The 69,985-nt window shown below is 43.6% G+C and overlaps 4 protein-coding genes across 6 annotated transcripts; all 4 read right to left on the minus strand.

The window, feature by feature from the left end:
- Positions 1-10,560: 10,560 nt before the first annotated feature.
- GPR152 (G protein-coupled receptor 152) lies at positions 10,561-18,396 on the minus strand. Of its 3 annotated transcripts, none has more exons than XM_033920687.1 (2): positions 18,203-18,396; positions 10,561-11,718 (listed from the first exon to the last, which is right to left on the minus strand). In XM_033920687.1, exon 2 carries the CDS (start codon positions 11,677-11,679, stop codon positions 10,681-10,683), a length of 999 nt encoding a protein of 332 aa, XP_033776578.1. In that variant the 5' UTR covers positions 11,680-11,718; positions 18,203-18,396; the 3' UTR covers positions 10,561-10,680. The 3 variants fall into 3 exon arrangements, with proteins under 3 accessions (XP_033776578.1, XP_033776580.1, XP_033776579.1); XM_033920689.1 differs by lacking the exon at positions 18,203-18,396 and adding an exon at positions 18,166-18,188; XM_033920688.1 differs by lacking the exon at positions 18,203-18,396 and adding an exon at positions 18,004-18,158.
- Positions 18,397-23,971: 5,575 nt separating this feature from the next.
- Positions 23,972-47,031, minus strand: LOC117347982 (proto-oncogene Mas-like). Its single transcript, XM_033919523.1, has 2 exons — positions 46,860-47,031; positions 23,972-25,192 (listed from the first exon to the last, which is right to left on the minus strand). Exon 2 carries the CDS (start codon positions 25,015-25,017, stop codon positions 24,064-24,066), a length of 954 nt encoding a protein of 317 aa, XP_033775414.1. The 5' UTR covers positions 25,018-25,192; positions 46,860-47,031; the 3' UTR covers positions 23,972-24,063.
- On the minus strand, positions 43,765-44,409 carry LOC117348123 (proto-oncogene Mas-like). The gene has a single exon (XM_033919826.1). The coding sequence runs from the start codon at positions 44,407-44,409 to the stop codon at positions 43,765-43,767; it is 645 nt and encodes a 214-aa protein (XP_033775717.1).
- A 2,822-nt stretch (positions 47,032-49,853) lies between the features above and the next one.
- On the minus strand, positions 49,854-56,706 carry LOC117348017 (proto-oncogene Mas-like). Its single transcript, XM_033919594.1, has 2 exons — positions 56,572-56,706; positions 49,854-53,179 (listed from the first exon to the last, which is right to left on the minus strand). The coding sequence occupies exon 2, from the start codon at positions 53,028-53,030 to the stop codon at positions 52,056-52,058; it is 975 nt and encodes a 324-aa protein (XP_033775485.1). The 5' UTR covers positions 53,031-53,179; positions 56,572-56,706; the 3' UTR covers positions 49,854-52,055.
- Positions 56,707-69,985: the final 13,279 nt, after the last annotated feature.

Consider the following 69,985-nt stretch of genomic DNA (forward strand, 5'->3'; position numbering starts at 1 on the left):
CCTGGGGACGGACTATAAAAATGAATGAATAAATAAATATATAAAATCTTTGTCACCATTTCCAATTTAGAACTTCTCTAAATAACTCCAAATTCTATGTGAATTTTCGTGAAGTGCTCAGAACCACAACTGATAGTGCTTCGTGATAAAACACAGGACTGCTTGCCCATAAGACCATCATAGCCTTCACGATCTTATCGAACATCATATAATTTATTATGAATTTTTGGAAATCAATTTGGGACCAAATTAATAATTTATTAGATAACCCAGTGGCATTATCCTATGATACTGTGATATTTGGTATGGAAATGAGAAAAAAAAGTCAGATTTCTGCGAATAATAATAAATTACTACTAATAATGACGGGTGTTGCCATTCAGCAAATCACATTTAATTGGAAGGATTGGAGGAGATTAAATTACACCTTCTGGTGGAACTCTTTATGCCATATCTATAAAATGGAAAGGTTTATTGCATTACAGCGGGGTTATTTTAAGAAGTTTCAGGATGTGTGGCAACCATTAACGAAATATTATAAAAATTAATTAAAAAAAAAATTGTTTCCCCTTATATTTTATTAATTTAAGGAGCAGGGAGGGGGGATTTTATTGTTATATGTTTTATATGGTAATGGAATATATGGGAAGGAGGGTTGGGATAGGGGAGGGGATAAAAATTTATGAAATGTGTTAATGATTGTTTGTAAGTGATGTATTTATTGTTTATGTGAATGAATATATTTTAATACTTAATGTAATGTTGAAAATGAATAAAGAATTAAAAAAAAAAAGAACATCATATAATATTCTTATTCCAATACTTTTTGTCGGCACTTACCTGTGTTCCATTGGCGGCTTTGCAAAGCGGTTTACAGTATAAAAAAAGGATAAAAATGATAACATCAACAAGGACAACAAAAAGGGTAAATCGACCATAACAAAACACACAATTTGGATAAGAAAAAGGAGAGGGGAGAACTTTTCAGCACTGCCTCAAATGTAACTTTCAAAGACCGCTTATGGACTCAAGATTTGAAAACTGGCTATTGTTAACATTTTGAATTTGCTACTTTAGTCACCCTTTCCCAGAGATCGTCACATTAAAAAAAAAAAATATTGGGTATCGTATGAAGGCTATGCACGTTAGCTCAGGGAAGATACTGTTATTTGCTTTCTTATAACAGTGAGCTCTGTTACCCTCTAGTGGTCCAGAGAGGTAACACAGCATAAGGGAGAGAATTATTTTATGACATTCCTCCTGTCTGTGTGTTGCAGTAAGGAGGAAAAAAAAGTGAGAATTTTTTCATCTTATTCATTTTTGTTTGGCCATTTTGTTATTTCTTTCAGTTTCTGAACAAGCTGCCCGAATCCCTATGGCGGGCTCCATCTCTGGCAGTGTTCAAGGCCCAGTTAAAAGCCCACCTCTTTGAGAGTGCTTTCGACTCCTAACTCCTCTCACCTTGGGTTCTGCATCCCCAACCCTCCATGTCATGTCTTGTCTGTCCAAGTTAGATTGTAAGCTCTTGTGAGCAGGGACTGCCTATTAAATGCCAAAATGTACAGAGTTGCATAAGCCTTTCAGCTGTTATTGTAGCGATTTTAAAAAGACAAGTCATTCTCAAACGAACCACACGTGCAAATGAGGTTGGCGGAAAGTGGCGAAGGTTTGCTAAATTTACATGAGATGAGTCGCGCAGTGCCAGAGGCTGCTAGGAAGTTCAAAAAAGACCACGGCAAGCTGTTTTGATAATCCGCCGCTACAATACACGCACGCTAAACCGGCTGGAACTGGTTTCGCGAGCGCGTTAAAGGCAACCTTAAGTTTTGGCGCTCTGGCCCTAAGCTAGGCTCCTAACTCGGTAGGCGTAATTCTACAACAGTTAGTGCTGTTGTCGGAGGCCACGGTTAGGCACCTAGAGCCGGATTCTCTAAATGGCGGCTGCTTGGGAAAGTGGCACTGGTCGTGTGTGAGCCATGTGACGGCGCCATTTAGAGAATGGCAGCCATATAGAAAGTAGGCGCTGGAAACAAAGGCCAGGGGTTTATAGGCCTACAATTCCGGTGCCTACTTTTGATGAGAATTGCATCAAAGAGGCACCTAACAGCAACTACAGACAATATAGAAACACAGTAATATTATCAAACCAAGGACAGCCGTGCCCAGTAGGGACCCTCGCCGACACGGATGCCCAGGGGTGGTGGAGAGAGGAAGGGAGCTGCTCTTTACCCCTTTCCGTAATTACCCCTCTCTTTTACTAAGGGCTCCTTTTACTAAGGTGCGCTAGCGTTTTTAGCGCACGCGGGAAATTACCACGTGCTACCCTCCTAGAACTCACGCCAGCTCAATGCTGGCGTTAAGGTCTAGCGCACGCAATTCAGCACGCGCTATGGCACGTGTTAAAGCCCTAACGCACCTTTGTAAAAGGAACCCGACGGCGCGCTACCCGTTGTAGCGTACGCCAAATATTAGCACGCACTAAATACTAACGCATCCACAGAATATGATGGACGCGTTAGCATGTAGCGGGCGCTACATCAGCTAGCTCGCCTTACGAAAAGGACCCCTATGACAGCTACGTGTTTCTGTCGCTAGTCCTGTGATTTTGTGTTTGTAATGTGCGTCCTTTCCGTTTCGTCAGGCCTGTGCTCAAAATGTTTCCGGAAGCCCCTCGGGGTCTCAGTGCTGCCACAGCAAGGCAAGTCATTCACAGCCAAGGTCAGTGGCCAAAGTCACTTTATGGGTCGCACCACGATCGGTCATACTCAATTTAAGCGTGACGCACTCTACGGCTGACTATTGCAGTTAGGTCTATCGTAAATGGAGTGTGACGTCTAATTGATCGTCTGCTATAAGTGGGCCAGGCTGTATAACTTATCGTTCTGAAGTGTAATACATTCTATCGCTCACGCCCATTAAATGCTGAACGGATTGACTCTTGCAACCACAGTGCCCCTGTCTAATCAATCATGTTATTGGGAAAGTGTTCTGTACGACTCTCTATTACTGCCACTGTCCTTACAGAAAAAAAAAAAAAAAAAAAATTGCATTGTTAGTGGTGTGTGATTTACAAATTATCTTCAGGATCTGCAAAGGAGAATTTTCAAGGTCACACGACCTCATCAGTTTATTCTGAACCAAAAATACACTGGCTAGAATCTTCATGGAAATACAGATCAGCAAAAATGCTGAAGATGATGGATATCTTGTCATTTCTATAGTACTGAAAGGTGCATGCAGCGCTGTACATTTAATATTCAATAGATGGTCCCTGCTCAGAAGAGCTTACAATCTAACATGGACTTCTCAGGGTTGGGAAGTTTCTGGTAGAAGGAATGATACAGTAGGTAAAAGGTATCTGACAATGAGTGGGAGTTGAAAGCAACTTCAAAAAAGTGGGCTTTTAGCTTGGATTTAAATGCTTTTAGAGACAGAGCATGACGTATTGACTCAGGTAGCCTGTTCCGGGCATACAGCGTGGCAAGAAAGAAGGAACGGAGCCTGCAGTTGGCAGTGAATGAGAAGGGTACAGATAAGAGGGTCTTACCCGATGAGTGGAGTTCACGGGGTGAGGTGGGGGTGAGCATAGGGGGAGATAAGTGAGGAGAGAAATTGAGGGGCTACAGAGTGAATGCTAACCCTGTACACCCCCACCTGGCCCCTCCGCTCGGAAATGCAGAAACGCCTATGCATCCCCCCAGGAAGGTCTCTCATGTCAGAAACTGCCCGCAAACGCTCCTGCAGCCACTTCATCCCCCAACTCTGGAACCAACTCCCCCCCCCCAAATCAGATTACAGAACTCATTGATGACCTTCCGGAAAGCGGTAAAGACCCTCCTCTTCAACCAAAATTAAAACTGCAATCTACTCCTTAAACTCCCCCTTCCTTCCCCCTCCCTCCTCCTTCCTGAACCTCTACTTAAATTACTGTATAGTCCATTCTTAACCTGTACTTAAATTGCTCTATAATCCTCGTACTTGAACTACTGTATAACCGCTCTACTGTCCAAATATACTCCACTGTGAATGTTTGCTTGTAAGCCATTCTAAGCTACCGGGAGGACGGGATAAAAATAAAAATAAATAAAAGGAGTTTGAACTGTATTTGGAAACGGATGGGGAGCCATATATTTCTGACTAGATTCTGAGAGCGACACTCCCCTTACCAGGTCAAAGCCAAAGAAGCAGATCTGTGCAGTGGAAAATGTTGCCTACAGAGACTAATCATAAGGGGGGCGGGCAAGAAGGGGTGATATGTTAGCAAAGAGGTAGCAGATCAATCTAATTTGATAATATTTGCTCCGTATGATCATTGTTACTTTACCATCACAGATTCAACTTGTTGCTGATTCTTGGAGTAATCTTTGATTCTAAATGATCTTATCAACTGCAAATTTCACAAGTGGTCAAACGCTCTTTTTTCAAATTATTACATTACATTACATTACATTAGTGACTTCTATTCCGCCTGTACCTTGCAGTTCTAGGCGGATTACAACAGAAGAAAACTGGACATTTCCAGGAAAAATTACACACTAGGGGCTGGTTACATAGTTGAGTCTTAGAGGAGAGGTTACAAGATGGATAGCGAGCGGAGGAGAAATTACAATATGAGTAGAGATTAGGAGACAACTGGCCGGTTATAGAATTATAACAATTTAGGGGCTGGTTTCGTGGTTGAAACTTTGAGGAGAAAATGCAAGATGAGTATCAATTTGAGGGGGAGTTATTTTGGGGGCGGGGGAAGGACATGGGGAGAGTTAGGATAGCTGGATTAGTTTTTTGAATAGCCGGGTTTTGAAATTATATCTTATTAGATCAATTAGCACATGACTTTCCCCTGAAGCCTTAAATATTTTGGTACATTCACTAGCGATTCAACAACTTGATTATTGTAATTGTCTTTATACTGGTTTACGCCAAAAGGATAACCAAATCTCCAACCTATTGATAACAACCCCAGACTACAAGATGTTCAGAAAGGAAGTAAAAACTATACTCTTCAAGAAATCCCTTAATAAAGCTTAATATCATGAATACCCCTTCTTACCAGCCCCTGATCCTTCTTATCCCTCTCTTGGAAACGATCTCCGATCTAACTTTGTAACCCTTCTTCCATAACTCTTTTTGTAATTCGCTTTGAACTGAAAGGTAATGGCGGAATAGAAATCTGTCATGTAATGTAATTTTCGTAGACTTTAGCTGTCCTGGTGAGTCAGAACCCTGAACTCATGGCCTGATTTCTTGTCTCACTTCATAGTCTCTATAATTCTATAGGCCATACTATAACTGTCAGTGATACTCTTTAGTGGTCTTATATTCTCATAATCTCATGAGTTCATTAATGTAATGTAATGTAATGTAATTTATTTCTTATATACCGCTACATCCGTTAGGTTCTAAGCGGTTTGAAGAAAATATACATTAAGATTATAAATGAGAAGTAAGAAGGTACTTAAAAAATTCCCTTACTGTCCCGAAGGCTCACAATCTAACTAAAGTACCTGGAAATTAATAAAGAAGAGAAAATAAAGATGGTTGAAAAAAGAAAAATTCTTTGTGAACTTACGGGGACGAAATGTGAAGTTATAAAATTTGCGGATGACACTAAACTCTGTAGAAGGGTCAGAACTACGGAAGAGTGTGAGGCCCTACAAAGAGACCTAAGCAAACTGGAGGAGTGGGCAAATAAATGGCAGATGAAATTCAATGTAGGGAAATGCAAGGTCATGCATATAGGGAGAAAGAACCCGATGTTCAGCTACCAAATGGGGGGATTAGTATTAGAGGGAAGTAACCTTGAAAGAGATTTGGGTGTACTGGTGGATACAACAATGAAGTCAACGGCGCAATGCGCAGCAGCCGCGAAGAAGGCGAACAAAATGTTGGGTATTATTAAAAATGGTATTACGACCAGAACGAAAGAAGTCATCCTGCCGTTGTATCGGGCAATGGTGCGCCCGCACCTGGAGTACTGTGTTCAGTATTGGTCACCGCATCTTAAGAAGGATATGGCAATACTTGAGAGGGTCCAGAGGAGAGCGACACGAATGATTAAGGGCATGGAAAACCTTTCATACACTGAAAGATTGGAGAAGCTGGAGCTCTTCTCCCTGGAAAAGCGGAGACTCAGAGGAGACATGATAGAGACCTACAAGATCATGAAGGGCATAGAGAAAGTGGAGAGAGACAGATTCTTCAAACTTTCAAAACATAAAAGAACAAGAGGGCATTCGGAAAAATTAGAAGGGGATAGATTCAAAACAAATGCTAGGAAGTTTTTCTTTACTCAGCGGGTGGTGGACACCTGGAATGCGCTTCCAGAGGATGTAATAGGACAGAGTACGGTACTGGGGTTTAAGAAAGGATTGGACAATTTCCTGTTGGAAAAGGGGATAGAGGGGTATAGATAGAGGATTATTACGCAGGTTCTGGACCTGTTGGGCCGCCGCGTGAGCGGACTGCTGGGCACGATGGACCTCAGGTCTGACCCGGCAGAGGCATTGCTTATGTGCTTATGTGCTTATAGGATGGAAATTAAACTGACAGTGAAGAACTGTATGAAAAATACATATGGAATGCAGTTAGAGAGGGTAGGTTACAATCTATTGATGGTATTTGTTTAATTGGAAGGTGTTAAGATGGGTAATTTGGGGGAAGGTTATCTGAAGGTAGGTGAATCTTCTGGAGGTAAGAGAGGAGGGGTTAAGATATTTGGATGAATTTTTTGAAAAGCAGGGTTTTGATTTCTTTTCTGAATGTTTTGAGGTTGTCTGATATTGTCATAAGATTGGAGATGGAATGGTTGATTTTTGCTGCTTGTGTTAATGATTAATGATCTGTACTCACAGCTGATCAGTTTGTTAGTTGGGTTAAGTTTTGTTATGTTATTTCTTTACTTTCTGTATTTGAAGTTATGTCACTGACCGCTTGTATATACAATCTGCTGGGTCATGTTATAGCTATGTGATCATTGTCTGTTATATTCTGTAACAAAATATTAATAAAAATGATTGAACTAAAAAAAAAAAAAAAAAAAGATTGTACAAATCATTGCCATTCGACGAATTCACAATATGCATAAATTTGATCATATTATTTCATTTTTGAAGACAGCACAGTGGCTGTCGATTATCTTTAAACCATTACCGAGTTTTCTATTTTTTTTTAATTTTTTTAAAAAACAGCCATTATAACCTCCCTTTTTGTTTTTCCCTTTTATGTTTTTTCTTCTCTTCTATCAAAAATTGTAACTATTCCCCCTTTTAACCACACATGTCTTGTATGTTTTACCCACAAATTATTTTAAACTTATGTTTACACTCAGTTTGTTAAGTGTGTTAAATTTTAACTAACAACAAATTTGTTTTTATGTCACCATTAATATTGTACTTGTTTCATTCATTAATACATGTTATTATTATTGTACATCGCCTAGCAATTTAAATAGGCGATTCATCAAGAATAAATAAACTTGAAACTTGAAACTACCTATTAAATACCATATTACATAAAAAAAATACATCTATTAATCTTTAAAACACTGAATACAGGGGATCCTCCTTATCTCATACGTCTTTTAAGTCCATATACAGTATACCTTTTAAGATCTCTTAGGACTCCTTTTACGAAGCTGTGTTAGCAGTTGAACGTGTGTAATAGCGCGTGCTAATTTGCTGGCTGCGCAAGCTGCCACCGCCTCCTCTTGAGCGGGCGGCAGTTTTTCGGCCAGCGCGCGCTAAAGAGGTGCGGGCGATAAAGCCGCTAATGCGGCTTCGTAAAAGGAGCCCTTAGATAAGCAAATCAAAATGGCCTCAGGAACACGTTAGAGCCGCCACTTTTTCTGTAAATGGCCCACAGCTCTGGTCCGTCTCTTCGATTATTGACTTCTATTGACAAGTCCAAAGCGGATTTAAAAACATTCCTTCTTTCAGACGCATATCCAACGCGACGGATGTTTAACCGCACTGGTGGAGTCATGCTACATTCAAAGCTTACCTAATGTGTTTACTCGCTTCTATCCTTTCAAAATTGTAGTTCTCCCCCTTAACCGCGTTTTCATGTTGTGTGTGATTTATTGCGTCGCCAATTCCCCTAGTTTTTTCATTAGGTTTTAGACTGTAAGCCGCCCAGAAGGTCCGCCCTTGGTTGCGCAGTGGTTGGATCTACAGCCTCCGCACCCTGGGGTTGTGGGTTCAAACCCCGCGCTGCTCCTTGTGACCCTGGGCAAGTCACTTAATTCTCCATAGCCCCAGGTACGTTAGATAGATTGTGAGCCCACCGGGACAGAGAGGGAAAAATGCTTGAGTACCTGATTGTAAAAACCGCTTAGATATCCTTGATAGGCGGTATATAAAATCCTAATAATAATAAATAATAATAATAATAATTTGAATAAACTTGGTAGCAGGATTATGTCTGGTAACAGCTGAGAAAATCCATATCCTCAATAAGCCTTTATCTGTTTGTTTTGAAGTATTTGACCATCTGATGCTCTGTAAAGTTCACTGAAGTATCCTTTTGAAATGAGAAATGTATTTATTACGCCAATAAAAATAAGCATTATCTTTTTGTGTGTGTGTGGTTTTATTGCTTTTTTTAAAAAAAAAAAATGTTTTTACTTCTTTATTTTCTTTATTGAAATTTCAGACGTTGCGCATTCAATGAAACAATACTAATGAACATTATACCTAGACAAACGACAGAAGTAATACAGTATAACATTCTCATTGTATGTGGACATATTACACGGTTTAACATAAGAAAAAGAAAAACCATAATACAGAGCGCATAGGAGCTGCAACTACCACCTAAGTGAGACAGAATACAAAGGAGTTCCGAGGGAATTCCAATTAGATTTCTACAATAGTCATCCAGCGGGGATCATTTCCTGATAAAATTAGCAATATTGTTTTGTTTTCAGGCTATAATTTCTTCCTATTTCCTGATAATACACAGGTGATTGATTACCTTTTTGTTGACTTTTAGTTCCACATATCCCAGCGGTCTCATTCAGCAACCACTGCACGTTATTTAATGATCCCCTATGATTTCCCATTTTTCTCTTAGTTTTCCCATGCTCTCGTTTCTATTTATGTCTATGAACTTCTTATACTGTTTTTATGCGGTATCGTCATAGTAGTTTACATATTACATACAGGTATGGTAGGAATTTTCTATGTGTGGTGTGAGATGTGGTAAGAGCGGATAGCGTAGCTGGTTTTAAGAAAGGATTGGTCAAGTTCCTGGAGGAAAAGCCCATAGTCTGTTATTGAGAAAGACAAGAGGGAAGCCAGTGCTTGCTCTGGATCAGTAGCATCGAATGTTGCTACTACCGTGTTTTCCCCCGAAAATAAGACCTACCCCCAAAATAAGTCCTAGCATGATTTTCAGGGTAGGTCTTAATATAAGCCCTACTCCCCCCCCCAAAAAAAATAGGCAGCCACGCTTCTGCCTGCCACGCAGCCGAACCGCCAAACCCCCATTGACCCCTCCATCCTTCCCGCGACCATAACCACCTTGCTGCAGAGGAGCGTGGGCCTGCATCACTCACAGGCTGCTTCGCGGCCTTTCGCTGGGGCCATTTGTGTACTGATGACACCCCAGTGAGAAAGCCGCGAAGCAGCCTGTGAGTGCTGTTGGCCCGACGCTTCTCTGCAGCAAGGAATTTATGGTCGCGGTCAGTGGTGGTTCGTTGGTTGCTCAAGGGTTCTGCAGCATGAGGGAAGGGAGGGAGGGAGGGAAGGATGGAAGCTGGGCAAGGGTTCTGCTGCACAGGGGGATGGGAGGGGTGGAGGGATAGAAAGATGCTGCAGAGGGAAGGCACAAGGGGATGGGCGAGAGGGGAGGAAAGATGTTGCACATGTGGGGGAAAGCAAAGAGGAAGAATTGGGGTGAAGGAGAGGAAGGGAGAGATGATCATGTACATGAAAAAAATAAGCCATACCCGAAAATAAGACCTAGTGCCTTTTTTGGGCCCCAAATGACACTGTCTTATTTTTGGGGAAACACGGTATTTGGGGGTCCAGAATCTTGCTATTCTTTGAGATTCTGCATGGAATCTTGATACTCTTTGGGTTTTGGCCAGGTACTAGTGACCTGGATTGGGCACCATGAGAACGGGCTACTGGGCTAGATGGACCATTGTTCTGACCCAGTATGGCTATTCTTATGTTTTTATGTGAGCCAAGTATAGGACAATTAAGCCATTGTAATATCACTCATGAGGTTGGCTCTGAGGCGCTCTGGAATGTTCAGCTCTTTTTGGGGTTCCGGAATCTTGCTATTCTTTGAGATGCTGGAATGTTGCTACTCTTTGGGTTTTGGCTAGGTACTAGTGACCTGGATTGGCCACCGTGAGAACGGGCTAATGGGCTTGATGGACCATTAGTCTGACCCAGTATGGCTATTCTTAGGTTCTTACGTGAGCCAAGTATAAGGCAATTAAGCCATTGTAACATCACTGATGAGGTTGGCTCTGAGACATTGTGACATCACAATCTCAGCTCTGGAATGTTGCTCTCATTGGGGTTCTGGAATCTTGCTATTCTTTGAGATGCTGGAATGTTGCTACTCTTTGGGTTTTGGCCAGGTACTAGTGACCTGGATTGGCCACTGTGAGAATGGGCTTATGGGCTTGATGGACTATTGGTCTGACCCAATAAGGCTATTCTTATGTTCTTATGCGATATATCTTCTTTCAATCTGGCTCAGGTTTGACCTTGTGCTTTCTATTTCCTGCCGCATAGATATTTCAGAATCTTCTTTGAAGACTCTCTGAAGTGCGCCTAAGATGGAGAAGCCTTCAAAGATCTGCTTTCCCTGACTCCCCACTAAGAAGTAGATGAATGGGTTGGCCGTACTGTTGATTGAGGAGAACAGGATGGTCAGATATTCCACTATCTCAGGGTAATGATATTGCTGGTACCACAAGAGGGATAAAATCCTCAAGGGCATCGCAAATACACAGAAGATGAAAACTGTGGTCACGATGACAATGTAGAGTTTTGGCTGGTGATGCCGCTGGGAGGACATCCGGATCTTAATCAGCAGTGTCAAGCTAGAGATGACCATAAGTGGGGTAAAAATCAAGAAGGTTAATATGCAGATGAACATAAACAAAGCAAACTGACAGCCCCTCAGGCCATTAAGAGATTCTTCGTCCCATTGAACGCACACAAAGAACTCCAGTCCGGTGACCAGGCAGGAGAGGACCCACAGAAAGCCACATACAAAGGCAGATAGATGTCTTGGACGTTTGCACTGGTACCAAATTGGGTACAGGACAGACAGACAGCGCTCCATGCTGATGGCTGTCAGGAGGTATAGACCAGTATAATATCCAAAGATGAGTAAGAACTGGAGGACAGTCCAAGGGGCAATGGACGTTCCAGTATCTAGCAGAATACAAAGCAGGACAACTAAGCAGCAGAGAAGGAACATCAGATCTGCGGTGGCTAGGTTTAAGATGTAAATGGTGAATTTGTTCCTCTTGATCTTGAAGCCAAGGAACCAAAGAACGATTCCATTCCCTACCAATCCGAGCAAGGAGAAGATCAGAGAAAAGCTGATGAGGACGATATCAGCTGTGGTGAACGCGTCAAATGTGTCGTTCATTGATGACATGTTGAAAGCATCGGTTAGGGTGATATTGGCAAACCTGGTGCTTAACTCTGTCATGGTGGAACCTCCAGGAAGAGCTGCAGTTCTCTCTCTATTCTGTCAAAGTAGAAAAAGACCACGGTCATTTTGGGGTAACGTATTTGTCTATTCTTTCTTTCTTTCGTTTGACTCAGGTCATGGAGTAATCAAGAACCTCACTCCTTACCGCTTCCTCTCCAACTCTTGTCAGGGAACCATCGCAAGTACGATTATTATAATCTACACAGTGTCTGGGAAAAAAATGGGACCCCCTTACATAGTTTCAAAATACAGTAAAACCTTGGTTTGCAAGCAACTTGGTATGCAAGTGTTTTGAAAGACAAGCAATAGAATGACAGCACTTTCACAACGGTCGGATGCACAATGTCTGATGGTGTAATGAAATCAAAGTGCAGGTTGAGATGTCAATTCTAAACGGAGGAAAAAGCCTCAGACAAGGGCCCTCCCCCACCTCCACAATGGTGGAATAATGGGGGTAGAGCGTTCACCTCACTGGCTAAAAAACCTCATTAGATTAAAAAGACACTGCACTGCTTCAAAATATAATAAAAAATATATATACAGTGGTGCCTCACACAACGAACTTAATTCGTTCCAGGAGCAAGTTTGTTATGCGAAAAGTTCGTTATGTGAAACGCGTTTTCCCATAACAATACATGTTAAAAAAAATAATTCGTTCTGCAGCATAAGATGACATAAAAAAAGATAAATTTTTTGTTATTATGTTTATTTAGATACATCTAAAAACATAATTGTTTTTTAAAACAACACACATTTTTTAAATTTAAAGACAGACTAAGTAGAGTCTAATTTTACAGTGAGAGAGGGCAGAGTCTCAGCGGCAAAAACTGGGACTTAACTGTTCATTTACAATCCTTTAATTTACATTTGGTGCACTGACTTGCTGCCCTTTCTATTGTCTCCCATTGGAAAAAAAACAGTCATTCCTTTGCATTTCTTTTGTGTAGCATCTCAAAGGCTACCCTGACACCCCAGTGTATGTTTGAGAAAACATCATGTTTAGCTGCTGTTTGGCTCCTGGAGCCCAAAACAGAGAGACAGACTTGACTCCCTTGGAACCATAGAGTATCTCAAGTACAGGGCAGCTTTAATGCAGAAGTGTAAGCATGCATCGGATGCAAAAGAACGCAAGAGCAAAGCTTAACAAATTGCCAGATGCATGAAAGAAAAGTCAATTTAATAAGGTCAGTTGGTTTCTGTACAACAATGTTTTTTTTTTTCCTAGCATCGGGGAAGCGGCGAGAGTAGCTCCGCCCCCCCCCCCAACGCATCAGCAGTAGGCGCCGGGCCCCTGCGAGCCGACGGTCCGCCACTGCACAGGGAGCCAGGCGGAGAGAGGGCAGTTAAGCGCGGTGCCTGCGCGGAAGGATGCAGCTCGGGCGACTTCGTTGTGTGAAACGAAGTTCGTTGTGGGAAGCGAGACCTGAAGTTCGTTGTGCGCAGCGTTCGCTGTGCGAGGCGTCCGTTATGCGAGGCACCACGGTATACTGTGAGATAGATGAAAATTTCAACTTCTCTTAGTTGATCGGTACACCGACGGTGGCCAGCGTTTCACCATTCAGCTACCTCAGGGTGTAACGTCTCCGATCAAAACTTTACATCGGCACTGAAAGCGTCTCATACATCCAAAGACAAGCAAAACATTTTATTTATTTATTCATTCTTCTATGCCATTCTCCCAGGGGAGCTCAGAACGGTTTACATGAATTTATTCAGGTACTGTCTGTCCCAGTGGGCTCACAATCTACCCAATGTACCTGGGGCAATGGGGGGATTAAGTGACTTGCCCAGGGTCACAAGGAGCAGCATGGGTTTGAACCCCCAACCCCAGGGTGCTGAGGCTGTAGGTTTAACCACTGCGCCACACACTCCCCATTAAATGTTAACTTGATAACCTGATAAACAAGCAAGATCTTGCAATGCAAGTACATACAGTACACACACATCACAACTGAGCCATGGTGGTTGTCTCTATGACGCTGCGGGAGTGTAGTGACTGTTCTAAATGAGCGAGATCTTGCAATACAAGTACACTTCCCCCTCAATATTTGCGGGGGTTAGGGGCAGAGCCGGCCTGTGAATATTAAAAAAAAAACCCACGAATAACTTTTATGGCTGGCTCTGACCCAACCCCGCCTCTCTCCTGCGTTCCGGACCTTCCCCAACCTTACCTGGTGGTCTAGTGGCGACGTGGGGCAGGATCGATCTTCCTACGCTCCTGCCCCAAGCAGAGCCATCATCAAAATGGCTGCCGTGAGTTCCTGTTGTAGTCACAGCACAGATAGGCACCGGAAATGAAGGCCCGGAAAACCCTGGCCTCCATTTCCGGCACCTATCGTTCACAGAGACGAGATTCTGTACGCAATCGGTGCACGCTGATATCGGCACTAGAGAATGACACGGTGACAAAATTCATCACCGTTCCCGTCCCCGCGGATAACCGCGGGAAATAATCCCATGTCATTTTCTAGTGTCTGTTTCAACCTCAGTCCTTCTACACCAGCATTCTTCAGAGCAAAGCTTGTGGGTCAGTGGTTGTGGCCTTTCATACTCTGATTCTTATGTGAGCCAAGGATAATGAAGCCATTGTGACATCACTGATGTGATTGGCTCTTAGGCACTGGTGGAATGAGGCATTATGACATCACAATATCTGCTCTGGAATGTTGCTGCTCAATCTCAGCATTCTTCAAAGCAAAGCTTGTGGGTCAGTGGTTGTGGCCTTTCATACTCTGATTCTTATGTGAGCCAAGGATAATGAAGCCATTGTGACATCACTGATGTGATTGGCTCTTAGGCACTGGTGGAATGAGGCATTATGACATCACAATATCTGCTCTGGAATGTTGCTGCTCAATCTCAGCATTCTTCAAAGCAAAGCTTGTGGGTCAGTGGTTGTGGCCATTCATACTCTGATTCTTCCCTCTCTCCTTAAAGAATGACATGAAGATGGTTTCCCGCGGGGACGGGAACGGTGATGAATTTTGTCACCGTGTCATTCTCTAAGGCACCCTATGTGAATTTACTTGCCCCAAATGGCTTCTTTTGCCTGCTCTTTAGAAGGGCCTCAAAGCTGAATGAGGCTGAGATACAAATCATCCATTTTTCTTTTAAGTGAATTAGAATGACTTTTAAGCATTAAAAAGAGAGAGAGAGAAAAAAAAAATCCTGCATCCTTATGTAGCAAATGACCTGTAGCTCTGGACCAGCAGCAAATCTTAAGGTCAGGACATAAATTAAATTGTTTTGTACTTGGGCATTCAAGCGATTCCCAGTGTTTGGATCAGATCCGAGGTTTTCCTCCTACCACAGGCGTATAGGTTAAAAAAAAAAAAAAAAAAAAATCTTCAGTTAATTTAGTGGTACAGAAAGGTGTCAAAGTGACAGCGCTAGAAACAAAAGTCCTGACGTTATCCACAGAACAAGTACAGCATATACAATGCCAGGACGAGCTTCCTCCAAACACTGCCACATAACAGGACGAGTACAAGCTTCCCACACACATAAACACGTCCAGGTGCCTCGCGCTACCCCCCCCCCCCTTCGCAATTAACTCTTCAACCTCTGGCACCGTCTCCCCAAGATTCTGATAACTAAACTCCATCACCATCCCTCTGGGAACAACCTCGTAACAACACATATTTGGCTGTCGTCATTGTACATATTTACAGAACAAAGTTTAATAGTACTTGTAAAATTATGAGGGTGAACCTTTTTCAGACAAGCGTCTCACTTTTTGGATTTACGTGCGCTGGCTACACAACCTTGCTCGATGTGAACTGTGCTAAGTTTGAAAAGACTGTGCTTTTATCTGCAGGAATCCCTTCGAACTTTGCTAAGCTCTGTATGAGTGTTTAAAAGAACTTTTAATTGTGACCCTGGGCAAGTCACTTAACCCTCCATTGATCACAGATTGTGAGCCTGCCGGGATAAATAGGGATCATTAAAAAGGGTATCACGACCAGGACGAAGGAAGTCATCCTGCCACTGTATCGTGCAATGGTGCGACCGCACCTGGAATACTGTGTCCAGTACTGGTCGCCGTACCTCAAGAAGGACATGGCAGTACTTGAGGGAGTCCAGAGAAGAGCAACTAAAGCTGATAAAGGGTGTGGAAAATCTCTCATATACTGACAGACTAAAAAAGTTGGGGCTGTTCTCCCTGGAGAAGCGGTAGACTTAGAGGAGACATGATAGAAACCTTCAAGATCCTGAAGGGCATAGAAAAAGTAGACGGGGACAGATTTTTCAAATTATGGGGAACCACAAGTACAAGGGGGCACTCGGAGGAATTGAAAGGGGACAGGTTTAGAACAAACGCTAGGAAGTTCTTTTTCACCCAGAGGGTGGTGGATACATGGAACGCGCTTCCGGAGGCTGTGGTAGGCAGGAGCACCTTACAGGGCTTCAAAGAAGGTTTGGATAGGTTCCTAGAGGACAAAGGGATTGAGGGGTACAGATAGGAGTAGAGGTAGGTTATAGAAATAGTCAGGGACTACTGCTCAGGCAATAGGCCTGATGGGCTGCCGCGGGAGCGGACCGCTGGGCAAGATGGACCTCTGGTCTGCCTCAGCGGAGGCAACTTCTTATGTTCTTACAACAAAAAAGGCAGAAATAGTCAAAACAGGTTCACCAAGGGGGCGCTCAGAGTCAAAACTGTGCACACCACCCAAGCCACGTAAAGACTGGCATGGATAATACCATAATTAAAGGGTGCTCTCATCGTGAGCGAGCAGCGACGGGAGACAAGCGCCAACGCTTCACAGATCAGGTAGAGGTAAAATACCCCCCACCCGCACACCATCACTGAGCACCCTAAGTGTGCAATAAATCAAGATGAAAAAATTCACAAATCAAAACGAGTGAATCAACTAAGGTGAATAACAGGTGAAACCTGAGCGGCCCCTAAGTGAACCCTACCAGCCAAAACCCAGCACAAAGTCAAACAGCAAAAAAAAGATAAACTTAGCTGAAAAATAAGGCAGGAACACATCTCTGAGGCACAAAATTGAAGCGCATCAGGATACCAGATAGGGAAGCAGAGTACCTGATTACCATTCCTTGTAAAACGCTTAGGATAGGTTCCTCTTGGGGTTTGGGGGTTTATAAGCAGTCTATAAATACAGTAATAAATTTGCTGCACTAATGAAGCCACTGGCGCCATTAGGGATTGGAATCATAGCCCTGTTTTTCTTGTTGAATGATAGTGCATTTTGCATTTTAATAGGTGGAACTGTTAACATAAGAATTACCCAGTGTCCTCTTTCCAACATTGGCCAACCCAGGTCCTGGCAGCAACCCAAAGAATAGCAACATTCCAGAGCTGAGATTGTGATGTCATAAAGCCTCATTCCACCAATGCCTAAGAACCAACCTCAGCAGTGATGTCACAATGGCATATATGTCCTATACTTGGCTCATATAAGAACATAAGAATTGCCATACTGGGACAGAGCGAAGGTTTCCAACAGTGGCCAATCCAGATCCCAAGTACCCTAGGAATAAGCAGTGGATTTTCCCAAGTCATCTCAATAATGGCTTAGGGACTTCTGTTTAAGGAAATCATCCAAACTTTTTTTTAAACCCTGCCAAGTTAACGGTACATGTCCAGAGGGGACCAGATGTAAAGTTACATATTTTTCAGCAATAGCAAATTCAAATTTTTGGGTGTTTAGGTTCAGATGAGAACCATTGTGGGTTGTCTAAATAAAAATTTGTTGTTCTGATCAATCTATGGAGGTTAACAGAACAATTTTTCTCCAGTGGTTAAGTGATAGGAGTGGAGTTTTTCCCTCTTTGGTTGATTTGGAACTGATATTACTAATATCTATACCCTTTTAACAGAAGTACAACAAATGTAAAGAAACCTGCTTGACATGAATAAAAAACCCACACATATATAAATATTTTAAACCCCCCCATATACACACATACATTAGAGGCCTGTTTAATTTCAATAGGTTATATTTAATGGATATCCTTCTGTAGCTTTGAGATTCCTTAAAATAAATTGTCATGACAAAGGTCAGCTCACAGTTGTTCTTGTACATGCAAACTGATTTACAGAGTTACTGCTACTACTAATCACTTATAAAGCCCTGAAAGGCGTACGCAGTGCTGTACATTTTGACATTTATAGACGGTCCCTGCTCAGAAGAGCTTACAATCTAACTTGGACAGACAAGACATGACATAGAGGGCAGGGAAAAGGCAAGGGGCGTGCGCGGCAAGGAGGGGAGTGAAAAAGGGGTGCCATGCCCTTAGCAAGATGGTGCCCAGGGCGGACGGCCCTTTGCCCCCCGACCCAACTGCTATTCCTACCTCAGTAGATCATAACCTGGATCTGGATGGACTGTCCCTCCCTCGGGTGAGTGAAATTGCATTTCAAATGCCCAGCCATTTCGTGGATATGCGCTCAGCAGTGATGACCGGGAAAACGGTTTGAGATGCCCGCGCAAGGTTTACCTAGACCAGCTCCCATACCTCTCCCTTCAGTTCTCCATCTGAGCGGGCACTTCACCTGTTTTGAGAGTCTCTCCCATCACACTTCAGGAAAGTTCAGTCAGACGAACAAAAGTGAAGCCCTCTCCTGATTCTGAAGGAGGAGGAGTGCTGAGATCTGGGTGATTGTGTGTCCTGGTCTCTGGTCCTCACTGAAAGAGAAGTGCCGCTAAAATGGATTTGGCACGGGGCAGCACAATTGCCCGTAAAGCTCAGAACAGGTCTGAACACACACAGTGGACAGCTGCTCCAGCTGGAAGCTCCACCTTACTCCCTCCTCCTCTTGCAGATAAGAGTGAGCAGAAACTTGAAAACCGGTGCAACTGTTCATAAGTTTTAAACTTATACAAAATCATCTTTTTAAAAAAAAAATATATACTGTATATACAAATTACCACGAGGTCAACATTGGCATAATTTGTAAAGACAGACAGGTCAAAATGCTGTTAATTCAGTGGCATCGTTTGGAAAGGACTACTGAATAATCCAAAAATAGAGCCACGATCCAACCAAATAAAAACACAGAGGTATGAAAATGAATTGGATGAAACACACAGTCCAGTGCGGTACGGTAAGCATCACTTTTATTCACACGATCCCAAAATGGCCCATTTCAGCTTGCAGCCTGCATTAGACGCACAAACAATAATCCTTATTCCAACTCCTTCAGTGACAAGTGTTTCATTACCCAGTGGTGCGAGATCAATCTTCAGAAGTGGATTACGACTAATAATCATCCGTAGCGCTGCTATATATGTGCAGCGCTGTACACATTATCCCCCGCTTTTGCAAAACCGTAGCATGGTTTTTAGCCTGTAGTCATGCGACGGCCATGAGGTCTGAAACACGGACGCTCGGTTGCAAGATTGCACCATCCAAGAGCAACGTGCGGTAGTGCGCTTTCTTTGGGCAGAGGGAAGGAAACCGGTGGAAATTCACCATCAGATATTGACTCAGCATGGACATAGCCGAGTCATGAATCAATGAAAGGGGGTGTGGCCACAGCAGGGTCATTGGCGTTGACATCTGCATTTTATGTTGAGAGTGTTGAAACCTTCATTAGGTGGAACAGATTTCCAATTTAGATTCCGCTAGACAAGGGGTGTCCAACCTTTTGGCTTCCCTGGGCCGCATTGGCCGAAAAAAATGTTTCTGGGGCCGCACAAATGCGCAAACGCTGCAGCAAGACAGAGGAGGGAGCCGGCAAGACGGTAAAAACCCGGGGGCAGCAGAGGAAAACACTGCATCGCCCCCGACCGGGGCTGCACAAAATACTTCATGGGGTCGCATGCGGCCCTCAGGCCACAGGTTGGACACTCCTGCTCTAGACCATTGTAATGTTTTGAATTTAGGGTTGCCTTGAATGTGTTTGTAGGCAGTGGCGTAGTGAGGGTAGGAGGTGCCCGGGCAGTGGCGCCCCTCCCCATCTTCATCTCTGCCTCTCCCCTTCCCATATGACATGCGCCCCCCCTTCCCTGTACCTCTAGTTCAAGTTGTTGCTAGGGGCAGTCAGCAACGTGTTCCTCGCGACCCCGTTAGCTCTCCCTCTGATGTCACTTCCTGTGTGCAGCACGTGGAAGTGACATCAGCGGTAGTGCCGACAGGGTCGCAAGGAGCACGTTGTTGACTGCCGTGAACTGTAACTTCAGCTAGAGGTATGGGGAAGGGAAGAGGGGATGTACATGTGGCGAGGGGGGTGGGTGGGAAGAGGCGGGGGGTGGGGAGGAGGAGGAGTGCCGGTGCCCCCAGAAACATGGCACCCGGGGCGGGCTGCCCCCTCACTATGCCACTGTTTCTAGGTGCTGCAAATGATGCAGCTCTTCTAGCAATGCAGAATAGGCATATTGACCATGTATTACCCATGTCAAGATGACTGTTGGTTGCTGATAAGAGTACCAGGTATGGTTTAAGGCCCTATGGTTGATTTTTAAACATTCGAATATCTAGATCATGTTATGTTTGTCTATGCCAATGAATCTTTATCAGCCACTGAGATCATTACATTCTTAGGATCACCATTTGCTCTCAGGTTGGCCAAGCTTGCGAGAACTAGACGTTATCCAGTACAGAGCCTAAATTATAGAATTTGTTTCTGATGGAACTTACAGGCTTGATGGAGATGTGAGATTTTAGGAGATATATTAAAACTTCTCTTTTTCAGGTCGCTTTTCTTGATTAATTTGCAGTGATTATGGGATTTGTGACCTCTGTTCAATGGAAAGCCAACCTAATGCTATTTTCATATGTTTTATCTTGTATTTTTATGTATGTTTATGGCGACCTGCTTAGGATTTGGGATCAGAAGGATATGAATATTTACAAATAAATGCATAAAAACATAGTGTACATTCCAGCAAAACAGTAAAATCATTAATTATAGCCCGCAGATGGGCTCAAAAGTTGTTTAATCTTCCCCCCAATTTGTCTTGTAAAAAAACAAAAACTTGAATTCCTGCCCAGGACTGGAACAATCTTTGCTCTCTGACTGGGAACTGGATAACATGTGGATTCCAGCAGCTTGGCGACTTTTCAGAGGAAAATTGGGAACTCCCCTGCAATCATTCATTTGGGTACTTTCAAGTTCAGAATTACATTTCACCTACAGAAGGAGCCACGGAATGAAAAGAAAACCAGAATTTTAGATAATTTTATTCTGAATATTCTTAGTCAATGTAATAAAATGGTGGTACACTTTTACCTGGAATAATACAAAAGTCCAACATCCAAAACTTGAACAAAATATCTTTGGAATATGAAATGGGCTTACCTTCCTCTGCCACAAATTATGTTACCACGAGACAAGGGTGGCTTGGGGTTTTTTAATTCTAAGCTTTTAAGAACATAATAATAGCCATACTGGGTCAGACCAATGGCCCATCAAGCCCAGTAGCCCGTTCTCATGGTGGCCAATCCAGGCCATTAGTACCTGGCCAAAACCCAAAGAGTAGCAATGTTCCAGCATCTCAAAGAATAGCAAGATTCTGGAACCCCAATGAGAGCAACATTCTAGAGCTGAGATTGTGATGTCATAATGCCTCAGAGCCAACCTCATCAGTGATGTTACAATGGCTTGACTGTCCTATACTTGGCACACATAAGAGCATAAGAACAGCCTTACCAATGGTCCATCAAACCCAGTAGCCCTTTCTCACGGTAGCCAATCCAGGTCACTAGTACCTGGCCAAAACCCAAAGAGTAGCAACGTTCCAGCATCTCAAAGAATAGCAAGATTCTGGAACTGAGATTGTGATGTCATAATGCATCAGAGCCAACCTCATCAATGATGCTACAATGGCTTAATTGTCTTATACTTGACTCACGTAAGAACATAAGAATAGCCTTACTGGGTCAGACCAATGGTCAATGACAGCAACAGCTGCTGAACGTGTCACAGAAACAGACCTCGCACTCCTTGGCTACTGGTATGAAATGTATTTATTAGCAATAAATGAAAGTTAGCAAAAGCCATTGAAATGCAGCACTCAAGGCAGGTAAGGATAATATACATACAATGTAGCTGGCTTCTGTCTTAGGATTCATCTCTTCTCCTCTCCTCCTTCCTCTCTTATTCCATCCAGCATAACATTTATATACTTTAGTTCAGTAGCCTAAGATACAGATTACATACTTGCTTTTCTATTGGCTATATGGTGTAAACACTTATCATGGAGCCATACTGAAACGTGATGTCACCTGGTGCCAAAACTGACCTTTCTATATTTCCCTGACAAATGCATTTCCAATACTAAGGCTAATAACTCCGGAGAACAGGCCCCCACTTTTCTGAGTTACACTGTCCTTCGCTAGTACTTCTTAGGAGGACCTCTTATCATGTACTGTACTGTTCTGAAAAGTCCCAAAAGTGATGCCACAGTTAGGAGATCTGACTGCTGGTTTCTGGAGCAAAGGTGACTCTCTCTTACTGACAGAGAGGAAAATGACTGCTTAGAAGTTTGAATTCATATGCACAATGTCTCTCTTAGAAATATAACTATTTGGGATTCTCAGGGGTCTTCGCCTACAATATATGCAGGTCTTATGCTTGCGTCTTCTTCTGCCTACATTTTCATGCAGGTCTTACTCACGATTCTCCTCTAATTCGTCCTCATCCATCAAGCCCAGTAGCCCGTTCTCATGGTGCCCAATCCAGGTCACTAGTACCTGGCCAAAACCCAAGGAGTTCATACGGCAGGTTCAGCGCTGACTGTGGTTGATTCCACCACAAGATAAGTGTTGCCTTTTTTGCTCTCATTATGGTAACACCCTATGCAAGAACTTATACTCTATTAAACATTTAAAGGTCCAGTTTAAGGGATCTCACCATTAGGAATATTTATAGATAGTAATGTTTAGATAGCACATATACTTGATTTCAAAGGTAGGGAGGGAGGAGTGAGCATACATGATTAAAAACAGAGCACAGGATTTGAGTTCATGAATCTTCTGATATGCTCATCTCCCACAGTATGTTTAATGAGATCTTTCTAGAAGATTAAAGCACAGTGAGCTAAAGTTTTTGGGTGACGAAACAGTTTTTAAAAATTTTGGAAAAATTAATTTCATCATTTTTTTTGGAAAAACGGAAATATGATAATATTTATGATCATCCTATTAACCCCCTTTTTCTTCTCTTTATTAACCTTTTGATATGGGTAGGATGTTAGCTTGAGAGCCTGCGTCTGATTATTCACCACTTATGAGATATTCAGGAAACGCCTCAAAACCCACCTATTCCCGAAAGACCTAGACAGCTGACACACTTCCCTCTTTCCCCTCTCTTGCCCTTTCTCCCAATTGTTCCCCACATCCCTTAAGTTAATTCAACTTGTACGTCAACTCAACTTGTACCCCAATAATCTTTTGTAAACCGCATAGAACTTAACGGTATTGCTTACATTTAAGACTCTTTTCTTCAAAACTCCTGCATTTATCTATAAATATTTGATTCCATACTCCACCAACCGAACATTAAGATCCACAGAACAACATTTATTATCAATCCCATCTCTAAAAATCATAAGCACCCGTCGGCAGGTAATTTTCTCTGTATCAGCTCCCCAACTTTGGAATTCTCTCCCTATCTATTTAAGGGAAGAATCCAATATAGAAAAATTCAAAGGTAAACTGAAGAGTTTTCTCTTTAACGATGTTTTTGCTAATTAACCATCTAATTTTTTATCACAGTATATTATTTACTCATAAGCTTCATCGAAGCTTTAATTCTTTCCCTTTCCCCTTTTGTGCTTCCCTTATTTGTTCCTTACTCTTTAAACATATTGTAACTCTTCCCCATATTTTTCCTCACGTATCTTGTTTTTTAATGTATTGTCTGTCTTTTAATGTATTTTTCCCTCAAATTTGTAATTTTAGTAATTTGTAAATCGCTTAGAATTTGGATTAAGCGTTTAATCAAAATACAATAAACTTGATAAACTTGATATATAAACTGTTATTATTATTATTATTCAAAACTCAAGGAAGCAATATTCCATGCGCAAACTGCAGACAATGGTACAAGATGCAGGCTAAGTTTATTACTACTCCACCTAAGTTACAAACCAGGGGACCCGACACGGTCCGTGTTTCGGTTAACACGCCTTCATCAGGGGCCCATGATCTGAAAGGGATCAAATTGAACCACAGCGACTAATGTTGCTCTCCACAGACTTTTGTATATGTTTTTTGCGGTTCGATTTGATCCCTTTCAGATCAGGGACCCCCTGATGAAGGCGTGTTAACCGAAACACAGAGCGTGTCGGGTCCCCTGGTTTGTACTTAGGTGGTGACATTAACCGAAACATATTATTGTTCTAATAAACTTAGCCTGCATCTTGTACCGATCCAGGGCAAGCAGTGGCTTATCCAATTATCTCAGGGGCTTTAAACATTAAATGACAGAACGTTAGTATTTGCTCTGTTGGAATTAAGGGTCATCTCTTCATCCTTTTCATATATGAAGACCCTCTGAAGAGCCACCTTGATAGAGGCCCGGCCCCTCTGCTTGCCGCTGCTCCCTATGAGGAAGTATACAAACGGGTTGGCTGTGCTGCTGATAACAGAAAACAAGAGGGCAGAAAACATGAGTCTGTTTGGAAGATGGATATAACAAATGTACATTATCGTCAATAACAGCTTGAAAGGCAGAGCAAAAATGAGGAAGATGAGTACTGTAACCATGATGACCAAGTAGAGCTTCGGTGGGTGCCGATGCTGTGAGGTCCTCTGGATCTTGATGAGCAGAGTCATGCTGGAGAGCACCATGAGTGGGGTAAAGAAAAGGAAGGTTATAACACCAGTGGAAAGAAACACAGATTTTAGACAAAGTAGGTACCATTTCAGTGGAAGGCAGAGAAATGATTCTATTCCAGTAACCAAGGAGGACAAAGTCCACAGGATGGTGCACACAATAGCAGACTGGTGCTTAGGGCGCTTGAAGTGGTACCACAGTGGGTATAAGATGGACAGACAGCGCTCCAGGCTGATGGCTGTCAGGAGGTACAGCCCTGTGTTATATGCCAGCCTATGACTGAATGCAATGATTTTCACATATATTAAATGTATCCCATTCCTTGGGAGACTGAGTAGGACTGCAGCGATGACACAGAGGAGGAAAAGGAGATCTGCCACAGCCAGATTCAGGATGTAGACGATGAATTTATTCCTCTTGATCTTGAAACTGAGGAAGTAGAGGACAATCCCATTTCCAATCGTTCCCAAGACAGCGATGATCACCGAAAGGAAGAGCAGACTTATTTCCAAGGGTGAAAAGTCATCAAAAAAAGTAGTTCTTGTCCAATTAGATGTTAATATTGCTGTGGTGTTGTGTTCATTCATGGTAAGATTTTTTTTGTGGGGATAGAGATAGTGCTGCAGGAAGATCTTTCCACGTTATTTATTTTTATATTTATTTATTATTAATTGATGCAGTTCTCTCTCTTCCCTATAGGTGGTGCTGCAGCTCTCTTTCACTTCCAGAGAGTGGGTCCGATCTTCCTCTTCTAGACTGTGACTAGAAAAGGAGATAGAGCATGATTATTTTGATGTGAGATTTGAAGTCTTTATTCAAACTTATCATCTTGCAGTTGTTGTGGAAGCCTCAAAATCACAATTTTGCAACATTCCTGCCCCTCCCCCCATGATTACTCTCCCTCCCTCCTTCCCTCCTTCCTCCCACTTGTTCCTGTTCTGTGATGCTGCTCAAATGGAAATGGTTGCTGTTGCAGGAGGTCCCAGAAGCTGTTTTGTGGTTAGAAGCATCCCTCACTCCTGCCCCCTGCTGGTTGTATTTCGCTGATTGTCCAGCTCTTTTTAGTGTAAACCGCCTAGAACATTTGGTTATGGCGGTATAAAAGAATAAAGTTATTATTATTCTTCACAAAATAGCTGCCCAAACCTCCCACAGCAGTCTCACAGAGCTCATTAGAGAAGCCTCAGCAGAAATTTCCATTGGAGCACCAGCCCATGCAGGAATGAGTGGGTTATAAAGAGGTTTTAGAAAACCAGGGCTTCCCAGGATAGGCCTGGGGAGGGCCCACCGGTGTCAGGCGGGAGGGGGAGAGGATAACAGTAATCATGGGAGGGGGATGCCTAAATTTAGACACTAGGAAAAGCCTAGTTTATCAAAAAGGGTACATACGTCATGGAATACTACATTCCGGGAAATAAAGGCATTAATAGGGTTACCAGATTTTGTAGCCCTCCCCCTCCCCCCCCCCCAGTTTCACCCCAGCCTAGGGTTACCATATATCCGGATTTCCCCAGGCACGTCCTCCTTTTCGAGGACAAGTCCGGGGGTCCGGACGGCTTTTCAAAACCTGGCACTTTGTCCAGATTTTTGAAAAGCTTCCTGCCAAAATCGCGTCGGGAAGGGGCGTCCGCGCATGCGTTCACGTCTGTGCATGCACGGACGCCATCTGGGGGGTGGGAATGGGGGGCAGAATGGGGCGTGACACAGGGGGAACTGGGCAGAAGTTGGTTGGTTGGGCTGAGAACTTTCCAGCACCCCTTGGTAGTGTGAAGAGTTTCAGTCTCTGGTAGCCAGAGCTGAGATTGTGATGTCATATAATGCCTCATTCCACCAATAAGAGCCAACCTCAACAGTGATGTCACAATGGCTTGATTGTCCTAAGCTTGGCTCACTTTTATTACATACGAGGGGGGTGCTGAAAAGTTCTCGGCCCAACCAACCCACTTCCTAAATTCTGAGCCTTATTATGCCACTGGAGCTGAAAAGCGCATTATCTTATTTTGCTAAGTGCCAATTGGCAGAAATGAAACTCCGTGTTTTGACATTGTTTCAGATCATTGAATGAATCACATCCGCGTCATTCTCGTCTTGGTTGGGCTGAGAACTTTCCAGCACCCCCTCGTATGGCAGAATCAGGGTGCATAGATGCCAAAATAGAATCCGCACTTAGCACGCGGCACTTTGATGCTTAATTTTGGCTCATTTTGCAGATTTACCCCCTATATGGGCGAGAAGAAAACTCTTAAACCAGATATGCTAGAACACAGGCTGCCAATGTTTACAGACTCGACTTTCCTTTCCGAGTAAAGCAGCTTGACAACAAGGTTTTGAAACTCTTTAAAAGGAGATGATTTAGCAGCACTGTGAAGAGTGTTGCAACAGTCCAGCCGATCAATGTTAAAAGCACGGATTAGGGTTCTGAGTGTGTCCTTTTCAAATAAGAAGAATCTGTTCCTCATAATTTGCACACTGACCAGTAACTTAAAGCAGTGTTTTTCAGCCTTTTTACACCTATGGACCGGCAGAAAAAAAAGAATTATTCAGTGGACCGGCATTAGTCTGTGGACCGGCGGTTGAAGAACACGGGGCTAAGTCGTGGGCCGGACCCTGCCCATCTCTACCCAATCTCCACCCCAGACCCCGCCCCCATAATAGTACTAATTGCACCTTGCACGTCCCGTGCCTCATCTGGAAGCCTTCCCTCTGACGTTGCAACGTCAGAGCGAAGGCTTCCGGTTCAGGCGCAGGATGCCCGTAGGAGCCACTGCTCGTGGCTTTGTGCACTGAATCAGTTAGGAAGAGGGAGCTGGCTCGAAGATAACGCCGCATCGATTGCACTGTGGACCGGCGGTTGAAGAACACTGGGCTAAGTCGTGGGCCAGACCCCGCCCCCATAATAGTACTAATTGCACTTTGTACGTCCCTTGCCTCATCTGGAAGCCTTCCCTCTGACGTCAGAGGGAAGGCTTCCGGTTCAGGCGCAGGATGCCCGTAGGAGCAACTGCCTGTGGCTTTGTGGACTGAATCAGTGAGGAAGAGGGAGCTGGCTCGAAGATAACGCCGCATCGATCGCACCGTGGACTGGCGGTTGAAGAACACTGGGCTAAGTCGTGGGCCGGACCCTGCTCATCTCTACCCAATCTCCACCCCAGACCCCGCCCCCATAATAGTACTAATTGCACCTTGCACGTCCCGTGCCTCATCTGGAAGCCTTCCCTCTGACGTTGCAATGTCAGAGAGAAGGCTTCCGGTTCAGGCGCAGGATGCCCGTAGGAGCCACTGCCCGTGGCTTTGTGCACTGAATCAGTGAGGAAGAGGGAGCTGGCTCGAAGATAACGCCGCATCGATCGCACCGTGGACTGGTGGTTGAAGAACACTATTTTGGGCTTGATGCACGTGCTGGCCCTGTGGATCGGCAGGAAATTTCTGTGGACCGGCACCGGTCCATGGACCAGTGGTTGAAGAACACTGACTTAAAGGATCTTTACATCAGAACCAGATGCAGTATACTAAAAAACCACTAGCTCGCCTTATCCATTCCTTTGCATATGAAAGATAAAGAACAACCTATCTTCCCTTCTATGCATACGGTATTAAAAACGTATGACAATCTCATGAAAATCAAATGGCCACGAATCGCGTCACATATTGTTATGGCATAATGACCACATCAAGATACAAGACAGACCGCTAAATTGGATATTATGGCAGCAAGGCCGAATTTGGACTATTCATGATTTGCTCAAGAATGCTAGTTGGAAATCCTTTAGCGAGCTTCAGGCCTGCTACAATTTACCCCATCATCAACAGTGTCGGATACATTTGAGGCACCGTTTGAATGCTGTCTTTCCAGAACTGATGCCATTTTTATAAACTTCCTGGATCTGCATTCACAAACTATTAAACTCTAAATACGCCTGTTTTCCCTCTAGGCCAGGGGTGTCAAAGTCCCTCCTCGAGGGCCGTAATCCAGTCGGGTTTTCAGGATTTCCCCAATGAATATGCATTGAAAGCAGTGCATGCACATAGATCTCATGCATATTCATTGGGGAAATCCTGAAAACCCGACTGGATTCCGGCCCTCGAGGACCGACTTTGACACCTGTGCTCTAGGCGTTTAGAGCAGTGATTCCCAACCCTGTCCTGGAGGAACACCAGGCCAATCGGGTTTTCAGGCTAGCCCTAATGAATATGCATGAGAGAGATTTGCATATGATGGAAGTGATAGGCATGCAAATTTGCTTCATGCATATTCATTAGGGCTAGCCTGAAAACCCAATTGGCCTGGTGTTCCTCCAGGACAGGGTTGGGAACCACTGGTTTAGAGACAGGGGAAAGGCCTAAGCTGGTTTTAGATACGTCTAAAACCAGCTTTGATTATCGGTACTTGGACGATCTGGCTTTTTGATCGTCCGAGTGCCAATTTATGCCACTTTTCAGACATTTTTTTGTTTTGATTATGAGCCCCTAAGTGGTTTACATTCAGGTACTCAAGCATTTTCCCCTATCTGTCCCAGTGGGCTTACACTCAATCTAATGTACCTGGGGTAATGGGGGGGTTAAGTGACTTGCTAAGGGTCACAAAGAGCAGTGTTGGATTTGGGTACTGAGGGATGAGGGTACTGAGGCTGTAGCTCTAACCTCTGTGCCACATACTACCCACAAGTTCTTCCTTGTGTCCAGTGGCGTAGTAAGGGGGAGAGGGTGAGTGGGGTTGCTTCGATCTGGTTCTCACCAAGAAGAAGATGTTTGGAAAGAAGTATGGTACACAATGGACCTCTTCTACTAAACTGCGCTATTGGTTTTAGTGCAGAGAGCCGCGCTGAATGGCCCGTGCTGCTCCCGACGCTCATAGGAACTCAATGAGCTTTGGGAGCAGCGCGGACCATTCAGCACGGCTCTCTGCGCTAAAACCGATAGCGCGGTTTAGTAGAAGAGCGGGGTATGTTTAGATCTTCTCGATCCGCTAGTGTTCTTCAATCAATCTTCTTTTGGTTGCATAGAAAGCACTGGACCCCAACAAAAGTGGCTAAATTTTCAAACGGTAATTCTACGATGTGCTGGTCCTGCAATGCTCAAGAAGGGTCCTTAGCACACATGATATACCATTGAAAGCGTCTAAATGTTTACTGGAGCGGAGTCTGGGAAACTATCTCCTCTATATTGAACGTACAAGGACCTTTTTGCGACGTTTCTTTGCATTTGGTGAATTCTGACGTCGCAAAGCTGGAAACAACCCTAGATACAGTAGAAAAATGGATGATGGATCATAAACTAAAACTAAACTCAGAAAAAACAAAATTCCTCCTGCTCGAAAAAGCCAAATCTCCTACCATCACAGAACTGATAATCAAAAATACCAAATACCCAATACAACCCGAACTAAAACTACTAGGAGTCACCATAGACAGATGTTGCACAATGCAGTCCCAAATCAACAAGACGACCCAGAAAGCTTTCCTAACCATGAGAAACCTACGCAAAATCTGAAAATTCTTCAACCAAACACAATTCAGACTAGTCGTACAATCCCTAGTCTTAGGTCTGCTGGACTATTGCAACTCCCTATATCTTCCTTGTTCAGCCATTATGATAAAGCAACTCCAGACCATACAAAACACCGCCCTCAGACTGATCTACTCACTTAGAAAATATGATCACATAACAACCGCCTTCTTAGACTCCCACTGGCTACCCATACAAGCACGAATTCAATTCAAATTCCTCTGCCTATTATACAAAGCAATACAAGGCTCTTCCCCATCCTACCTAAACAACTGCTTAAACCAGATCTCCACCACAAGACAAAGAAGAACCCCAAATCCTTTTGCCTTCCCTCCACTCAAAGGCACACAACGCAAGAAAATGTTTGACAACCTTCTGGCAACACAAGCAGCAAAACTCAACCATTCCATCTCCAACCTGCTGACAACATCGGACGACTTCAAAATATTCCGTAAAGAAATCAAAACCCTGCTTTTTAAAAAATTCATCCAAAAACCTTAAACCACTTCACCTACCTCCAGCTAAGTTCACCTACCTCCAGAAAATTCACCTACCTCGACTGAACTCATCTACCACCAGACAATCCTCCCCCAAGTATCACACCTAATCACCCTTCAAGTAAACAGACCATAAAAAGATTGTAATCTTGCCTACTCTAACTGTGTTCCATTTGCTAATATCACACTGCTAGGCACTGTCAGTTTTCTATCCAACCCATAAGATCCCCAAGAAAAAAAAAAAAAAAAAATTGTATCCTCACTGGAAAATGTCCAGTAAAATCCTCTGTAATGTGATCATCTCTGGAAATGTCCAGTCAAATCTTTTGTAATCCGCCTTGAACTGCAAGGTATAGGCGGAATAGAAATCCGTAATGTAATGTAATGTAATGTTTACACTTTGCTGCTACTCTACAATTTTTTGTGACTTTTTTTGTTATCCTTTTTTACCATGGACCCCTGACGAAGGTTTGTCCGAAACACGGACTGTGTCGGGTCACTTGATTGGTAAAAGGGTTTACATATATTTATTTTGTCACAATAAAATTTTGCCTACGTCTTGTACAGATCTGCAGTTTTGTTTTGTCATACCTTGGCTGACCATAACGCGAGGTCGCTTAATATTATGTAATTCTTGGCTTAAAAAAAACCCCACATCTTACACTGCTGGAAAGACCTATCCACGGCTGACTACAACACTTGGTGGAACACGTTGTGCCTTACAGCTAAATAGGAAAGTGTTATTTCTGAAAAACACAAGTCTGTGAGCTCATAGGTCAAAATCTGGAACCCTTTTGCCCCATAACTCCTTTTGCCCCATAAAGTAAAGACATTCAGTTCTTGAGTTCTAATCACATTGGCTGCAACAGAACAAATGCCTTCATCTCCTGGCTCAATTCTCTATATAACTGTTCGATCTCTAGCTCTGTTTTTCAGAAAATTATGGTTACTAGACATTTGGATTTACCCAGACATGTCCTCCAAACACAGCCTCGAATAGATAAGGTTTCTGTGGGGTCAGGTTTGGAACAAGGCAAGATAGTGGCCAGAACGGGGCAGGGCCAGAGCAGAATGGGGCAGGGCCTTGTGTCCTCTTTTTATTTCAAGCAAAAATCTGGTAACTCTACAGGAAATGATTTAACGGAATGTCTTCCACAATTAAATGAACAATAGAACATTAAATAATTCTTAAATAAAATGTGTAACATTATTTCCTTAAAGGTATTTTGGGGGGCATTTTCTACACATGGCATCTAAAAAGATAGACACCTATAATATAGGCACTTATCTCTTGTTGATCACACTTAGGAGCGTTTCATGTAGGTTTTTTTAGGCGCCTAAGCAGTGGCATAGTAAGGGGGGGCAGTACCCGTCCTCCTCTCCACCCCCCCCCGCTCCTTCCCTCCCCCCCGCTGCGTGTGCACCCCTTCCCTTCCCCCATACCTTTAAAATGTTCCAGGCATGAGCAGCATCACGAACTTGCTGCCCGCCTCAGCGTCGGCTCTCTCTGACGTCACTTCCGGGTCCCTCGCTTAGGAAGTGATGTCAGAAGGAGAGCTGACACTGAGGCGGGCAGCAAGTTCGTGATGCTGCTCGTGCTGGAAAAATTAAAAAGATAGGGGGAAGGGAACGGGGGTGGGTGGGAGTGCACACAGCAGGAGGGGTCAGGAAGGAGCGTGGGGGCAGAGAAGAGGGTGGGGGAGGGGCTCACCCTCGCGACGCCGCTGCGCCTAAGTTTTTTTTAGAGAATCTCACCTAGCAGCGCCTAAGTCCTCCTCCGTCCCTAAACATGCCTACATTGGAGTTAGGAGATGCTAGCTGCCATGCGACAGGCGCCTAAGAAGAAAGGCGCCTACACCCAACTGATTTTTTTCCCCCCAATTATGAGCTTGTTAAAACTCATAATTGAAGCCAGTTTACTAATTAATGGCGCCTTTTTTCAAGCTGCGCTAGAGGTTCCTATGAACTTCGGAGCACTTACCTCTCTGGCCTGCGCTAAAAACCTGCAACTCAGCTTGATAAAAGAGGGAGTAAGTTAGGCACCTAACTTTACCGCTTATTTATTTAGGCGCCTCTTATAGAATTTCCTCGTTTTTGTCCAGACCCTCCCAAAAGAACATGCAGCATTTACAATTGATGCAAAATGCAGCGGTCAAACTGATCTTTGGGCTGAGGAAGTTTGACCACGTGACACCCTACTACCGGCAGCTGCATTGGCTGCCAATGGAGGCGCGCGTAAAGTTTAAATTTGCCTGCTTCTGCTTCAAAGCACTACACGGACTTGCCCCTAAATATATAACTGACCTTTTCGTCTTCTCAGCCAACAGACACAAGAGAAGCTCACATTCCAACTTCGTTCCCCCCCCCCCCCCAGTGAGAGGTTGTAAACTGAAAAAACACCATGAACATCTTCTCTCGCACCAAGCAGCATCATGGGGTAAAGACCTAGAACAATTGCTTTCGCCCACTACTTATGGGGAATTTAGGAAACGTCTGAAAACACACCTGTTCCTAAAGTATCTAGACAACTGATCCTCTCATCTCTCTCCCCTCTATAGCGATTAACTTGTTCTATTGATCACTCTCTCCTCAAAAATGGATTTCCTGTCCTATTAACCCTCTTTCTTCCTCCCCTCTTAAAGTCAATCAATTTGTACCTTTGCTTAATCTTTGTAAACCACATAGAACTTCACGGTATTGCGGTATATAAGCTGTTATTATTATTATTATTATTAAACAAGTTATAAAGATTTAATTCCCTTTTCATCGTCCAATTGCCTTGATCTCAATGTGTTACTTTAGGGAAAAAAAATAAGTGATAATTTTCTCCTCACAACTGTCAATTATAGACTTTTTTTTAAAATGGAGAATCATAGAGAAATGGGGCACATTTGCGCCTTCTCCCGGTCCTACTCGCTGCTGATCCATCAGGTACAATCGACCCTATTCCTCATGGCTGCCACTTTTGCCTTCACCAACTGGAGTACTGGCACTCACTGGTTCTCTTCAACACTTCTGGGTTCACCTCCCATATCCCCATTGAACGGCCGATGGTCCTGAATGCCCCATCGACGTCACTGATATCAGCTTTTCCAGTCTGGCCAAAAAGTGCTCTCTCTTTCGCCCTTATTTCCTTCCAGTGGTCTGACTTCCATTGCCACTAGTGTAAGTCAAAACAAATTAATACGATAGAATGATAAAATAAACGACTACGTGTCAGTGAATCTGAAGGAGGTACATGTCCTCTTCTTTGGCCTTACCTCAGAGCATTCTGTAGAGATTCTTTTGTCTTCTCCTCCTTCGTAAATAAAGCCTCCAGTCTCAGGCTTTGGTGACTCTCAGAAGGGAGCATCACGGAGGGAGAGATAATTGCTAGCTATCACTTCCTTTCCCCTCCTTCCCTTCAATGAGGCTGGTCCTCATCTCGCCTGTCTCTTATCAGCCACCACACAAGTCCAGTTTTATCTGTCTTAAGCAGTATTAGATAATCCCCTCATCAAGTGACAATGCACTGCAAATAATCTGTTTTTGTAGGGGTACTCAAATTCTGCCTTGTTTAGGGGTGCAGAGACCTTTAGAGGCTCTACCAGTATTTTGTGCGTTGTGGACCAGTATACTTCCCAGCCCCCTTTTGCTGCATGCCCCTTTTTTTCCCCACGTACCTCTTGAATGTTCCTGGCATTAGCAGCAACCCCTAACCTGCTAGGCGCAGGTCCAGGAAGTGACATCAGAGGAAGAGCTGACGCTGGCACAAGTAGCAGGTTGGGGTTACTGCTCGCACTGGGAATGTTAAAGAGGTATGGGGAAGAAAAGGGATATGACCGGGGGGGGGGAAGGGGGGCAGAAAGGAGGACGGGTGCTGGCGCCCCCAACTGCTCCCCTCCTTCCACTCATGGCTCTTTCTTTTCTCTTTTTTTAAAAACATTAACTTTGTAACTTTCTCCCTTTTTTCCTTATGTATTCAAGTTTGTCTGTATGTCTGTCCGTCTAACCCATTTTAAACAGTACATTGAATTGTATGTTTATTTTATATTTTATTGTAACTCGCTTAGTAAATTATAGATAAGCGATTTATCAAATCTAAATAAACTTGAACTTGAACTTACTACGCCACTGTCCAGTACTGATCCCTTCCGCACTCCACTATTTACTCTCCTCCATTGAGAAAAATGGCCATTTAACCCTACTCTCTATTTTGTGTCCAGTAACCAATTCCTAATCCACAACACAACACTGCCTCCTATCCCTTGACTCTTGAATTTTCTCAGGAATTTTGTCAACAGCTTTCCGAAAATCCAGATACACTACGTCAACCGGATCTTCTTTATTCACCATTCGGTTCAGGTGATTTGGATCCCTCTAGGTGTATAACTGTGTTCTATTTCTGGGGTGATTGTGTCTTTTCTTTTATTAATGGGGTTCCATTTTTGTTTCTGTTTATGAATTTAAAATTCATGTACATTGCCTTCATTTTGTGATAAAGCAAATTTTTAAACATAAGTCTATCTATCCATCCATCCATCCATCTATCCATTCATCCATCTATCTATCCATCCATCCATCTATCCATCCGTCTATCTATCCATCCTAGCTACCCCTTCATATACTTGAACAAATTACTTATTACATTACAGTACATTTATAGACCGCAAAACCTTCCAGATCGATGTGGTTTACATAAGCAAGAGACTGTACAAATCAGCGAATTACAAAATTTGTGACTTAATCATTGATTTCCCCCAAATCTTACAAGCAAAGATGTTTTCAATAGTTTTCGGAATTGCAGATAGGAGCCTGAGGTTGCAATACCATATTCCAACAAGACCTGCAATGTCATCAAGGCCTTCCATTTGCAGCAGTATCGCCCACAAAACAAAAATACACTCCAGCATGTATTTCCATTTTCCCTTCACCCTTCATCATGAAGACCACTTGGAATTTTCTTATTTAACTGCTAAAAAGCAGCAATAACCTAGAGCTAGTCGCTGCTTCCCTCCCCCATAACCAGCCTGATCAATTGCAGGCAAGTTGGGGGGGCCATGAACCAATTCCAATAAATCCTCTCTTGTGCTAAGAAAATTATCCAGTACAACATCAGATAAATGTATATATGCCGGCAATGTGGTAAAACCCAGGACAATCCTTTGTCAAAAGTTCATGTGTAACAGTTGTCTCAAAGTCAAACCCTCTGCAGGGCCACATTTGGGATTTGTAGGTACTTGGAGGACCTCAGAAAAAATAGTTCATGTCTTATTAAAGAAATGACAATTTTGCATGAGGTAAAACTTGTTATAATTTATAAATCTTTCCTTTTGGCTAAGTCTTAATAATAATATTGTAATTTATAGCTAAAGAGACACATGATCGAGAAACTGTTTTATGGAACCTGGTGGGCCGCATGTGGCTCCCGGGCCGCGAGTTTCAGACCACAGATGCTCCTCGACCATCCCACAAATTAAGAAACCTCTAAATTACCCCCTCTTTTTTAAATGTTCAATAGCCTGCACCTGTTTGTCATCCTTCCATACTAAATTGGATTGGATTTATTATATTTGATATGAATCTTAAGTGGCTTACAATACTAATATATTAGAAATGAGAGTTACATTTTCAGTCATTAGAAAAATTTCTCTCTCTGTCCCAGTGGACTAACAATCTAATTTAAATACATGCTAGAGAAATATGAAGAGAAGACAGAGTCGGACTGTGAAAACTATAGGCATTGTTTTCTGGATGCGAGGCCCCTCCACTCCGCTATTCTATTTTAATCAATGGCAGGATTCAAAACAAATGAGTACAAGGGAACTGGCAAGAAACAAAAAAATATATCCCTCTTCATCAAAATCAAGTCGGGACAGGAGAAACGATGAGCCTGTGACAAGGCTGACAGCAACTGTGTCCATCGCATCCCATGCAGAGTCAGCCAGTGAATGCCAATAACCAAAGCAGTCAGGCCCAGATGTTCCCCCAGGGGGGACTCCTCAGCATGCTTTCCAGCCCAAAATATGAAAGAATGCCCAAAAATCCAGATTTAGAAATCTACTGGGATCCGACAAGATGAGAACGCTACAATAAATAGATACAGAATGGAGACAAACAAGAATTAAAGAGAAACTCTCCTCACATACTCACTGAAAGTCCAACTTGGCGGGAGATCCACCCCTACCCGCATCAAAAGAAGCTGCCCCAATTCTAAAAGAGTGAGTCCCGAAGGATGAAGGGTTCAAACCTACCCAACACCAAGACTGGGGGTGCTGTTCACTGTGTCCCGTCACCAGACTTCTGCCAAACCCTGGCAAAATGGAGCAGTCCTGTGAACCCCCGCAGGTAAGTCCAAATGACACTAATTAAACAAGGGACTTCTTCCAAGATGGAAAGATTAGGATGGCGGTTTTGGTTGGAGAATCTATTATTAGGCAAATGGAGGGGCATAATAAAAAAAAAATGTCTAAGTCCCCTTTTGGCCCAAGGCCCTAAACGCTGAAAGTAGCAGCAAGGAAAATGTCCGTTCTCAAAAAAAAACATCCAAAATGAGTATTTTTTTGAGAATGGCCTATCTCTACGTTCAGCAGTTTAATTTCCCAGACCACCAGTACATCTAATCTTAGAACACATTACCAACCCAAAAAATAGCCCAAGTTCCAAACGCCCAAACCAAGATCTTTTAGGCGAAGGAGGAGCCAGTCCTTCGCCTAAAAGCTGGATTCTGTAACTGGCGTCTGTCAAAAACAACACTGGTTACAGAATTTTCCCCCCCCCCCCCCCCGAACTGCCATGAACCACGGGAGAGATTGGGCACCTCTCCTGTTGCGGTTTGTGGCAGTTTGGGGGGGAGGGGAATTGCAATTGCGGTAGGGGAGATGAGCCATCTCTCCTGCCGCGATCGTTGTGGAGGGGGGTTGGCGGGTTTCTGGGGCTGCTGAGCTGATCGCGGCAGCCGCGATCGGCTCATCGGCCCCTATTCGGAACTTATACCTGTTTTGACTTGGTCTAAGTCAAAACGTATAAGTTCCGACTGGGTAACCTGCTAAAATTTTGCTGTACAACTAGAAGTCTAGTTCGGCCCACCTCCCGCCCTTTCCCCTTCTCTAAAAACGCCTCTTTTCGCTCTAGGCGTTTAGAGGCAGGGTAAAGGCCTAAGCTGGTTTTAGATACATCTAAAACCAGCTTTGATTATCGGTACTTGGACATCTGGCTTTTTGATCGTCCAAGTACCAATTTAGGCCACTTTTTGAATTTTTCTTTTTTTTTTTTTTTTTAATTATGAGCCCTATAGAGTAAGAACTAGCAAAGCTGGAAGGCTGGTTAACACAGAATCCTCTTACTCACCATTCATTCTCTCAGGCAATAAAGTAGTCCACACAGCAGTATTGGTCAAAGTACTTAAGTAAAAAGAAAAACCATGTATTTTTATATACTTAAAAATTACAAGCACAGTGAAGGACACATTCAAAAATTTGTAAAGTAAAAGAAAAAGGTTATTACCTAATATACCCCCCCCCCTTTTTTAAAAAAGCGCAGAAGAGGTTTTTAGCACTGGCTAGCTCGCTGAATGCTCTGAGCTGCTCCGATGGTCATAGAATTCCTGTGAGCGTCGGAGCAGCGCACCGGCCGGCGCTAAAAACATCTTCCGCGCTTTTGTAGAAGGGAGGGGATAATTTTTTGAGTAAAAAGTAAAAGTGTCATAACTACAATGAATGTAACTGTTTTTATCCCAACAATTTCATTGGTCTACAATTCAACCCACTTTGCTTTTAGTACGACTAAGGGCCTCGTCTATCAAACTGCGCTGAATGGCCCGCGCTGCTCCCGACGTTCATAGGAGCTCTATGAGCATCGGGAGCAGCGCGGGCCATTCAGCGCGGCTCACCGCGCTACAAACTGCTAGCGCAGTTGGATAGAAGAGGCCCTAAATTTTTTGAAAACGACTGGCATTCATGCAAATGTGTTTGTGAGTCGTTATTAAACCAGCACAGCTAAAAAGGTGTTTCACAAACGCACTGGCAGAAGGTGGATTGCACAGTCTCAGCAAAAAGTTCTTTCAGATCAGTCTAGGTTACAATATTATCGACTTACCCATAGCAAAAAATACTTTATCATCATCATCATCATGACCTGACTCTTTCCATCTCCCCTGGAAAATGTCCAGATATCTTTTTGTAATCCACCTTATTTAACTCTTTTGTAATCCGCCTTGAACCGTAAGGTAATGGCAGAACAGAAATCCATAATGTAATGTAATTATTATTATTATCTACATTAGAAGCACTGTGATTTAACTCATCACTTGCATCTTCATCTTTGTTATCATCATCATGCTGATCAATTACAGAGAAGGCTTTCATAAAGTTTGGGTTTGTCGTCTGTTGTTGTTCTAACAATTTTTCATTTGATGGCAAACTCTGAATATCTTTGAGAACTTATGCAAGAACGCCAAATGAGTGGGAACCCTTCAGTCTTGGAGCCAGACAAGCAAGCTTCTTCTATCAATCCAGTAGATAATCAATCACCTCAGTGTAAAATTTTCCGTGTGATGACCAGCAGTCTGTTGTAGTCGAGACATATGTCTGTTCATGAAGACTTGCTAGCAGCTTCTGCCTCATCTAAGCTTCAAACTGACCCAACTCATCGCTGTTCTGTTTGGCTGGAGACCAGTAACCAGTTCAGCATACACAGCCAACTCCACTGTTCTTATACGTTATATTCACCAAGCAGCATTTAAGATGAAATGATTCATTGTTTGCATGACGAGGTTTGCAATAGCAAAATCCTGTTCCAGGTTTTGCTGTTTGATTTGGTTTACTGAGGAATTGTCGTTTACATCTTGCTTCTGGTTTTCCTTTTAACTGCAAGCATCAGATGTAACTAGGTACTGAAAGTTGTGAAAATTGGTGAAATTATTACTTATGTTTTCTCTACACTAGTTGTAGCTCCTAGTGCAAAGTTGATTCTCTCCTCAGAGGGATATATGTGGTGTTGAGAAACTTTACCTTGGTTGCATTTCTGTTCCAGAGAGACCATCTCATTTGGGTTGCCCTTCAGCAAGGATCATGGAAAGATGAATCAACAGCGTTGCATGATTTGTTGAACAGTTGGGTACAAAGATTGAACATGTGAAGCGAGTGGAGGGCTTCAGGCCAACCCTCTCTCACAAAACCAACTATTTGTTGACTGGCTTTTGTTGCAACATAAAAATTCAAACTGCATTGAGATTTAATATAATTCTGCAGGTCAAAGGCAACAACTCCACTTGCAGGTATATACAGGCGCTTATTACAGTAACAGAGTGAATGTAAATAACCACTGCTAGGCTGGGTAGGCTCATAAGCCTCATGGGTTCTTTTTCTCCTGCTGTCCCCAAACAGTTGGAATTATTAGGAAAGGGGACAGAAAAAAAAAAAAAGACGAAGAATATATTTTAACGCCTTTGTAATGCTTCATTGTGCGACCTGGTCTTGAGCACTGTTTGCAATTCTGGTCGCCATAGCTCAAAAAACATATAGCAGAATTAGAAAAGGTTCTAGGAAGGGTAACCAAAATGAATACGAGGATGGAACTCCTCTCGTTTGAGGAAAGTCTTAAGAGATTAGGGTTCTTCAGCTTAGAAAGAGACGGCAGAGGGGGGCATATGATAAGAGGCCCAGTGACATAATGAGGATAAGAGGCACCGGGGGGCGGTGGCACCCCTCCCCCCGTACGTCTGTAACTTTCCCGACGCAAGCAGCTATCCCTCTGACATCACTTCCTAGGTGCAAAGCCTGGAAGTGACCTCAGAGGGAGAGTCGACACTGGCTCGAGGAGCATGTTGGAGTGGTTGCTCGCGCCAGAGAAGATGTAGAGATACGGTGGGGGGTAGGGGTGGAGTGAAGGTGCGTGCGTGGTGGGGGAGGAGGGGAAAGGATCAGGGGGGTTAGAGAGGAGGACGGGTACCAGCGCCCGGGGTGGACCGCATCCTCCTTACTACGTCACTGTAGAGGTCTACAAAATCCTGAGCGATGTAGGATGGGTAAATATGAATCGATTGTCTATTCTTTCAGAAAGTCCTACTGTGAGAGTATTAGTAGTATAGCCGAGTGTAGGTACCAGGTTCCTGCTGCTCACCACAAAGGCAATGCTGTGGAACAGCGTGGATAGCTATTTCTGTTGTTGGCTCAGATCGCGGGCTGTATCAAGGACATACTGCAACCGAGGCCACGTCTCACCTCCACGTGACCAGCCGGGACTGAACTACCGACCCAATGTAATGCACGTGAGATCTTGCGTAACCATCCTATTTCTGGCACTGCGGCCGAACTGCTGATTTATGGTCATGTGGCGCTTGCAAAGACGCCCTCACTTTCCTGGGGCTTTCCGGAAACTTCCAGAACCACGTATTGAGCAATAGCGGGAGGGACAAAGACTTGCCCCTCTAGATAATAATAATAATAATAATAACTTTATTTTTTCTATACCGCCATAATCTTACGACTTCGAGGCGGTTCACAATGAAGAAAAGCTGTACAAACAGCGAATTACAGGGTAAGGTAGATAAGAGCACATTGGACGGTCAATGAGAGTACAAGGTGAGATACAGGGTCAGTGAATTACAAGAATCACATTAAGTAGCACTATACAATCAGCGAATTGCAGAGCAGATGTGGGTAAGAGAACACTGCGCGGTCAGAGAATTACAAAGTGCAAGAAGGATTAGAAGAAAAAATATACATTGGGTTGTTGGTGATATTACTTGTTTCCATATTATATTAACATGATCGGGCACCAGCGGGGAGTAGGGTAAAAATTGAGGGGGACGTTATGGCTGTCAAAGAGTAACTGGTTCCTGTTGAGGTGAAGAAGGAAATTTGGGTGAGGTGAGTGTCTCTAATTGTGGGGGGAAAAGTCTGTCTAGGGTAGGAATTTCTTGAACCAGGTGGTTTTTAATTCTTTCCGAAAAACACTGTAGTTCTGTCTAGTGGCCTCAGTGAAGTAGCCTAACCAAGTTTGCAGTCTACCGACTTGGAATCTGAAAGGTCTATCTAGAAAGGTTCGATATCTGCAGCCTGAGATTTTCGGGTAAGTAAAGAGGTTGCGATTTCTGGTAGACCTGGTGGAGGAGTGGAATTCAAAATGGGGTAGCAGGTAGTTGGGGGGCCATTCCCCAGATTAGTTTGTAGCAAAGGCAGGAGAATTTGAATGGAATTCGTGCTTCAATTGGTAACCATAGAAACATAAAAATAGACAGCAGATAAGGGCCAAGGCCCATCCAGTCTGCCCACCCTAATGTCCCTCCCCTACCTTCGCCCTGTGAATAGATCCCTTGTGACGATCCCATTTGGCCTTAAAATCAGGCACGCTGCTGGCCTCGATCACATGCAGTGGAAGACTATTCCAGCGATCAACCACCCTTTCTGTGAAAAAGAATTTCCTGGTGTCAGCTCGTAGTTTCCCTCCCCTAATTTTCCACGGGTGCCCTCTTGTTGTCGTGGGACCCTTGAAAAGGAAGATATCTTCCTCCGTCTCTAGTGCAACAGTTTGTAGAAGGGGCTAACATGATCGCTTTTCGTTAGTCCGAATATTAGGCGGACGGCCGTGTTTTGAACTATTCTCAGTTTTCTCAAGTTTTTTTTAGTTATCCCCAAGTAAATGATGTTGCAGTAGTCCAGGGTGGATAGAATCAGTGACTGTACCAATATCCTGAAGGATAGAGGGTCAAAGTACAAAGTATTTTTTTATGGTTTTCAGTTTCCAAAGGTTGAAGAAGCATTTTTTCGTCACCGAGTTTATGTGATCGGTCAGGGTCAAGTGGGTATCCAGGTTGACTCCCAATATTTTTATAGTTTTTTTGTATTGGGTGGTCGCGGCCATTTACATGTATTGTGGTTGTAGTGATTTTTTTCATTTGGGCTTGCCAGGAAAATTTTTGTCTTTTCTAGCTGCACATCAGGGCTAGGGAGCTGCTGTGACGTCAGTCTTGCAGGACGTCATCTACAGTCTTCATAAGGATCATCTGCCTTTTGCTGCCAAATGGATAAACCATCTCTGTTACATAGAAACATGATGGCAGATAAAGGCCAAATGGTCCCTCTAGTCTGCCCAATCGCAGCATCCACTATCTCCTCCTCTCCCTATTGGCTAAGGCTCTTAACATTTGCATTTCCTCTTCTTATAGGCTAAGGCTCTTTACACCTGCATTGTGATGTCATAGAACTTTATGGTTATAGAAACATTGTAACATGATGGCAAACAAAGGCCAAATGGCCCATCTAGTCTGCCCATCCGCAGGAACCATTATCTCTTTCTCTCTCCGACAGATCACCCGTGCCTTCTTGAATTCAGACACAGTCTCTGTCTCCACCACTTCTTTCGGGAGACTGTTCCACGCATCTACCGCCCTTTCTGTAAAAAAGTATTTCCTTTGATTATCATAGTGTAGGTATTATCTGCAGTTCATCTTCATGCTTAGTAAGGCGGTGTGGTGCATTTCCTCTAACAACTTGACAGATAAGAATAAGTGCTTTTCTTTCTTCCATGCCATATGACTTTCATATAGTTTATGGTTTGTTTATTTATATCCCGTCATTGTCCAAGGCGGGTTACATATAATTCTGATTCACTCGTGTTTAGGCTAGACTATACTGTAAATATATATATATATATTTTTAATATATGGCCTGGATCATTGCTTATTAGGATTGGGCTATACAGGATAGAAATTAGATCTGGGGAATATAGTCCAGAGTCTTACATATAATACCATTACACATACATTTTGCTCCTCGTGCACTGGTTCCTTGTAGATTTTCCCTGTAGAAGATATTCCTTATCAGCTTGGTAAATTGCTTAAACAAAGACTAGGGGGCACTCAAATAAGTTTCATGGTTATACTTTTACATCAAATAGGAGAACATACTTTTAACGAATAGTTAAACTTTAGAATGCATTAGCAGAAGATGTGGTAGCAGCAGTTAGTGTATCTGGATTCAAAAAAAAGGCCTGAAAAAGTGCTTTTGTTTGAGTCGTTTATGTTCAAATTCACTGTATTGCACTGTTAATAATTGAAAACTAATAAAGATTTACAAAAAAAGAAGAAAAAAAAAAAAGGTTTGGACCGGTTCCTGGAAGAAAAGTCCATGGTCTGCTATTGAGCTAAAAACGGGGAAAGCCACTGCTGTCCCTAGGACTAGTTGCATGGAACCTTGCTTCCATTTAGGATTCTGCTGGACATTTGCGACCTTGAGTGGCCGCTGCTGGAAGCAGAATACTGGGCGCAAATGAACCATCAGTCTTCCCCAGTATCGCTATTCTTGTTTTTATGTTTAGGATTTTAGACTTAACACTTACATGATAGACTTTTCATACTTCAGTATCTGTTCTGTTGGAGTTGAGGGTGTTGTTCTCTTCTACCTCTTGTTTGAAGACTTTCTGAAGAGCCACCTTGATAGAGGCCCGGCCCCTCTGATTGCTCCGACTTCCTACCAGGAAGTATACAAAGGGGTTGGCTGTACTGTTGATGACAGAGAACAAGATTGTTGAGAGGATAAGCGGCGATGACATGTAGGATCGATGGGTGTACAAAATCAGCATCACCAGCTTGAAGGGCAAAGCAAGGACAAGGAAGATGAGCACTGAGACCACAATTATTACGTACAGTTTCAGTGGGTACTGGTGCTGGCAGCTCCTCTGGATCTTGATGAGCAGAGTCAGGCTAGAGAAGACCATAACCGGAGTGAAAAAAAGAAAGTTTATAATACCAGTGGAGAGGAACACAGATTTTTCACAATTTAGATACTGGTTCCAGTTCAGTGGGTTGCAGAGAAACGATTCTATTCCAGTGACTAAGCATGACAATACCCACAGGAGGACACATACAATGGTGGACTGGTGCTTAGAGCGCCGAGAATGGAACCAGAACGGGTAAAGGGTGGCCAGGCAGCGCTCCAGGCTGATGGCTGTCAGGAGGTAGAGGCCTGTGGTATAGGCCAAGTCTTTGCTGACCATCAGGCTAGTTTGGTATACATTATGCACTATAGTGTCTGATAGAATAGACAGTGTTACAACGCAAGAGAAGAGGAGAAAGAGGAAGTCAGCTAGGGCCAGGTTCAGGATGTAGACGGTGAACATATTCCTCTTGATTCGAAATCCGAGGAACCAGAGAACTATTCCATTCCCAACCAATCCCAAGACAGAAAAGACCAAGGTAAGAGAGAACAGACTTATCTCTAAGGGTGGTAAATACTGATCAGAACTGTAATTCCCAGTCCCGTTAGACTCTAATGTCGTGGTCGAACCGAGGGAGATTGTGCTCAACTCAACCATGATAAGGAAATATGTGGACTCAGCTTCTCTCGCAGGTCTCGGAAGTTCTGCTGTCAGATCTTCCTACTTCTAGGTGGTGCTGCGGCTCTTTCTTGCTCTTGCCGTCCCGTACACGGTGCTCCCAGTTTCTCTCGCTTGTCCTTTTACCTCCAGAATGATACGGCTTTCCATTTATGCTGTGGAGACATAAGGAAAGGGGGTCATTTGACGCTCTGAAAACTTTCTTGGGACATCACCAACCAGCAGCTGCACCAGCCCTATAATCTCAAATTCACGAAAACAGCCTTGCAAACAAATGACAGGAATGTCGTTAATGCAGCGTTTGATTTAAGCGTGGCCTCAGTAGAACACGATGCATTTCTAAAACCACTGCAGAACATAAGCCGTCATGTCAACCACAGGTTTGGGGTGCTTTTCTGGTCTTCTGCAAGCTTACGGTGGAGGTACAGTTGAAGAGGAGGGTGTGGCATAGTGTGTTCAAACTCTGTGCTGCTCCTCTGACCCTGGGCAAGTCACTTAACCCCCCCCACCCCCACCACTGCCCCCAGGTACATTAGATAGATTATGAGCTCACTGGAACAGATAAGGAAACCTGTATGTAAACCACAATACTACAAAAAGGTGGAATACAAGTCCCAATCCCTTACAGTGGGAATTTGGATAGACACTAACATGATTCAAGCTTGCTCTTGTTTCCAAAAATAGACATGAGACACCAGGTTAGTGAGCTAAAAATGACCTAGCCACAAGAAAGCTAACTAAAGCCATCAGAAATAATGCCATTATAAGAGTGGTGAGAAATGCAGTTTTTATGATTATTAGGGTCCTCCATTATGGATCCCCACACTCTGCAGGGTCTTTGCTGCAGGGCCATTGGAGATCTGTCATGAAGACCCCTGCTGGACCACCAGGTACTTTGGTAGGTCTTGAGGGCTATGGGAGAAAAGCCACATCGGAGAAGAGTCACATGTGGCTCGCGAGCTGCAGGTTGCTGACCCCTGTTCTAAGTAATGGATTCTAATGGGATAACAGCTAAGATTTCCTGAAGTCAGGACCTTTGCTTTGAATGAACCATCATCACCTGTGCTCTAACAATGAACCATACCATCCAGTGGATTTAGATCCCAGATAACCACCCACTACGAAATCCCAGAAACACTCTACTGGACCTGGTGCTTAGAAATAGGGAAAGTCCCCTATCCCATGTGGGCTCCATCACCAGTTTCTGGCACATCTCTCCCTGCACAGAATTTAGGATCACTGTACTTTTTAAATGACTCCACAGCTGGGATATTTCAATCAACATCTGGCAGATCAAATTCATTTAGCAATAGTTGCTTCTCTTTCATAGCAATTTTGTGAATGTCACTGAGTAATCATAAGAACGTAAGAACAGAATCAATGTCTTACAGGGACAGACCGAAGTTCAATCAAGCCCAGAATTTTATTTTCAACAGTCACAAGCACCTGGCAAGATCTCGACCCATTTTTCTGTCTGTGAAGGAATTTTTTATATCACTTCTACATAAATACTCATAGATCTTCCATTCCCTCTTTCCAGATTAACCTGCAGTGTCTCTTCTTTACTTCTGTTACCTTAAAATATCTTGTATGTATAATACCACCCTTGGTTTCTTCCAATCCTGCCCTTCCTGAATGGTTTCCAGGTACAACTATATCCCACTCATAAAAGTATTGCCATATTGAGTCAAACCAATGGTCCATCAAGCCCAGAATCATGATTCCAGCTGTGGTTAATTCAGGATACAAGTGCTTGGAAGGATCCCAAAAACTAACAAGATTCCAATGCTGCTAACTCCCAGGAATGGTTCTTTATTTGTCACACAAGAAAATATACAAAAAGCAACGGAATTCTCATTCAATATTTATATACTGTTGGCTAGCCAGCGGTGGGGGGGTTAAGCTCAAGAGAAAAACGTTAACACTGAAACGTGGAGAAAAAGCCTCAGTGTCTTATTTTAGAAACAGCAATCATTAATGATTTCAAGCTGCTCAACTCTTATCATGGGCAGTAAACAACAAAAAAAAAAAAAACAACTCCACGTGGTAATGAAAATTTCTAACAGGGGCCTAAGACCACTACTTTGAAGGAGAATTAATCTATACCTTACCTGTTGTGCAAATTTCTCCCATCAAAGTTTTGGAAAGTTCAGTCAGACACGTTGTCACAGAGATCAATCGTTTTTTTCCTCTCTCTCAAAGAAATGCAGAGATCTAGCGACATGGGTCTCCTGCTGTTTGGGTCATGTTCAGAGACAGATTCCGGCAAAATGGAGTTGGTAAGGGATTTGCTGCTGTCTAGGAAAGACCAGTGTTGGACTGGACACAGCACTCATCATAGAGTGTGAACAGTGCCCTGCCTCCTCCTCCTCCTCCTATTTCTAGATGGGACTGAGCAGAACTATGTCCTCCAACTTTTTCTGCATCCCAGGGGAGAAGTTATTGAATGCAGACGGATTCTCTTTCCCAGCATTTATCTGCAGTAGTAAGAAGGGAAAGGCAAATAGGGCCAGATGAGCTAAAGGGTTTTTCTCATTGTGTATCTATGAGAAAAATGCTTCATACAGACGGAAAGACCAAAAAAACAGAGACAATTTCAGATGCCAAAGGTGACCCATCCCAAAGCTGGAGATTTACCAGCATTTCTCCATCTCTCGCCCCCTCTTCTCTCCTGTCCTCCCCCTCCCTAAAAGCCAACCACTATCTTCTTTCCTTCCCGTTGCCCCCAACTTGGGAACCAAAATCTTTCTTCTTTCCCATTCACCCCTCCCCCCTCAAGGGTCATCTTCTCTCCTTTTCCTCCTTTCTCCAATTCCTAGTATCTCTCTCCTCTCATCTCTCCTGCTCCCCTGAAGTCCAGCAGATTGCCCTCACTCTGCCCCCCTCCCTCCACTGGTCCAGCATGCTTTGTCTCCTCTTGAAGGCCCCATATCTCTTCTTCCCCTCCTGCAGCTGGCATCGCACTTCCCTAGTCCTTCTTGCTCAGCCCAGTCCAGTCTGGCATCTCTCAATCCCTCTTCTCCCCCAGACCACAAACCTCAAACATTTCCTAGAGTGACACCAATATTGTAGCCATGCTATCTTAAGCTGGCGCAGGCATTCTTTCCTCTGCTGTGTCATGACTCCTCTGATGTAATTTCTGTGATGCAACAGGAAGTGGTAGAGGGAAGGGTGTCTATCAGGTGTGGTTGGTGGTTCTATAGGAAATGTTTAAGGTTTGCAGTCCAGGAGCGGGGTAAGAGACGCCATGCCAGGGGGCAGAGTTAAAGGGAGAGAAACAGGTCATGAGGGTGGGTATCGACTGGCCACCAATGTGTGTGAAAAGGAAGTGTATGCATGTGAGCTGGAGATGGGACCTAAATACATGCGTTTCATACCAAATGTGAGTGATTTGGCATGTCTGCAATTTCCCAATGGGTTATAACACAGAGGAAGAGAGAACAGAGAGACCTTTGAAGAGAGACAGAAAGAAATATAGATTTTATAATGTGGCTCTCTTTCTGTGTTAGGCCTGACACATTCACTGTTCTCCCAGTCAGTCACTTGGGTTTGTTCTGGATAGAGGAGGAAGATAACCGTCAGGACCCCTGGACGGAATACCTCACTCTCTTCAATGACTGAAAATGGACTTTCACACTAAAACAGGGGAAACAAATCCACAAAAATCAAACAAGCAAGAGCAAAAGTGGAAATGTCCAATCAGAATGGTACACAAAAAGTGTCGTTCAACTCATCTGATAAATCCAAATGATCAAACCGTTGCTCCGAATCTTGTGACGCTACAAACCAATACGGTTTGTAGCGTCACAAGATTCGGAGCAACGGTTTGATCGTTGTGTTTTAGAGCATATTCATCCAATTGATACCCAAAGACTCCTAAGACTCCTGATGCAGGCCGGGTGGCCGAAACATGATCATGTCGAGTCATTGAGTTACTTTGGATGAATGAGTTATTTTGGATGAATAAAGACATTTGGATTTATCAGATGAGTTGAAAGACACTTTTTGTGCACCATTCTGATTGGACATTTCCACTTTTGATCTTGCTTGCTTGAAAACGGACTTTCAACACATAAATCCTTACTTAAAAATCATGCAGGGTGTTATTCAAAATGTTTTTTTATGGCTAACTGTGGAGTTAACTGCACAAATCGTGAGACCTGAACATTTGGACTTGTTGCAACACATTAATGCATTGCTATAATGTTGTTTTTGGTTTTATATTTCTGTAAAAATCTCAATAAAGATATTTGGGGAAAAAAAGTATTCTGCAGTGTTCTGTAAAAGTTTTTATTCAGGTCAGAGGTTATACCAAAAAAAGGAGTTTTTTCAGCCTATATATATTTCCTACTGTTTGTGAAGAGCAACAGTGAAGGACCAGGAGGCTTGCCATCCTATAATTCAGTACTCTGTCTCCACCTGCTGGTCAATGGGCACAACCACTAGTCATTGCGCCTAAAGGAAAGAAAATGATCAGATGAGACTTAATTTTTCCTTTTATTTGTTAATGTTATTTATGTACAATCCATACACCTTTTCTGTTTTGCCTGTTTTTAAATACTTCATTTTACACAGTACTTGCAAAGACACAGCTTTCAAGGTTGAATGCGTTTTGTCAAAGGATACAACTTTGAATCGAAATTCTCTCTCCTTTTCAATAGACAATTTAGGGGTCCTTTTATCAAGGCGCGGTAGGCGCGCTAATCGCTAACGTCTCCATTGACGAGGCGTTAAGTTTTTTGGCTTGCCGCAGGGGTTAGCGCATGATGAAATGTCCGACGCGCTAACCCCCGCAGCGCGCCTTGATAAAAGGAACCTTTAGCTTCTGGAATGCAGGTCTGTAGTACGGAATATAATGCATTTCAGAAAAAAAGTAAACGTATGACTTGTCACAAATTTTCCAGCTTTCTCTCATTTTTAAAAAATTAACAACAATAGTGTCAATACATGATAATGGTTCTAATAACTGTTCCAAGTTGCTGTAAAGCAGGGGGTCTCAAAGTCCCTCCTTGAGGCCGCAATCCAGTCGGGTTTTCAAGATTTCCCCAATGAATATGCATGAGATCTATGTGCATGCACTGCTTTCAATGCATATTCATTGGGGAAATCCTGAAAACCCGACTGGATTGCGGCCCTCAAGGAGGGACTTTGAGATCCCTGCTGTAAAGTGACATCATTTTATTGATTCATTTGGTTTTAGCTCATTTCGGGGATCCTTTTACTAAGCTGCAGCTTAAAATGGCTATGTGCTGATGCAATTTAAATATCTACCCGTGCAAACCATGCGCTAAAATATTTTTCTAACATTGTTGCAGAGGGGACATCTGGGCACGAATTAGTGCAGGTACTTTGCCATGCAGTAACTGATTAGTGTGAGATTACAAAATAGATGGTGGTAAGGGCTTATGCGCTAATTTTCTTTTTAAATAGTCATGGGTTAATGGCATTATTAGCGCATGAAATCCAAAAATATATATATATTGCCCAATACTATTTTGGAGGGGTCTAAATCTAGATACTACTACAAAAAAAGCCCTGCTCCTGAATCTCTACTTTGCACCCAGTACCTTCAATGAAAAGTTTACACTTTTGTAGTGATTATCAGTTATTCACTAACGGGAGGTTTATCAGGCTGTGGGAACCTCTTATCAATAATTAAGAAGTTCACCAGGGTATGTCCACAGTTCATGTTCACCCTAAAGCACACTGCAGGATCTACCCACAAACATCACTTATTACCTTCCCGTATTTTAAACATTTATTTAAATGATATGGAGAGCTTAAATATTTGAAATGCAGCGGGATGTGTCCCTGGAGAAGGATACGAAACAGGGTACTCTGTAGGGAAATCAGTTGAGTCCCTTCAAGGAAATGATTGAATATTTGCGGATATGATCAGATAAGTTTCCGTTTACATTGACTTGTGACCTGCATGGAGGAGACTCTTTTTCATTGGGATAAATGGATTTAAGCGATTTTTGTGATTTTGCACCTATTAATTTTGATATCTCCATTTTACCTTTGCACTCAGCACTTTTGATATGTAAACAAATGTTTAAAATACGGGATGGTAATAAGTGATGTTTGTGGGTAGATCCTGCAGTGCGTTTTAGGGTGCACATGAACTGTGGGCATACGTCTTAATTATTGATAAGAGGTTCCCACAGCCTGATAAACCTCCCGTTAGTGACTAACTGATAATCACTAGAAAAGTGTAAACTTTTCACTGAAGTTCCTGGGTGCAAAGTAGAGATTCAGGAGCAGGTCTTTTTTTTGTAGTAATTATTAGCACATGACCATCCATACACAAAAATAGGAAATCAGCCATTTTACTGCTGGGGTTAAATAGGTCTTAGTGAACAGGAAAGACCTTTCATTATACTGCAGTAAAAAGTGGACTTAGCATGCCCTATGCTACATCCACTTTTTACTACAGTATGATGAAAGGGCCCCTTGGTAATGTAGTAAAAAAAAGTGAGTTACCTCAGGTACAAGCTAACTTCGTTAACATGATTAAATGACCTCTTCCCAAACATCAAGTTTTTGATTACCTCCAGCATAGACAGAGACAGAAAACTTATCCTTTCAAATGTGTCCTTTCACTAGGTAGTTCCCTGTTACCAGAGAGCCCTTTCATCATATGGCTTGATAGTAACATATGCTGACTTGATCATTCTATGACAGCGGTCTCAAAGTCCCTCCTTGAGGGCCGCAATCCAGTCAGGTTTTTCCCCAATGAATATGCATTGAAAGCAGTGCATGCACATAGATCTCATGCATATTCATTGGGGAAATCCTGAAAACCCGACTGGATTGCGGCCCTCGAGGAGGGACTTTGAGACCCCTGTTCTATGACGACTTCAGAAGTGCAGTAGGAACAAAGTAATATTTTGTTATTATCATACGAACACAATTAGGCAAATTTAGGGAGAGGAAATAAAAGTGACTTGCTCGAGGTCAGGCTGAAAGTTAGTTGTAGGTTGTGGGTTAGAACTAATGTCCAAGAGCTCACTCATAGATTTGTACTTGTATCAGCAGAACTCATGTTCTACCTGCTCAGTTAACCCAGGTTAACCTGGATAGTGTCTCACGACATTTCTGTAGAAGATTTAGATGTTTAGGTTTTTATATCTTTGCCTTGAAAATTCCAGACCTCTTGAATGCCTGATAGTAGTAAATGACGACCTTCATGGTCTATCCAGTCTGCCCAACAGTCAAGAGTCATTATCAAGTGAATGTTGTAATTATTCATTAACTTGCTAAGTTCCTCTACAAAATATCTTCCTCCCCCCCCCCCCTGAGATCTTTCACATTTTAATCTCAGATGTTTCAATCTCCTGAGCTGCCTCTTGAGATATATCAGAGTCTTCTTTGAAGACCTTCTGGAGTACTCCCTGGATGGACCTCCCAACTCCTTGCTTTCCCATGCTCCCCACAAAGAAATACACAAAGGGGTTAGCAGCACTATTGACCACATTGCAGAACAAGGCCCAGGTGTACATGACAAAAAAATTCTGAACATGGACAATATCCAAGTACATGAGGAGAGACAGGATCCTTGGTGGGAGAGTGAAAAGAATAAAAATGACGACCGTCACCAAAATAACAATATAAAGTGTGGAGGAGTGCCGGCGCCATGTTTTGGTCCAGATTTTGATGAAGAGGATCAGACTAGACAGCACCATGGCTGGGGAGAAGACCAGCAGAATCAATGTAGATATGCTGATGATAATCACGTCACACTTCAAATCACTCTTCCTGTATTCTTCATCGTTGCAGCCAAAATACTCCATACACGTCAACAGGATGGAGACAACCCAGAAAATGGCACTAGCAAGGCTTGACTGGTATTTTGGACGTTTACAGCGGTACCAAAAGGGGAAGATGAGGGATAGACATCTCTCCACACTGATGGCGGTCAAAATGAGGAGGCCAGCATAATAGACTGCAGTCAACAAAAACCCTGTAATCGTTAAATTCTCCTCTATTTGTATCCAGAGCCCACAAACTATGCACAGGAGCACAACCATAGAGATTAACAGTAGGAGAAAGTCCGCTACAGCCAGGTTCAAGATGTAGACAGTGAAAGGGGTCTTTCTAAGGCGGAAAAAAAGGACCCAAAGGACTAACCCGTTTCCTACTAAACCCAAAAGAGCGATAGCTAGAGCAAAATAGACCACGATGAAATCACTGATGGAGGTTCTCATAGTGGAGTTGTTCAATTCTGTGCCATTAATCAATTTGATATCTGAAAAGTTGAGGGACAAAGTTGGCTTTGTCATGCCGGCGACCTCTTCGAGATGCTGCAGTTATGTTTCTTTCTCTCCTCCACGAGTCGTTGCTCTTTTGTTTTCTCTCACACTTCTCCAAGAGTTTTCTTTATTTTAGGTGTTGCTCCGGGAAATGGCACAGTTCTCTTTCTCTCTTTGTCCTGCGGACATGGAACAAATAAGGAGAGAAGCACTGTAAAGAGAGGTTCTGGAAAAGATGGCCCTTCTTAGAGTTTCAGAGAGGATCAGTAAGTTTCTAGGGGTGCGATTCAGTATAAAGCGCCAAAGTTAGGCACCGGGATGATTTGCATTAAGAGAGTATGAGGGGGTGCTGAAAAGTTCTCAGCCCAAGCAACCCAGCTTCCTAAATTCGGAGCCTTATTTTGCCACTGTAGCTGAAAAAGAGTGTTATCTTATTTTGCTAAGTGCCAATTTGCAGAGACAAAATTCTCTGTTTTGACATTGTTTCAGATCATTGATTGAACCGGATCCACGTCATTCTCTTCTTGGTTGGGCTGAGAACTATTCAGCACCCCCTGGTAGTGTGAAGAGTTTCAGTGTCTGGTAACCAGAGCTGAGACTGTGATGTCATAATGCCTTATTCCACCAATAAGATCCAACCTCGTCGGTGATGTCACAATGGCTTAATTGTCCTATACTTGGCTCACATTGATTACATACAAGGGGGTGCTGAAAAGTTCTCGGCCCAACCAACCCACTTCCTAAATTCTGAGCATTATTTTGCCACTGTGGCTGAAAAAAGTGACAATTTGCAGAAACAAAATTTGACATTTCAGATCACTGATTGAACCAGATCCACGTCATTCTCTTCTTGGTTGGGCTGAGAACTATTCAGCACCCCCTGGTAGTGTGAAGAGTTTCAGTGTCTGGTAACCAGAGCTGAGATTGTGATGTCATAATGCCTCATTTCACCAATAAGATCCAACCTCATCAGTGATGTCACAATGGCTTAATTGTCCTATACTTGGCTCACTTTTATTACATACGAGGGGGTGCTGAAAAGTTCTTGGCCCAACCAACCCACTTCCTAAATTCTGAGCATTATTTTGCCACTGTGGCTGACAAAAGTGTCAATCTGCAGAAACGAAATTCTATGCTTTGACATTCCAGATCACTAATTGAACCAGATCCACGTCATTCTCTTCTTAGTTGGGCTGAGAACTTTTCAGCACCCCCTAGTAGTCTGGAAAGATCACCCTGGACAATAGCTTGGCACGCTTCCTGCTCCTAACTTTGGGCGTAAGAACTTAACGCCTGACAAAAGCTGACTCAAACGCTCGTGCTTGGCTGACTGCAGTTGAGCACGCAAATTTTGGCATCCTATGATATCACAACTAATTTCTGAGCACCCTCCTGACCAGCCCGTACCCTTCCCGTGGCCACGCCCCCTTTTGAGTTGCATGCTATGAAATGTAGGCACACTTTTTATAGAATAGAGCATGGAACAAATATGCATATAACTCCAAAAGAGTACCAATTAATACAATTTATTGATTGTTAAAAACCTCATGAGCTAACTCGTTTGCATGCGGATCTGCAATCTACGCCCATATTTGCCTGCACAAGTTTACGCGACCTATGGAGAATCTAGGCGTAGATATCTAAACTTGATTTTATTCAGTGGAATACTGGACCATTTATATTGAATTCTTTTTTTTTTAATCTTTATTCATTTTAAAACTTTCAATAAGTGTGATACAATATTAATATACAATCATTTTCATTTAACATCACTTAAAACTCTTACAAAATTCCAAAAACAATTACCCTCCCTCCCCTACCATCATTTCTTCATTCAAAGACCTCCCCCTCCCTCCCCCTGGATGTGTACAATCAGCATAGGAAAAGAAAAATATTATCAATCATTACAGTATTTTTCTAATGGTCCCCAAACCATCCAAAATTTCTTTAGATGTCCCTGCTGCATGGTCAAAATACGTTCCATTTTGTAAATGTGACCTAAAGCAGTGTTTTTCAACCTTTTTACACCTATGGACCGGCAGAAATAAAAGAATTATTCTGTGGATCGGCATCGGTCCGTGGACCAGCGGTTGAAGAACACTGGGCTAAGATGTGGGCCAGACCCCGCCCATCTCTACCCAATCTCCAACCCAGACTCCGCCCCCATAATAGTACTAATTGCACCTTGCGTGTCCCGTGCTTCATCTGGAAGCCTTCCCTCTGATGTTGCAACGTCAGAGAGAAGGCTTCCGGTTCAGGCGCAGGATGCCCGTAGGAGCCACTGCCCGTGGCTTTGTGCACTGAATCAGTTAGGAAGAGGGAGCTGGCTCGAAGATAATGCCGCATCGATTGCACCGTGGACCGGTGGTTGAAGAACACTGGGCTAAGTCGTGGGCCGGACCCCGCCCATCTCTACCCAATCTCCACCCCAGACCCCGCCCCCATAATAGTACTAATTGTACCTTGCACGTCCCGTGCCTCATCTGGAAGCCTTCCCTCTGACGTTGCAATGTTGCGACGTCAAAGAGAAGGCTTCCGGTTCAGGCGCAGGATGCCCGTAGGAGCCACCGTCCGTGGCTTTGTGGACTGAATCAGTGAGGAAGAGGGAGCTGGCTCGAAGATGACGCGACATCGATCGCACCGTGGACCGGCGGTTGAAGAACACTGGGCTAAGTCGTGGGCCGGACCCCACCCATCTCTACCCAATCTCCACCCCAGACCCCGCCCCCATAATAGTACTAATTGCACCTTGCACGTCCCGTGCCTCATCTGGAAGCCTTTCCTCTGACGTTGCAACGTCAGAGAGAAGGCTTCCAGTTCAGGCGCAGGATACCCGTAGGAGCCGCTGCCCGTGGCTTTGTGCACTGAATCAGTTAGGAAGAGGGCACTGGCTCGAAGATAATGACGCATCGATTGCACTGTGGATCGGTGGTTGAAGAACACTGTTTTGGGCCTGATGCACGTGCTGGCCCTGTGGACCGGCAGGAAATTTCTGTGGACCGGCATTGGTCCATGGACCAGTGGTTGAAGAACACTGCTTTAAAACATAGCCCACCCCAAAGCTACATATTTATATTTATGCTGCTTTTATGGCTAGGTGCTCTGGTATAAAACTATGCACCCTAAGTACCCAGTCTGAAACTTATAGAAAGGGGCGATTGCATTGCTACTCCCTGCACTGCCTCGGATCTGTGTGTGTCGGCTTAGTCTCGTGTTGTATCTGTGCACTACTGGGACAGTGGGAGAAGGGTAAGTGGAGGAATCTAGCTTTCAGAGAGGGTGCCGGATAGCTTGATAGGGCTCAGAGGACTTCTAGACAAGCAGTTTCACCCCACACACATAAAGCCTTGCTACATAGGCAATATGAATCTTCAAATGTGCAGTTTAAAGTCTGCAAAATTGTCAGAACATTTACAAAAAACACACACATCTACTGAGTGCAAAATTATTCTAATGAATGGAGAAAGAGTAACTAGGGAGGGTGGAGGAAGGCAGATGCATGGAAAACTTCAGCTCGCCAGAGAATAGGTACAAGCTACAAAGCCAAGCATATTGTTAAGGTTATACTCACTATGCCTCTTTGTGCTGTAGGGTCTTTCCTGTTTATCTTTTGCAAGAGAAAGTCCAGTCACAGAGTCCTTTTTCTAAGCCTTATCTAAGAGCCCTCCAGGCATCTGGGCTCCACCGAGCTCCTTCCACTACACATCTGCACTTCCTTCTGTAATACTCTGGGGAAAGGGGGGGGTTAAGATGTTTCTAAGTGGGAGGGCTTGAGAGGTGCTTTAAAAGTCAGTGAAACATGGAAAGGCAAGCCACAGCCCAGCTTCTCCTGGAAAATGAATAATTAAAACTCTAAAATGCCCAGAAAAATAGGGCTGATGAAAAAGAGCATGCATTTGATGAGATTATGCTTTTATGGGCTGGGGATTTTAGTTTATAGAGAGGGTGTTGACAAGTTCTCAGCCCAACCGAGAAGAGAATGACGCGGATATGGTTCAATCGATGATGTGAAACAATGTTAAAACCACAGAATTTTGTTTCTGCAAATTGGCACTTAACGAAATAAGATAACACTCTTTTCAGCTACAGTCAGTGGCAATATGATGCTCAAAATTTAGGAAGATGGTTGGTTGGGTTGCAAACTTTTCAGCACCCCTCTCATATGTATATTTCTTTCTTTATTAAATTAATTCCTTTTCTATCCTGTTGTCCCCAAAGAGCTCAGAACGGGTTACGATTTAACATACATTATTTCAGTACAAGGTTTTATCTTAACTTGATACTAGGGTCTAATATTATAATATACTAGTATTTTAACCCGTTACATTAACAGGTGCAAGCTGTCTGTCTTTCTTTCCCCCCCACTTCCCTGTGCAGCAGCCACAGCAGCATTCCCTCCCCCTCCATGTCCCTGTGCAGCAGCATTTCCCCCCACCCTACTTCCATGTACAGCAGCATTTCGATCCCCCCCCACTTCCCTGTGCAGCAGCCAAAGCAGCAGCATTCCCTCCCCCCACACCACTTCCCTGTGCAGCAGTAGCATTTCCCTTACCCCCCCTTCCCTTCCTGCGGTCCCATCCCCCCCCACACAGTACCCTGTGCAGCAGCAGCATTTCCCGTCCTTCCCTATGCAGAAGCAGCATTTTCCCCCCCACCCCACACACACACTTCCCTGTGCAGCAGCAGCAGCATTTCCCGGCCTTCCATAGAAGATGACGGCAGAAAAGGGCTACAGCCCATCAAGTCTGCCCACTCTGCTTACCCACCCCCTGTCTATGCCCTAATGACCCAATTTCCTTATCTTGACCCTCCCTGTGCAGAAGCAGCATTTCCCCACCACACACACACTTCCCTGTGCAGCATCAGCATTTCCCCCCACACACACACTTGCCTGTGAAGCAGCAGTATTTCCCGGCTTTCCCTGTGCAGCATCGGCATTTTACGCCGCCCCCTTCCCAGCCGCCACGTTGAAATTAATAGAAAAGCACTGCACCGCGCTACCCCTGGCTTCGGCATCTTCCATCCACAGCGGCCAACCCTAGCGGAGACAGGAAGTAGTCAGAGAGGGCGGGCCACAGTGGACTGAAGACGGCGAGGCCAGCATTAGCGCGGTGTAGCGCTTTTCTCTGAATTTAAAGGCGGGTGAGCCGGCCAGAAGGAGGAGGCTTTGACGGTGATGGTTTTGGCAGTGAGTGAGGGTGGGAGGGGGGAGTCGGCGGCTGTGCTGTTTCTCCGAGTTGTGTGGCTGCCGCCGCATCCGCACTCCTGCTTGCCACAGACCTACTGATCACAGATCAGAGATCACGGAAGCACGCAGGTAAGTGCGCATGCGCGGCTAGGGTTTTATTATATAGGATAATACAGTAAAACCTTGGATTACAAGTAACTTGGCTTGCAAGTGTTTTGCAAGACAAGCAAAACATTTGATTAAATTTTAAATTGATTTACAAGCAAAGTCTTGCAATACCAGTACTTACAGTATACACACATCACAACTGAGCCGATGGTTCTTCTCTCTCTGATGCTGTAGGAGTGTGGTGACTGTTCTAAACAACAAAAGGGATTTTTTTTTGTTCACAGTGTATTTATCTATTGGGGGAGGCTCATGGAGCTTTCTTGTTTTTAAACGTTTTATACAATATAAGTTCATTTTTCTTTCTTTTGATTTTTACTGGCTGAAGGCTTATCTGATGGTATGTGTTACTGAATTGGAAGAATAAATAAAATCCTTGCTCTTTGCCTGGGTGCTGAATGTCGATGATGTAAGACACAAGTTAAACAATGGAAAATTGATTTGACGCAACGAGTAATTTCACAAATTCCTGTAACGCAGCAAGGGTGGTAGCGCCCCTGCCGCCCCGCCCTCTTCCCCGAACCTTTTTAGCTTCTCCGGCGTGAGCAGCTTGCTGCCCATGTCGGTTTTGGCTCACCCTTTAATGTAATTTCCTAGGCGCGGGTCCCGGAAGTGGAGAGAGCATGCCGATGCCGACGCGGGCAACTTCGCACCAGGGAAAGGTACAAGGGAAGGCAAGGGGCAGGTGAGTGAGCGGGTGGGGGACAGAAAGGAGAAGGGGTGCCACCGTGCCCTTAGGAAGACCATACCCGAGGTGAATCTCCCCTCACCCCCTTACTATGCCACCAGACACTACAGCGACACCCCTTGGACTGTGTGCGGACCCTGACCACCTACATTAACAGGACACAACAGACCAGACAAGCCTCACAACTGTTCGTCTCCTACGACCATAACAGGCCAGGACGGCCGGTCACCAAACGCACGCTCTCACGCTAGATATCCCAGTGCATCTCTTTCACCTACAGAAGAGCGCAGCGTGAACCGAAGAACAGTGGTTTACAGGACATTTCAGCCACAATCTAGATGACTAGCTTGTAGCCAAAAATTTGCCAAACTCTACCTAGCTAACTTTAGCCAAATAGATTTAAGCCTGTAAACCTTGAATATAACAATAACTGAGAATTTGTACAAGCCTGACAGTAACTAGGGATGTGCATTTGTTTGACATAACATGGGTAATTTCTTTCACTTGATGTGTTTAATTTTGAGAATTTCCCATACCAGAAGGTACGATACCAAAATAAAAGTAATCCCTGCTATTCTGCCCCCATTTCATGGGGCAATTTCTCAAGTTTCTTGTATAAATCAAGTAGATTGTTCCAAGATGTGTAAACAGTGTGTGTTCTGTGGACTCAAACTCCCAGAATGCTTAGCAGCTCCCAGAGGGATTGGCTGCAGCTTGTGCTGGAGCCCCCTTGGTATTCAGTTCTGGAAGAAAGCTGACTCCATCTTAGCCATCACATGCTGTAGAGAGAGTTTGTCTCTCCAATCTGTTTCTGTACTTTTAGGTTTGCTAGCCTCCTAACTTGAATCTGTTAGTAGGAATTCAGCTTGTGAGAGAAGCTAAAGTACATACACTTCTCCCTCCGTATTCACGGTTTCGATGATTCACGGTTTTTAGCTTGCTGGCTCCTCCCCCCAAATTACATCAGCTTGCATAGAAAAATTGCTGATTCCCAGCACTTTCTTCACCGTGTTTTGCCTCTCCTTCAGGAGTAGGCCAGGAATTCTATCAGTGTCGGAGCATTTAGCACACTAGGTCATGGTAAAAACCTCTACCGTAGCTTAATAAAAGAGGGCCTATGTTTTTAGATATGTATGCTATAAAGATTATGGATCTTTGTTGTACTCTGCATAGAACTGTAGATTGAGTGGAACAGAAATTTCTAAATAAAAAGTGACCTTGGTGAGTGCTTCCGAGGGTCATTTCCACACACAAAGGCCATTTTCACTGCAGGGGTAAAATGGCCGATTTTTCTATTTTCATTATTAATGGCCACAAGCTAATTTTGCCATGGGCGCATGGCCATTAACATGTGAGCCTCTACCTCCACCCATTATGTAGACACTAAGGGCTGGATTCTGCAACCGGCGCCCAAGTCGGTGGCCGCCTTAAAAGCGGCCACCGATCACCTGTCAATCATTAGAGGGTGCCGATTTCAGAATCGCGCCTATTCAGTCAAGATAGGCGGCTGAAATGTAGGTCCAGAAAACCCTGGCCTACATTTCAGTCGGTTTTCTTTGCCACTAGACCGCAGCAGCTGATTGTGGCATGGGAATTCCCCCATCAGCTGAGCGGCAGGGACTCCCCACAAAGCCGTGAGTCTATAACTGGCGCCCAAGAATGACTGACAGGCAATCTGACTTTGGGGAGTCCCCGCTGCTCAGCTGATGGGGGAGGGTGGAATTTCCCTGCTGCGTTCTAGAGGCAAAGAGAGATGGTTGAAATGTAGGCCAGGGTTTTCTGGGCCTACATTTCAACCGCCTATCTTGTTGTGATTGGTGGCTGGGTAGCCACTTTAGCCCGTCTAATGCCACTTCCGGCATTAGCCATGCCTACTTTGGCATTCCGCTGCCTAAAGCGGCAACCTAGCTGCAATTCCAGCGGCATTTCAGCCACCTTTTATTTAGGAGTCAGTAGGTGCTTCAACACTGCCGCTTCTGGCTGTATTTTTCAATTACTTAGGCATCGTCAGGGAGCTTACCGACACCTAAGTTTAGGCGCTGGTTACAGAATTTCCCCCTAAGAGCTCACATGCTAATCACTTGCTAAGTGGTTAGCACAAAGCAATATAGCTGCCCTAACCAGAGAACACGCCCACTTTCTGCCCCTAGACATGCCTCCAGGGCTAAAACATAAATTTAATTTTTTAGCGCATGGGTAGTGTATGCGTGTATACAAATAACCATGGTATGCCTGAGTTTGCCTTGTGATAAGCCCTTTTTTTCTGCAGTAAGCACATGTTAGTGCTTATACCAGTTTCGTAAAAGGACCCCTTTGGGTTTTTTCGCCCCCTATGTCAGAAGCAGTGCAAACTCTTTAGAAACAAAGCTCGCAATGCACGCAAATTTTTCTGTATCATTTTGTTGATAAGCAGCTGGTCCTTCTTACCATGTGAAGTTCAGCAGCTGCCCTTTTGTTCTGGAGATTACATTGATTACAAAGAATTTCCAGACATATGGCTCGACACTGCATTGGATAAAATTCCAGTCAGTAACTTTGACGTATGAAAGCTACAGGGGTTCAAGCAAGGTTTAGATAGGTTCCTAAAGGATAAGGGGATTGAGGGGTACAGATAGAAGTAGAGGTAGGTTATAGGAATAGTCAGGGACCACTTCACAGGTCATAGGCCTGATGGGCCGCCGCGGGAGTGGACCGCTGGGCGCGATGGACCTCTGGTCTGACCCAGTGGAGGCAACTTCTTATGGTCTATAGTTCCTTGTATAGGACCCTTGTCTTTTTTTTATAAATTCATACATAAGAACATAAGAACATAAGCAATGCCTCTGCTGGGTCAGACCTGAGGTCCATCATGCCCAGCAGTCCGCTCACGCGGCGGCCCAACAGGTCCAGGACCTGTGCAGAAATCCTCTATTTATACCCCTCTATCCTCTTTTCCAGCAGGAAACCGTCCAATCCTTTCTTAAATCCCAGTACCGTACTCTGCCCTATTACATTCTCTGGAAGCGCATTCCAGGTGTCCACCACACGTTGGGTAAAGAAGAACTTCCTAGCATTTGTTTTGAATCTGTCCCCTTTCAACTTTTCCAGATGCCCTCTTGTTCTTTTATTTTTTGAAAGTGTGAAGAATCTGTCCCTCTCTACTCTCTCTATGCCCTTCATGATCTTATAAGTCTCTATCATATCCCCTCTAAGTCTCCTCTTCTCCAGGGAAAAGAGACCCAGTTTCTCCAATCTCTCAGCATATGGAAGGTTTTCCATCCCTTTTATCAGACGTGTCGCTCTCCTCTGAACCCTCTCGAGTATCGCCATATCCTTCTTAAGGTACGGCGACCAATATTGGACGCAGTATTCCAGATGCGGGCGCACCATCGCCCGATACAACGGCAGAATAACTTCTCTCGTCCTGGTTGTAATACCCTTCTTGATTATACCCAGCATTCTATTCGCTCTCTTAGCGGCCGCTGCGCACTGTGCCGTCGGCTTCATTGTCATGTCCACCATTACCCCTAAGTCCCTTTCCTGGGTACTCTCATTCAATAACATCCCTCCCATCGTATAGTTGTACCTCAGGTTTCTGCTTCCCACATGCAGTACTTTACATTTCTCAACGTTGAACTTCATCTGCCATCTCGTCGCCCATTCCCCTAGTTTATTCAGGTCCCTTTGTAATTCTTCGCAGTCCTCTTTAGTCCGAGCTCCACTGAATAGTTTGGTGTCGTCTGCAAATTTTATTATCTCACACGTCGTCCCTATTTCTAGATCATTTATGAATATATTAAATAGTAGTGGCCCGAGCACCGAGCCCTGCGGAACACCACTTGTGACCCTCTTCCAGTCCGAGTAGTGGCCCTTCACCCCTACCCTCTGTTTCCTACCCGCCAACCAGTTTCTGATCCATCTATGCACATCTCCGTCCACCCCATGGTTCTTCAGTTTCCGGAGTAGACGCTCGTGAGGCACCTTGTCAAAGGCTTTTTGGAAATCTAGGTATACGATGTCTATGGGGTCTCCTTTATCCGTCCATTTGTTGATTCCTTCGAAGAAGTGCAATAAGTTAGTTAAGCACGATCTCCCCCTGCAGAAACCATGTTGGCTTGGTATCAGAAGTTCATTTCTTTCCAAATGTTCATCGATGTTTTCTTTTATCAGCGCTTCTGCCATTTTCCCCGGAACCGAGGTCAGACTCACAGGTCTGTAGTTTCCCGGGTCACCTCTTGATCCCATTTTGAAGATGGGCGTGACGTTGGCTATCTTCCAATCCTCTGGTATCACACCTGTTTTCAGGGATAGGTTGCAAACTTGCTGCAGTAGTTCTGCTATCTCCTCCTTTAATTCCTTCAGAACCCTTGGATGGATTCCGTCTGGACCCGGGGATTTGTCAGTTTTTAGTTTTTCTATCTGCCTGCGCACATCTTCAAGGCTCACTTCCATGGATGTTAATTTTTCTGCTTCATTTCCATTGAAGAATTGCTCAGGTTCCGGTAAGTTGGTTGTGTCTTCGTTCGTAAATACAGACGAAAAGAACATGTTAAGTCTTTCTGCGACTTCTTTCTCCTCCTTCACTACCCCCTTCCTGTCTCCATCATCCAGCGGTCCCACCTCCTCCCTAGCTGGCTGTTTCCCTTTAACATATCTGAAGAATGCTATTTTTCTTGTGATTTTGCTTTGTACTTATAATAAATTATACACTTTTAGCCCACAACAAGGAAAAATAGAAGGCTATATTATACTAAAGAAAAATAAGTAGATCAGGCAAAAATCAAATTAAATTGAACTGTTTAACTTTCTTTAATTGCCCTTACTAAAGTTTCCTGGCCAGATCCAAAGACCTCTACTCTATCCTCATCCTTCTTGATCTATCGGCTGCCTCTGATACTGTTGATCACTGCCTGATCCTTGATACGCTGTCTTCACTGGGATTCCAGGGTTCTGCCCTCTCCTGGTTTTCTTCCTATCTCTCCCATCGCACCTTCAGTGTATGTAGCGGTGGTTCCTCCTCCACAGCCTTCCCACTATCGATTGGTGTACCTCAAGGCTCTGTCCTGGGATCACTCCTTTTCTCAATCTACACTTGCTCACTTGGGAGTGCTGATCTCCTCCCACGGCTTCCAGTATCACCTCTGTGCTGACGACTCCCAGATCTACCTCTCTGCACCAGATATCTCTACTGAAACCCAGACCAGAGTCTCAGAGTCCGACATTGCTGCCGCCATCTAAAACGGAATATGACTAAAACAGAGCTGCTCATCTTCCTGCCTAAACCCAACTCCCCGCTTCTCCTGTCCTCTTTCTCTGTGGACAACACTCTCATCCTCCCTGTTTTGTTTGCTTGCAATCTCGGGGGTCATCTTTGACTCCTCTCTCTCTCCTTCACCACTCAGATACAACATATCGCTAAAACCCGCCACTTCTTCCTCTATAATATTACCAAAATCCGACCCTTCCTCTCTGAGCATCTACCAAAACTCTTATCCACACCCTCATCACCTCACTACTCAGGCCTTCCGCTTAGCCTTCTCACTGCCCTCCAATCCATCCAGAATTTGGCCGCATGACTCATATTCCGTGAGAGTCGCTAAGCTCAGGTTAGCCCTCTCCTACAGTCACTTCATTGGCTTCCCATCCATTTCTGAATACAATTCAACCTCCTCTTACTGACCTGAAAATGCACTCATTCAGCTGCCCCTCACTATCTCTCTTCACTTATCTTACTCTATGCCCCCCTCCCCCCCCCCCGCAAGCTCCCCTCAGCTGGTAAGTCCTTCCTATCTGTGCCCTTCTCTTCCTCTGCGAACTCCAGACTCCGTCCGTCCTACCTTGCTGCGCCGTATTCTTGGAACAAGCTGCCCAAATCCCTACGGCGAGCTCCGTCTCTGGCAGTGTTCAAGGCCAAGTAAAGAGCCCACCTCTTCGAGACTGCTTTCAACTCCTCTCACCTTGGGTTCTGCATCCCTAAACCTATATGTCCTGTCTGTCCAAGTTAGATTTAAACTCTTTGAGCAGCGACCGTCTATTAACTGTCAAAATGTACAGTGCTATGATAAATAGTAATTACAAGAAATTCAATTCAGTTAAATTGCGGGCTTCCCTAGTGGGATTACCTGCCAGGAAAATCTCCAACTGGAAAGGATCCAGGAATACATAATGGTTACTTCAATAATTAATTAAACATTTGCAAAAGAATTTAAGGAAGAGTATAGCTTCAATTTCCAGGCACTTAGACCTTAATTTAAATAAAAAAAAAAACCTTCTCTATGCTACTGTGTTGATCTGGTAACATCAGGAAACATATAAATAGTTTGACCACAAAATAAAGCTTTCTTATTGGAAAAATACACCTTTCAAGTTGTCAATTTTTGGTCGGTAGATTAGTCCATAGTAAGTCGCTCGTTTAGTAAATAACATCTTGTGAGGACTCCAGAAACGGAGATACGTATATTTAAACTATCAGGGGAGTTAATTACATCATTAACACTCTCCTCCTTAATCTCCTTCACCCTTTTAGGGATATTAACCACTTTTACAAAACTGTGATAGCGGTTTTTAGCACAGGCCGGTGCGTTGAATGCTCTGCTCCCGACACTCATAGGAACGAGTGTCAGGAGCAGCGCAAAGCATTCAGCGTGCCAGCCTGCGCTAAAAAACGATATTGCGGTTTTGTAAAGGCATGGGGATAATAAAGTTTAGTCACAACAAAGTCACCATAATTAGAAATCTGCAAAATATCTTCCAAATATGACTTAATTCTCTTAGGGCTAGATAATGTGTCAAAGGAAAAATTAATATCTGTAAATAACAAGCACTAGCAATATTCTCAATAGCTTCCATCTGTATGTGAATTGACAAATTATCTTTACTAGCCACACAAAACCTTGTGGACACAGTCATAATAAAGCACTTCTGTCAATAAGAAAACGTAATGTTAATAAGTATAGTTGAAACTCCATTCACACCAACATAACTAAGACTTGTGTAAATAATAATAAACAAAGTGGAGTAAAACATACCTCAGTACATTGGTTCATGACACATAGAGGGCCTTTCTGGAACCCATATCATCACTGGTCGGTAAAAAAAACTCCACAACAAAAATAATAACCAGTCACACAAATTTATATACATATATACTATATATATATATAAGTGTGTTCGCATTTTTTTTTAGTATGTGTTATTTCTCATGAAAAGTTCACAATGATAGCTTGAAAAACTGATGGCAACAAAAAGTGTGTGGAGATGTCAACAAAGCGGCCATCTTTAAGAATTCAGTTCCATTTTTTGGGGTGGTGTAACACCAGTGGTCTCAAACTCAAACCCTTTGCAGGGCCACATTTTGGATTTGTAGGTACTTGGAGGGCCGCAGAAAGAATAGTTAATTTCTTCTTATTAAAGAAATGACAATTTTGCATGAGATAAAACTCTTTATAGTTTATAAATCTTTCCTTTTGACTAAGTCTTAATAATAATATTATAATTTATAGGTAAAGAGACATATGATCAAGAACCTGCTATATTTTACTTTTGTGATTATGATAAATATACCTAGGGCCTCAAAATAGGACCTGGTGGGCCGCAAGTTTGAGACCACTGTGTTACACAGATGAAAAACCAAAGAATTTCCCCTGAAGTAGCTCATTGAAGTAGCAAAACAGGAGGACCCCTGTCGGGAGAAGGTTTGGACTTCTTGCCCCAGTATTTCAGAAACAGATAGGAAATGCTTTGAGAGATGTGTGTTTACATTTTTTTTTTCAGGGCGCAGGCCAGCATGGACTGATTTGCGCTGCAGTTGCAACTTTGTTTTGTCCCTGGTCATTTTCATTTAAGATTTATGTAGATATTCATCTTGCATTGATCTGCTTTTTTATATTCTCATACCTTTTCTGGGTAAGTTTAGCTCCCCTGTGCTGTTTACATGAATTTTTTCTCTATATAATAATAACTTATTGTTTTTAATAAAGGAATTACTTTTTGTTTTTATCTTTTACATTGGTGTATTTATATGTTTATGAACATTTGCCTTTTATTTTTCTAGTTTATTTTGGTTTGCGGTTTAATTTGACACCTTGCCAACCTGGGTAGGTCCTCAAGTTCTATGACTCTGTTTTCACATTCTCTTCACTTTCAGTTCACAATCTGCATATTGCATGTTTTTTGGCCATCTCCTTGTTGATCTCTTTTCATTATCACATTCATCATCACGTCTATAATCAACACTATACACATATGCACAATTTGTCCTGTTGTTTTACAACTTGGCACTTTCATTCACACGTCTATTATGCATATCACATACATATGAAAGTCGGGGTGAAGAGTTTCTTTGTGCCAGTTTCGATTGATGAAGTGGTGAGGATGTTTGAGGAGTAGGGTGGGTCTGGAATATCTGGATGTGAAGCAATGATATGAACACCCCTGACGCAGCGATTTGATGCGAAACGGAGGGTTTCCCGTTGGATGTAAGGACTGCATGGCCTGGATTTGGAAGCCATTAGCAGCTAAATTATTTTTTCTTGCTTTTGCTGTGGATGTTATGAGCTGGACTATACTGCCTTTTGTTACATTCACCCACTAATTTTCATCTGTATTAGGCTTGCTGTTTGATACCACTTGGCAGGCTACTTTAGTTGCCTTGTTTTTGAGGGCCGCTTGCAAGACTGTTTGGCCGAATGCATTCGGGGCGTGGAATGCTATGTCGAGGCAGTAGTGCTTGGTAAAGGTGTGCAAGGAGGACCAAGTGGCTGCATTGCAGATGTCCTCTATTGGTGTATGGTGTAGATGAGCCAGAGTGGTGGCTACGGCTCTGAGCTGGTGGGCGTGGGCTCCCACTGGCGGTTCACACTGCGCTCTTCTGTAGGTGAAAGAGATGCACTGGGATATCCAGCGTGAGAGCGTGCGTTTGGTGACCGGCCGTCCTGGCCTGTTATGGTCGTAGGAGACGAACAGTTGTGAGGCTTGTCTGGTCTGTTGTGTCCTGTTAATGTAGGTGATCAAGGTCCGCACACAGTCCAAGGGGTGTCGCTGTAGTGGCTGCGAGCCCATATGTGGCTGACTATCCTGCTGTCCACGGAGAACCTACGTTACAGGTAAGTAACTACACTTTTTGGACTATTTTTCAGCATTTACACATAAACAGATTAACAGCTTTTGTAGGAGTGGAGTATTTTTGGCCAAATGAAGCTGAACTGAGGCCTTTTTCTCCACTTCTTTTCTTTTTCCCTTTTTCTTTGGGGAGTGTGAATGCTGTTGGTTGTATGTTTAAGGCCTTGTAGTGTTGCAGGGTGTGTGTATCGTTTGTCCGTGTGGGGCTTGTTTTGAGTTAATAAGGAAAAAACCTGTCCCCATCATTGCCCCGTCCCCAGACCACCGTCCCCTTCACTGCCCTTCAAAGGCCCGAGAATCTCCCTCCCTCCCCCTCACCTTTGCGGCGCTTTAGTAAAGAAACTTACTGAAGCCGGCGAAGCCTGCCTACCTGCAGTCGCGTGTGTGTGGGCGGAAGTTGCGTCAGAGGAGAAGCTTCCGCCCACACACATGCGACTGCAGGCAGGCAGGCTTCGCCGGCTTCAGTAAGTTTCTTTACTAAAGCGCCACGAAGGTAAGGGGGAGGGGGCCGCGCGCAATCGGTGACAATGCCATTCACCGCTCCACAGGGTGGTGGATGGCCTTGTCCCCGTGCCCGAAGTGAGCACTTCCCCTCCCCCCCCACCGTTTCGGCGGGTTACCCGTGGCTAGTCGCAGGTAACTGCCACTGTGTCATTCTCTACTTCCTTCCTTTTGTTCCAATTTTCACCATTTTGTATTTGTTTTCGTGCACACTACCTTTCATGGACATGTCCAGAAATTCTCTTCTGTAATCCGCCTTGAACCGCAAGGTAATGGCGGAATAAAAATCACTAATGCAATGTAAGTATTCATATATTTGTTCATGCATATCTTTAGCTATCTCTATTTCCATTTGTTAGGACCCCTGATGAAGGCGTGTTAACTGAAACACGGACCGTGTCGGGTCCCTTGGTTTGTTAAAAGGTGGTAACATTAACCGCATTCAATAATTGATATAATAAACAGAGCCTGCGTCTTGTACGCTTGTCTGCAGTTTTTCCTTTGTGATGTTTCCTCCTCACTGCAGATTGTGTTGGATTTCCTTTTTGTTTTTCCACCTTAGGAGTCAACACCCAGGAAAAAGACCTGGGTGTCATTGTAGACAACACACTGAAATCTTCTGCTCAGTGTGCAGCTGTGGCAAAGAAAACCCAAAACAGAATGCTAAGAATTATAAGGAAAGGGATGGTAAATAAGACCGAGAATATTATAGTGCCTCTGTATTGCTCCCACGGTGTGTCCTTAACTTGAATATGGCGCACAGTTCCGGTTGCCATCTCTCAAAAAAAGATAGAGTGGAACTAGAAAAGGTTCAAAGAAGAGCGACCATAGTGATAAAGGGGAGGAAACTCCTGCCTTAAAAGGAAAGACTAAAGAGGTTAGGACTCCAGCTTAGAAAAGAGACGGTTGAGGGGGATATGGTTGAAGTCTACAAAAACCTAAGTGGTGTAGAACAGGTAAGAGTGAATCAAATTTTCACCCTTTCAGAAATTACAAGAACCAGGGGACACTCACTGAAATGACATGGAAATACTTTTAAAACAAATAGGAGGGAATATTTTTTTACTCAATAATTGAGCTCTGGAACTCATTGCCAGAGGATATGGTTACAGCAGTTAGCACACCTGGGTTTAAGAGAGACCAGTTCCTGTAAGCGTTTTTTAAAACCTTTTTTTCTAAAAAAAAAAAAAAAGGCTGTTAATATATAGACTGTTCAATTAATCTAAACAATATCCTCATATTCTGACTGAACTCATTACAAATGATTAAAGCATCTTCAATCAATTCATTCTATACTTTTTCTTAAATGATCCCATCCTTTGTGTTCAAACCTTAAATGTTTCT

The sequence above is a fragment of the Geotrypetes seraphini genome, chromosome 14 (genome assembly GCF_902459505.1).
Source record: "Geotrypetes seraphini chromosome 14, aGeoSer1.1, whole genome shotgun sequence".
Lineage (NCBI taxonomy): Eukaryota > Metazoa > Chordata > Amphibia > Gymnophiona > Dermophiidae > Geotrypetes > Geotrypetes seraphini.

Excerpts from the sequence above, each read along its gene's own strand:
- LOC117348123 (XM_033919826.1), bottom strand. The coding sequence starts at position 44,409 with ATGGTCAGCAAAGACTTGGCCTATACCACAGGCCTCTACCTCCTGACA.
- LOC117348017 (XM_033919594.1), bottom strand. The coding sequence starts at position 53,030 with ATGACAAAGCCAACTTTGTCCCTCAACTTTTCAGATATCAAATTGATT.
- LOC117347982 (XM_033919523.1), bottom strand. The coding sequence starts at position 25,017 with ATGAATGAACACAACACCACAGCAATATTAACATCTAATTGGACAAGA.
- GPR152 (XM_033920687.1), bottom strand. The coding sequence starts at position 11,679 with ATGACAGAGTTAAGCACCAGGTTTGCCAATATCACCCTAACCGATGCT.